General features: G+C 45.2%; 1 protein-coding gene across 2 annotated transcripts; it reads left to right on the forward strand.

Moving 5' to 3' along the window:
- Window positions 1-17,169: 17,169 nt before the first annotated feature.
- On the forward strand, window positions 17,170-59,444 carry PDGFA (platelet derived growth factor subunit A). 2 transcript variants are annotated; one of them, XM_081338275.1, is made up of 7 exons: window positions 17,170-17,892; window positions 21,054-21,150; window positions 44,309-44,413; window positions 46,372-46,559; window positions 57,179-57,305; window positions 58,002-58,073; window positions 59,109-59,444. In XM_081338275.1, the coding sequence occupies exons 1-6, from the start codon at window positions 17,830-17,832 to the stop codon at window positions 58,067-58,069; spliced, it is 648 nt and encodes a 215-aa protein (XP_081194401.1). In that variant the 5' UTR covers window positions 17,170-17,829; the 3' UTR covers window positions 58,070-58,073; window positions 59,109-59,444. The 2 variants fall into 2 exon arrangements, with proteins under 2 accessions (XP_081194401.1, XP_081194402.1); XM_081338276.1 differs by lacking the exon at window positions 58,002-58,073.
- Window positions 59,445-71,271: the final 11,827 nt, after the last annotated feature.

Consider the following 71,271-nt stretch of genomic DNA (forward strand, 5'->3'; position numbering starts at 1 on the left):
GAATCTCACCCGGAAGACAACTGGAAGCCAATGCAGCTCGCGGAGCAGAGGTGTAACATGGGAGTATCGGGAAACTCCCAACACAACTCTCGCGGCTGCATTCTGTACCAGTTGGAGCCTCCGAGTGGTCTTCAAGGGCAGCGCCATGCAACACATTTTCTTGGATTGTTTTTGTCCAAGCTCCCAGCATGCTACCTACAGGCTATTTAATGTCTATTATAAGCAAATGGTGACCTTTGACCTGGAAGGAATTGTGAAGCCCTGTTGGGCATCTAGTCATCTGTCCTTCATCTTTGACAATGACTTGAATAAATTATCTTGGCCACTTGAGATACTCAACTAACACCAAATCAGTGTCAAATTAATGTCAAACAGTGTTTTTCCAACTTGGTAACTTTTAAGATGTGTAGGCTTCAACTTCATGCTGGCTGAGGGATTCTGGGAGCTGAAGTCCACATGTCTTAAAGTGGAGAAGTTGAAGAACATTGGTATATCTCAATCAATCAGTCAATCAATCAATCAATCAATCAATCAATCAATCCACACACATAATGTAAAATCTGTTTCCTGTAAAACGTGGCAGTATTCTATTCTCTGTGTATTTTTTTTCAAAGAAAACTTTGGTTTGCAAATAAGTGTTTATTTACCCCTTTCATTTTGCTTATCCTGTTGTGATGCATGGGGGAAATAAAATAATTGTGACTGGAGAAACAGGTAGTAAACCTTTGATCACTGTCATATGGTTGAGGGCCACTGGCCTCAGGGGTCTTGAGTCTTAGGTCTAGGTCTAATTTTATGGATATTCAAAGACTTCTACAAAGATGAAAGAAGGGGTACTGTCGAAATTGATGGAGCTCGGGTTAAGTTGCAAGAACAGTGGAGAATTGGTTCAAACATCCCTTCCCAATCCTGTGGCATTAGAATTGTGGCTTTCAAAAATTTTCAGCAGTCAACTGACAGATGATGGACGACAGCATGAAATGTCCAGATTGATGTTAAAATCCTTCAATTGTCTGGATATCCCTCAGCTCAGGAGAAGAACAATTGTCCATGGAAAGCAATTGTTCAACTTTGTTCTGCATTGGGCCTAGCCGTTCAAATTCTTTGTCCAGTTTTGCATACTGCCTGCCCCCCCCCCCAAAAAAAGAAACCCTCCCCCAAAAAAGATTCAGAGAACCTAGAATAGGTGCCGAGAAAGGAAACCTGGATGATCAGGGGACAAGGAACATACCGAGTTGGCCCAGGAAAAGTTGAGGGAACTGGATGTGTTTTTCCTTCAGAAAAGATAATAGGAGATGGGTAGTAATATTTTTTTTAAGGACACAGGAGAAAGTCTACTCTTTTCCTCTGTCACCTTAGAATCTGGAGCATAGAATTGTGGATCAAATTGAGAGGAAAACCACGTATCGGTGGAATATTAGAAGACATTTCCTTCTAGTTGAAGAGTGGTACCAGTTAAGGAGAAGTGATGGGTTGTCCTTTGCTGGATATGTTGAACTTTAATTGGTACAGTCCAGGGATTGTGTGTGTCTCAAACAGCTCTTTCTGGACCCATTAGTATAGATAGGGCATTGTCTTTTGAACATTTGGATGCAGTCTTGATTGGATAGTGGATAGTATTATTTCACTGTGACCTGGGCTTGCTTAATCTTTGTGGGTTGCATCTGTTCTTTGGCCAAAATGACCTTGTAATTGTCATGATAATCCTCCTGATGGAGAAGAGGCCATTGGAAATGAAAGCAGCATTTCTCTTGTAATTGTTAAGGCGACTGAATGGGGACATGAATAAAATCCTTGGAACTTCAGAAGTGCTCAGAAATTTATTCAAATCGAGAAATGCCCCTTAAGGGATTTAGGTAGGTGGGAAGACAGATGAGTCATTCACAGGAACAAAGATGAGTTTAGGAAAAATGTGGGTCCTCAATTCTGTGGAGTCGAATGCAAAGCCCCATTAAAGGGATGAATTCCACATTGGTGGTTGGGACAAGACAGTTGAAAGGTAAGAGTTTGACTTCTGCAGCCAACCCCTATCTGTCTGTTTGCTTAGAAGGAACTCTAGTATAATGGTCTGGAATAGGGATGGGGAACCTTGGCTCTTTGATGACTTATGGACTTCAACTCCCAGAATTCCTGAGCCAATTCTTCAATTCTGGGAGTTGAAGTCCACAAGTCATAAAAGAGTCAAGGTTCCCCACCCCTAGTCTGGAGGAATAAAGGTCTAGGTGTATCTTCATTGGGTTATCTGAAGCACGAAGGTCATTGATGTATACTCATGGCCTCATTCGTTAGAACACGAATGCCGTAGTAGTTCTACTAATGGAATGCTTCTGAACTTCTCAGGAACATCTTTGCAGGCAGCAGAAGGCTGTAACAAATGGACCTTCTATCAGATCACGTATAATCTTCTTTTCTTAAGGACTTTCTTTCAGTTGGCGTTCCCTCTCGGCTAAAAACCAGTCTAATTTGCATAGTACTTTTCTCCAGTCAGTCATACAGTAATGGAAATTGAACTAGGACATAGTAAGCAGGTAAGGGGACTCACCTGATCACACTGCAATGCTAACTTCCTATTATGGTCGCAGAGTCAACCACCTTGATCCACCTATTGAGTCCTTCCCAAGGACCTGGGATAGGCAGATGTTGATGTCTGATGGTGTTAAAGGAATCGTCGCAGGATGTAAGCTGTTCTACGTCAAGCTGCCTCTTGCAACTGACTGATGGACATGTTGTCAATGCCAATAGCGTTCAAGTGTTTGAATAATAAATTATTATGATGGCTTATCACACAGCCAGCCAGAAGCTTAAATGGCATTTGGCATTTTTGTCCACCTTTTGAGCCCTTCCCGAGGACCTGGGATTGGTAGATATGGTCCTTTGATGGTATTAAAGGTGTCATCCACAGGATGTAAGCTGTTCCAAGCAAAGTTGCCTTTTGCAATTGACCGATGGGGGATTTTGTCAATGCTGATGGTTGTTATTATTTTACAAAACTAGGTTGCTGGTTTTCCTCTGTTCTTACGGAGCCTGGGAATTTTCTGGTTGGTTGGGTTGGGGCAAAGCAACTGGGATTCTAGCTGAGTTTGGCAATGGATCCAAGTGGTTTCTTCTCAAGAGCCCTGAGGGGAATGTCCTCTTGGTTGTTCAGATGAGGGAAAGGCAATGTCTTTGTTAGAAGCACACTCAACCTTGTGTTTCCTTAAGACTGAAAGAGCTGCTGGTTCCGGGAACTGAGCCATTACATTGGGTGAGGGAAGACCCTTTTGAGGAACGGGGGATGGAGAATTGCGAGGACGCCAGTGTGCCATTCTCCAGACACAAGGCGTGCACCTGCCAGGCTGTGAAAAATGTGGAATAATTACACTTGTGAGAAGAATGAGATGCTACACACCTTCCAACTTTTGGTGGCTGGGCCAGACAGCAGGGAAGATCAGGAAAAAAGTCCTATTCATATTCAAACTTTGACTCCTCAAGAGCAGGGGGTCTCCAAATGCGGCAACTTTTAAGACTCGTGAACTTAGCCAGCCATGCTGCCTGGGAAATGTGGGGAGCTGATGTTCATAAATCTTAAAAGTTGCCAAGTTTGAAGAGCTCAGCCGAAGAGGAACGGGTACTTACGTCATAACCTCAAAACGTCGGCAGCAACGTCATCGATGTAACTTGGGTCTACCTGCAGCCTGAAGAGAAGGCTCCAAAAGTTTCATTTCTGCAGTTCCAACGATAGTTCATTAAAATCCAGCTAGGCAGCTCCTCTTTGGCGGTTGGGCAACCAGAGTTTGAGAAAGAGGTTTTCCCTCTGGGACTCGCCCAGAAATAGATAATTTTTATTGTCTTTTTTTTTCCACTGTGGGCACAACGGCACACATCAAAAATGAAATTTAGTTCATTTAGTTTAGTTTATGTAGTTCATCCAACCCTTCTAAAGCCTTTAGGGAAGGAATGGCATGATTAATCAAGAAGTCGGCTCATAAACCTGCGGCTTGCCAAGCAGATTATAATAAGATTAGCTGGATTTTCTGCACCAGAAACTCGGCGGTATTGATTTTTGGCCATGAACAACAAATTCTGCTTTCCCCCCCCTTCTCTCTTTGGATATCAATAACTGCCATAGGCTTGTTGTTGTTAGGCGCGAAGTCGTGTCCGACCCATCGCGACCCTATGGACAATGTTCCTCCAGGCCTTCCTGTCCTCTACCATCTTCTGGAGTCCCTTTAAGCTCACGCCTGCTACTTCAGTGACTCCATCCAGCCACCTCATTCTCTGTCGTCCCCTTCTTCTCTTGCCCTCAATCTTTCCCATCATTAGGCTCTTCTCCAGTGAGTCCTTCCTTCTCATTAGGTGGCCAAAGGATTTTGAGTTTCAACTTCAGGATCTGGCCTTCCAAAGAGCAGTCAGGGTTGATCTCCTCTAGGACTGACCGGTTTGATCGCCTTGCAGTCCAAGGGACTCGCAGGAGTCTTCTCCAGCACCAGAGTTCAAAGGCTTCAATTCTTTGGCGCTCAGCCTTTCTTATGGTCCAACTTTCACTGCCATACATTGCAACTGGGAAGACCATAGCCTTGACTATACGCACTTTTGTTGGCAGGGTGATGTCTCTGCTTTTTAGTGTGCTGTCTACAGTAGATTTGACATGGCTTTCCTCCCAAGGAGCAAGCGTCTTTTAATTTCTTGGCTACAGTCCTCCATTTAGGCTCACGCCTGCTGCTTCAGTGACTCCATCCAGCCACCTCATTCTCTGTCGTCCCCTTCTTCTATTGCGCTCAATCTTTGTAGTCATTTGTATCTGAGGTCAGCTTTTCAAGGGGTAGAGTAGAAGTAGTAGTAGTAGTAGTAGTAGTAGTAATAATAATAATAATAATAATAATAATAATAATAATAATAATAATAATAATAATAATAATAATAATAATAAGTTGGAAGGGACCTTGGAGTTCATCTAGTCCAACCCCCTGCTCAGGCAGGAAACCCTATCCCATTTCAGACCAATGGCTGTCCAGTCTCTTCTTTAAAAAGGATTGACAAAATCGGATATAGTTCACTTTGTAACTGCCTCGCTTAACAACGGAAATACCCGTCCCACATGTGGTCGTAGGTTGAGGACTACTTGTTTTCCTCTTTTCACCCTACTCTTGGTGATGGGACAACCATTTGTCTGAAATCGTACAGGGGCTTCTTGCCTGAGCAAGGGGTTGGACTAGAAGACCTCCAAGGTCCCTTTATTCTGTTCAACAGCGTAAGGTTTCCTGCTTGAGTAGAAGATTGGGCTGGAAGACCGCCAAGGTCCCTTCCAACTCTCTCATTCCGTTAAGCGGTATAGGGACCTCTTGAGAGGGGAGATGTTGGCCCAGAGCAGGGGGTGGACAACTAGGGGAACTTTCAATCTGTGGGCTTCAACCCCCGCAATTCTTGAGCCAGCCATGAGTTGAAGACCATCGGTGGTAAAGTTGCCGTGGTTGCACAGAAGGAAGTCAAAAGCGTCCGTGGCACCATTTCAGGAACCATAGCAGGTTGACCTTAAAAAGTCTTTAAATAAATACCAATCCAAAGATGGAAGGATAAGAACATTGTACTACAAGCTTCCATCCGGTTATCCATTTACCTGAGAGGCGCGCCCATTGAACAAGCCTCCGTAGCTGTGGGCCAACACAAATGCATTCTCTGAGCACAACAAACCATTAAATCCCCATCTGGAGTGAGGAGAAAGGGGGGAAAAACACAATAACCCAGAAATACTATGTGATAACATCTTTTTACCTCCTCAAAGCTTATTTAGTTTCCCCCCCCCTAAATATTTGGGAGCATGAAGAGTGAGGAGCAACCTTCGGCAATGTCTCTGAAGACCCTTAGCCACATTATTTGGAAAGCTGCTGCTGGAGGCTTGCAAGGCACACGGCACTGTTGCATCCTTGCAGAGTGTGCCTTAGTTGTGCAGGTTAGACAACCCCGTTCCTGTTTGAGAAAGAACGCAGTGCTGCTTTTCTCAAATAAAAGGAAGGAAGGAAGGAGGGAGGAAAGGAGGGAGGGAGGGAGGGAAGGAAGGGGAGATGGGAATGAGAAGAGGAAGGAAGGAAGGGGAGAGGGAAAGAGGGAAAGGGAAGGAAGGAAAGAAGGAAGCAGGAAGGAAGGAAGGAAGGAAGGAAAGGAGGGAGAAGGAAGGAAGGAAGGAAGGAAGGAAAGGAGGGAGGAAGGAAGGAAGGAAGGAAGGAAGGAAGGAGGAAGGAAGGAAGGAAGGAAGGAAGGAAGGAAGGAAGGAAGGAAGGAAGGAAGGAAGGAAGGAAGATTATCAAGTCAGGTTAACTGTTGCGAATTCTGTTCCTCCTCATTTATCCAGAACACCCAAAAGCTCTTGACCTCACAGAACTTGATGCACCCAACCTTTTCTGGTAAATGGGGTCCTTTTCTTTTTCTCCCCCCCTCCCCCACAACCTCCAACTTGCTGGCTTCTTCTCCGGGGCACCTGTTCAAGATGCAGAAGGAGTCCCATCCCCTTCCTGCAACTGGCAAGCCTCCATCTTTGCTGAGCCCAGCCCGAGGAGAGTCACAAGTCCTGAGCCGGAGGGGGAGTGACATGTTTGCATATCTTATTTGCACACTATTTACATGCTGTGGGCATGAAGCCACTTCACACCAGGCAAGAGCTGGCAGATGGACTGCAGAGCCCATGCCACGCCGTCTGCAGCCTTTGCAACAGCATCGGGAGTAAAGAGTGGCAGTTGGAAAATGTTTGGGAAGCAGCCCGCTGAACTGGTGGCTTAAGCAAAGAAATCCTTTAAACCCTGGCCAGAAAGGAAAGCATTTTCAAATGCAGCTGCTCTCTCATTCAGCAAACTGAAAACGCCTAAATATTGAACAGAATAAACTCTGCGAGTTTTTCCCTGGTGCTCTCTGAGCTGGGTGGTTCTCTTGCAGATGTTTCATGACCCAACTAGGTAACATCGTCAGTATTAGAAGGGAGTGGGCTTTGTGGAGAGAAAGAGGAGGAGAAGGAGGACTGTGGGGTCCTTGGTGCTCTCTGCACATGGCTGTTTACTTGCAGATGTTTCATGACCCAACTAGGTAACACCAAGGACCACCACCACCACCCCTCGCCGCCCGTTCAACCCTGAACTACTACATCCAAATCATTAGGTCAAACAGAATAAAAATAATTGGTGGATTTCAGGAAGGGCAGCTAACCTACCTACTTACTTACTTCCCTCTTTTCTTTCTTTCTCTCTCTCTTTCTTTCTTTCTTTCTTTCTTTCTCTCTTTCTTTCTTTTCTTTCCTTCCTTCCTTCCTTCCTTCCTTCCTTCCTTCCTTCCTTCCTTCCTGACTTACTAGATTCCTTCCTTCCTTCCTTCCTTCCTTCCTTCCTTCCTTCCTTCCTTCCTTCCTTCCTTCCTTCCTTCCTTCCTTCCTGACTTACTAGATTCCTTCCTTCCTTCCTTCCTTCCTTCCTTCCTTCCTTCCTTCCTTCCTTCCTTCCTTCCTTCCTTCCTCCCTCCCTCCCTCCCTCCCTCCCTCCCTTCCTCCCTGACTTACAACTAGATTCCTCCCTTCCTTCCTCCCTCCCTCCCTCCCTCCTTTCTGTTTGGGGATCGACTATGCATCTAAATCCCCCGTTCATAATACAGCTTTTTATTATCTTTCTTCCCGCAGCAGCTGGCACTGGTGTTTCCCGATCTTTCCCTCCGTCAGGGACCAAAATATAACCTGCAGTTCCCCTGTTTTACCCTCTGCTAAACCTCCAATCCTCTTTTTCCTTTATAGCCAAAGGGGAAAAAAGTATGTGGAATTGGCTGAAAGGGGAAAATTCCTGATTTAATGACATGTGGAAAGAAAAGAAGGAAGGAAATCTTTGTTTCTGAAAAGTGAAAGGGAGAGAAATAACAGGAAGGCACGTCCTGTACTATGCTGAACAGAAAAAAATATTTCTGGTTTTTTTTAAAAGATCCAGAATAGCAGAGTTTATCTCAACCTCCCTTGTATTTTAGAATAGAACAGAACAGAACAGAACAGAACAGAATAGAGTAAATAGAATAGAGCTCAAAGAGAACTTGGAGGTCATCTAGTCCAACCCCCTGCTCAGGCAGGAAACCCTATACCATTTCAGACAAGTGGCTTTCCAGTCTCTTCTTAAAAACCTCCAGTGTTGGAGCACCCACAGTTTCTGGAGGCAGGCTGTTCCACTGGTTAATTGTTCTAACTGTCAGGAAGTTTCTCCTTAGTTCTAGGTTGCTTCTCTCCTTCTCTCCATCTGTTGTTTCTTGTCTTGCCTTCCGGTGCTTTGGAAAATAAGTTCACAACCACCACCACCACCACCGCTTCTTTGTGATTGTTGTTGTTAGCTGCGAAGTCGTGTCCGACCCATTGCGACCCTATGGACAACTATGGGGTGTGTGTGAAAGCCCTAACAAGCAGGCATATACATAGAATGAAGGCTACAGCTAAGCTTGTAAGCCGCCCTGAGTCTTCGGAGAAGGGCGGGATATAAATGTAATAAAAATAAAACAAAATAAATAAACGTTCCTCCAGGCCTTCCCGTCCTCTACCATCTTCTGGAGTCCATTTAGGCTCACGCCTCCTGCTTCAGTGACTCCATCCACCCACCTCCTTCTCTGTCGTCCCCTTCTTCTCTTGCCCTCAACCTTTCCCAGCATGAGGCTCTTCTCCAGTGAGTCCTTCCTTCTCATTAGGTGGCCAAAGTATTTTGAGTTTCAGCTTCAGGATCTGGCCTCCTAAAGAGCAGTCAGGGTTAATCTCCTCTAGGACCGACCGGTTGGATCGCCTTGCAGTCCAAGGGACTCGCAGGAGTCTTCTCCAGCACCGTAGTTCAAAGGCCTCAATTCTTTGGCGCTCGGCCTTTCTTATGGTCCAGCTTTCACTGCCATACATTGCAATTCTTTGTGATAGCCCCTCACATAATGAAACACTGCTATCAGGTCACCCCCAAGTCCTTCTTTTCTCTAGACCAGCCGTTCCCAAATCCTGCAACCGTTCTTCATATGTTGGGCTGGTCCTCACCACAGCAGCCCACCTGGGGCCTACTGGCAATTTTCCAATCTGGCACATCCTCCAGAAATAGCCCCCAGATTCCCAGCTGCTCCACGCTCACCAACTGGAATGACACAGGGAGTGGACTCTTGAGACAGCAATGCCCATCCATCTCAAACTGGGGTGTTTTGTAAGGGGAAGTCCCGTTACCCATCTTGCAGAATTGGGCTTGGATGTCTGCCCCCCCCCACCTTCAAGTCTCACCTGGATTGCGCTGCTGACCAGCAACTTTGTTATCGCTAGAAAGAGTGTGTGTGTGTGGGGGGGGAAGGCAGCTAAAATGACCCATCAGGTTGAATTCTGCTCTTTGACTCGTCTGCCTCTCCCCAATTTCAAACCGGCGGTGATTTTCCCCCACCCACCCCCACCCCAACCCTCGTGTTGTTTCCAGCCAACTACATTTCTAGATAAGCCCTTGCCAACAGAACTCATGTGGGAGAAGAAAACATGAGATGCTGATTAAGAAGATCTTCAAGGCCTTTGGAAAGGGGGAGGGATGTTTTTTGTTATTGCCATGGCAACTATAATCGTGATGGAGGGACCCCGGAGAGCAATTTTCATCCGTTTGGACAGGGTTAGCATGATGGTGGGTTCCCCGGTCAGCCAGATGTTTAGACTGGGTTTGGCATTTTTGTCCACCTATCAAGAAAGCCCTCCCCCCCCCCCGGGATAGGCAGATGTTCTTGTTGGATGGTGTTAAAGATAGAGCTGCCTTTCGCAATTGACAGGCGGTGATTGTGTCAATGCTGGGGAGGTGTGTGTGTTCAAGTGGTGCTCCAGATTAAAAGCAAATATGATGATGATGATAATTGATTGTTTAGACTAGATTGGGTGTCTTTATCTACCCTACAGAGTCCTTCCCAAGGCCCCCCGTGATAGGCAGATGTACTTGATGGATGGTGTTAAAGATAGAGCTGCCTTTTGCAATTGATGGACAGTGATTGTGTCAATGCTGGGGGTGGTGGTGTTCAAGTAGTGCTCCCGATTAAAAGCAAATATTGCGATGATAATTGATTGCGTAGTCAGCCAGCTGTTTAGACTGGATTGGGTGTTTTTATCTACCCTACAGAGTCCTTCCCAAGGACCTTGAAATAGGCAGATGTTCTTTGTTGGATGGTGTTAAAAGTACAGCGAGCTGCCTTTCGCAATTGACTGAACAGTGATTGTGTCAATGCCGGTGGTGTTCAAGTGGCGCTCCCGACAATAAAAATGCTTGCTTGCCTAGTCAGCCAGATGTTTAGACTGGATTTGGCATTCTTTGTCTGCCTGCAGAGTCCCTCACAAAGACCTAGGATAGGAAGAAGTTCTTGTTTGATGGCTTTCAAGCTATGCTGACAGGGGGTCAGCTGTTCCGAGCAAAGCTGCCTTTTGCAACTGACCAGTGGCGATCTTGTCAATCCAGATGGTGTCGAGGGGGGTGGTGGTGCTCCAGATGTTTCGGGATCACGCCAAGTGCACTTATTATGCTTCGTTCCACAGTCAGCCAGATGTTCAGACTGGTTTGGGCATTTTTGTCCCACCTCTCAAGTATCCTCTTCCCGAGGACCCAGGATAGGCAGGAGAAGATGTTTGACGGGGTACATTAATAATAATAATTATTATTATTTGGAGAGCTGCATGATGTCATTTTGCCTGACTCTGGACACTGGCCTGCTGGGGAGATAAAGAAGTGGTAGTAACTGTTTTGTCTGCTTGGCTGCTGTCCATTTCTGACTCTTCTGTCTGGAAGGATAAGCGATCAAACATTTTAATCGTACAGCAAAAGCTCCCTCCCACCAGAACCCCTCCAAAAAGAATGCACTTTATCTTCTTCTTTTTTTAAAAAAAACAACAACACCCTTGCTATTATTATCTAAAGGCAAAAAAAAAAAGAAATCTCTCCCCCAGCTCGCTGAAACATCAGACAGGCCTCTTTTAAGCAGCCACACACTCGCAGCCTTCTTTCGGCTGAATATTTGCAAGCGTAACAAGCACATTTTTTTCTTCCCCTTTCATCCCTTGTTTTTGCCTTCTGCAAGACCAAGGTGGCTTCCGCGGCGTTTCTGAATGTGGCAATGTTGTTTCTCTCTCTCTCTCTCTCTCTCTCTCTCTGTGTGTGTGTCTCTGTGTGTAGTTTTCCCTCTTTTAAATATAGTTTGACTAAAAGTTGTAAAAAATGAGAGCCAGACGCCAGCTGGCAAGGTTACAAATGCTGATCCCAGGATCCTGGGATGCTGCGGCCGTCATAAATGCATGTCAAGTGCCTGGATTTTGATCACCTGACTGTGTGGAGGCTGCTATGGCCGTAAGTGTGAGGACTGGCCCTAAGTCCCTTTTTTCTTCTTCCCAGTGCTGTCATAACTTTGAATGGCTGCTAAAAGAACGGTTGTAAGTCAAAGACTGTGGGGTTGCCGGGGCAGCTATAATGGCGAGGATCTGTGGCTAGCTATTTCCCCCCCCCCCCAGTTCTGTTGTAATTTTGAACAGTCACTAAATGAGTGGTTGTAAATCGAGGACTACTTGCAGATTGCTCATCTTCCCAACTCCTGTTGCTTCTTTGCTGTGAGGGCTAATGGGCTGATTTAGAAGGCTGCATAAGGCTCTAGAGCCGGAAGCTTCAAACATCCCGTTGAGATTTTCAGCCATCTGGATCACAGTTGTCCCGAAGATTTGTTGTTGTTGTTTTTTCTTCCACAAGGCAACTGGACTTTCTTGTTTTTTGATAAAAAAACAAAACTTGGGGATCCCACTGTCTTAAAAAGATTTCCTGCACCCACAAACATTAACCCTCCCCGGCTAATGTTTGGACCTCACCCGTGCTTTCCAAAGAGCTAAGTTCTAATCCTCAATTTTGCTCCAAAGACTGTCTGCAGGCCTTAGGACTTGAGAGATTTTTGGAGAAAAAAAAAGAGAGAGAGAGAGAAAGAGAAAAGGTTGGGGGTTGCATTGAAAGAAATGCTTTTTTTTCCCCAAAAAAGTTTTTTTTTAAAAAAGTTGGAACAAGCAATTACATGCCCCCAAATGTTTAAAGGGATGCGGTGGCTCAGTGGGTTAGGACGCTGAGCTTGTTGATCAGAAGGTCGGCAGTTTGGCGGGTCGAATCCCGAGTGCCGCGTAACAGAGTGAGCGCCTGTTACTCGTCCCAGCTTCTGCCAACCTAGCAGTTCGAAAGCACGTAAAAAATGCAAGTAGAAAAATAGGGACCACTCCGGTGGGAAGGTAACAGCGTTCCGTGCGCCTTTGGCGTCTAGTCATGCCGGCCACATGACCACGGAGACGTCCTCGGACAAGCGCTGGCTCTTCGGCTTTGAAACGGAGATGAGCACCGGCCCCTAGAGTCGGAAACGACTAGCACGCATGTGCGGGGGAACCTTTACCTTTACCTTTAAATGTTTAAAGCTGCAGAATCAGATATATCCACTTTCTGGGAAAGCCTGGTGTGTCTTCCAAAGGCAGGTAGAAAGTTGTACCTTTTACAGCCCAATTATCTCCCTCCCAAATGAGGGTCTTCGGTTGCGTTGTTGCATTTAATCCACTTAAGGGATTGTTGGACTAACCATGGAAGGCCCAGCTGCTTTTCTTTGCAGGCTTCTGCTTGCAGAAGAAAAAAAAAATGCTGCGTTTCAAACTTAGGTTCACACACACACACAACAACCCACCTTCACTGAGAGCCTCACATGACCGAAGGACAGAATGGGTACATTGCTGTGATGGTACACTTCCAAATTAAGAGGTGTGGAGTTATAGCTGTCTGGACTCGCTTGCTCTCCCAAGCCTTTCTGAGGGTGCACAGCTGGTGTCTCTTATTGCCCTTAAAAGCAGCTCCAGAGAATTATACCCATTTTATAGATGAGGAACAGAGGAGGGAGAGCAAAATACCCAAAGGAACCAGTCTGGTCTAGTGACTGAAGAAGCAGATGAGAAACCAGGAAATTGTGAATTCTAGGTAAAGGTAAAGGTTCCCCCGCACATACGTGCTAGTCGTTTCTGACTCTAGGGGCCGGTGCTCATCTTCGTTTCAAAGCCGAAGAACTAGCGCTTGTCCGAGGATGTCTCCATGGTCATGTGGCCGGCATGACTAGATGCCAAAGGCGCACGGAACGCTGTTACCTTCCCACCGTAGTGGTCCCTATTTTTCTACTTGCATTTTTTACGTGCTTTCGAACTGCTAGGTTGGCAGAAACTGGGACGCGTAACAGGCGCTCACTCTGCTATGCGGCACACGGGATTCGACCCGCCAAACTGCCGACCTTCTGATCGACAAGCTCAGCATCACGTGACCCCGGGACGCTGTGACCGTCATAAGAATGAGTGGGTTGCCAGTTGATCTGAATTTGGATCAGGTGACCCTGGGGTTGCTGGAGAATGGCTGTTAAGTGTGAAAAATGGTCATAAGTCACTTGTTCCGTGCCGCTGTAATTTTGAACAGTCACTAAACGAACAGTTGTAAGTCAAGGACCACCTTTATGTGCCAGAACGTTTCAGGATTCCATCACCCACAGACGCAAACCAAAAACAGGTGAAATTAAAACTTATTCGATCAATTGGACCAGGGCCTTGAAAGACAAAAGCGGTCCTCCGGGGTGGGGTGGGAAGGGTTTGGCCTGGGAAAATGCCCAAAGGTTAAAAAAAATAAATCCATTTTTCATGAGTAACGAGCAAATCAAATCAACCTGTGCAAGGAAAAAAAACAAACAAACCCCAACTGGATCCTGAAACCGAGAGGCCGTGAATATTGGAGAAAGTATCCAAAAATTAATTTTTAACAAAGCCAGCGATACCCCCCCCCCGGGTCAGTTTTTGGCTTCTGAGACAGCAAAGCAGGTCCTGAATCAATAGGAGGTAGGATTAATATGTAACTGAAGAATAAGGCAATTGACTTTGAACTTGCGTTGGCCCAGACTCCGTCACCACCAAGATACACCAAAACCCAAGTAGCTCCAGTTGACGTCAGATCAAGAGGCCTGAATTGGGAGAGCAACATTTTTTCCTTTCCTCTGCTACGGATGGATCCATCCCATGGATTGGACCAGGGCGGGGTCTTCAAACTTGGCCCTTTGGGGACTTGCGGACTTCAACTCCCAGAATTCCTCAGCCAGCCATGCTGGCTGAGGAATTCTGGGAGTTGAAGTCCACAAGTCCCCAAAGGGTCCAAGTTTGAAGACCCCCTGAATTGGACAAATAGTCTTCAACTTACCGCAGTCGGACTGTTTTTTTCACACTTACGACCGGGGCAGCATGCGTTCGTGGTCCCCGGATCAAAATTCAAACGCTTGGCAACTGGCTCGTATTTATGACGGCTGCAGCGTCCTGGGAAATCACGTGATTTTTCCCCCTTTCCTGACAAAGGAAATTCCCAAGGCAGGCCAGAAAGAAATGGGGTCCGGATGACCCCCGGGAAGCTCTTTAAGGGGAGAACTTGTCCAAGTTCGACAACTTTGAGACGAGTGGACTTCAACTCCCAGAATTCCTCAACGGCTATGGCTGGCTGGGAAATTCTGGGAGATGAAGTCCAGGTGTCTTAAAGGGGTCAAGATTGGGACACCCCCCCCCGTTTTAAGGGTCACTGAGATCCGTCGGCAAACTATGGGTAACTATGGGTAAGGCGGCAGCTTTCATTTGACAGCTTGAAGACCCCCCTCCCCCTCCCCTCCCCCGTCCCAACCCACCGAGAAGGGGGTGGCAAAAGTGGAGGGGGGGGGGGGAAAGAGAAGGAAGGTTGAAAGGAAAGCAAAGCCACTCGAGGCAACCTGTTTTTAAAGTCCAACCCTTCCGATCCAGAAGCGAACCCGTTGAGACTCGCCAAGATTGGTCAACGGGGAGTTTCGCCTCCCGATCAAAGCCTGGCGAACTCTTTTCATCGTCCCGCGCCTTTCTTTAGCCTGGTTTCAGGAGCGAATAAAAACCGAAGAGTTTTGTGACTGTTGACCCCCAAGGCGGGGCTGCAGGCGGGGGTGGGGGGGCTTCAGAAACAGGGTGCAGGGGTCCCCCGCATTTCTCTTTCCGCGCATTTCTCTCGTCCCGCGCCTTGCGCGTCCGTCTGTCTCGACCTAAAGGGAAGGCTATGGGGCATTTAAAAAAAAAAGAGAGAAAGCAACGGGGTGTGTGTGTGTGTGGGGGGGGGGAGAAACCCAGAAGAGACCTCTCCCCTGCCTATTTCCAGCTCGGGGTGGGTGGGTGAGGGGTCTCAATCCCGGCTTGCTTGAAGCTGCTTTGCTCCGCAGACTCTTTCCCCCTCCCCTCCTGCGCGGTTGTCTTCCGCAGCCTGGAGCAACCCACGTGTGGCTGGAGAGCGCGCGTGGGAAAGCATACCTCTTCCTTCCACCCACCCACTCAGCCCCCCCCCACGGGAGGGAAGAAAAGAGAGTCCTCCTCCACTCCCCCCACCCCACCCGAATCTGGCCGGCAAGTGCCGCCGCCGCCTAGTAACCATGGCGTTTCTTTTCCGCCCAGATAAGCAGCAGGTGGGCTTAAGGTGGCAACGGCGGGTGGTGGTAGGGGTGGGGGTGGGGGGAAACCTGCCGAGCCCCCACCCCTCACTCCCCCGCGAAGAAGCGAGGGCTGTCTTTCGCCGCCGAGGCTGCGGAGGAACGCGGGAGCGGGGGTGGGAGGAGGAGTGAAAGAGGGGGGAAAGAGGGGGTGGGGGAAACCAAGCAAGGCCGCGTCTCCCCGCACCTCGAAACCCAGGGCACCCCCGAAGTAGTTGCGACACTTGGCAAGGCGCGCACTTTCCCCCCTCTCCCCCCCGGCCTTCCTTTTTTGGGCGTGGGTGCCTGCGCGGGTTTGCCTGCCACCTTGGTGCAGCGCCCGGGGGCGTCTGTCTGTGTGTGTGTGTTTGTGTGTGTGTGTGTTTGTGCGCCTGTGTTGCTTCCACCTCTCTTTTCCCCCCCCCCCCTCCACACCCCCAACCTCCCTCGCTGGCTTGCTGGTCGCCACAACCCGCGACGCCTGGGCTGCGTTTGCAGCAAACCCCGCACGCCTCGCTCGCCCTGGGGGGCTGCCTGCCGGGAGTCGAGCAGGGTGGAGCGTGCCCGGGGTGGCGGGGGAGTGGTGGTGGGGGGGGGAGGAAGGTAGGAAAGGAGGCGCCTCGCCTGGGACAGAAGGAGCCCCCCCCTCCACACACACACACACACACATGGCGGCGCGCCTCTCCCCCCCAGGGATTTCTCCAGCGCAGCCTCTTCCAAGCCGGAGAGACGATCTCTCTTTCTGCCCCCCCCCCGCCGCCTCCCGCGCCCCGAAATCTCCCTTCTCCCCCCCCCCCCCGATGCCCTCCGCCTGCCCTCGCGCCCCAAATTCCCCAGCGGACCCACCCCTGTTTGCCCGATTTCTCCTCCCCCCCCTCTCCTCCCAAACGCCCCCCCCCCGCCCCCAAACCACCAAACCCAGCCGAGCCTTTGCAGCAGCCGCTCTTTTGCTAAGGCACGGGGAGGAGGGTGGGGGGGGAAGGGAGGAGGAGGAGGGAGAAAGGGAGTGAAAGTGAATCCGAGCCGCTTTCGCTTCCGAAGCCTCCGCCTTCGACCCGGCCGCCCTTTGATCTCAGCCTCGGTTCTGCAAAATAAATAATAATTAATAATAATAATAATAATAATAATAATAATAATAATAATAATAATAATAATAATAATAATAATAATAAATAACAACAACAACAACAAACAATAATAATAATAAACAAACGCGGATGCCAAGCGGCGGCCCGGTTCCCCCGCACCTTCCCAACTACTCCCGGGGAAACGAAGCGGCCGCGCTGGGAAGAAGGAGGAGGAAGAGGAGGAAGAGGAGGAGGAAAGAAGGCTGTGGGATCACCTGACGGTCCTTCCCGGAAAGATCCCCTCGCCTAGCCCGGGGGTGGGAAGAGGGAAAGCTGCAGGGCGCCCTCTTGGGTTACATTTTGCTTTCTCGCTTTCTTTCTCGCCTCCCTTCTTCCTTCCTCTCCCCCCCCCTTTTTTTTTGGTGTGTCTGTGTGTGCGTGTGCGTCTGTGTGTGTCGGGTGGGCGGGGGGGGGTGGAAACCGACTAAGTTCTTCTCTTCCCCCTTGGCTGCCGCTGCGCTTTGCCGCCTGCTGCTCCGGGCTGGCTGGCTGGCTGGGTGGGTGTTTTGGAAGGGGTGGGGAGAGGGAGGGGCTGGGGGAAGCGAGGAGGGGGAGGGACCGGCAACTCTTCGCTTGTCTGCCAAAGGGGCGAGAGCGGCTCTCAGACAGGTGATGGACTCCGGGCCGGCTCCCGCCTGGCTGCTCGCCTTTCCCTTCGTCGCCAGCCGGGCCAAGATGTAGCTAGAAGAAAGCTGGCCGCGTTTCTCTGCTTATCCAGAAGCCCGAAGCGGCTGCAGGAGGAGGAGGAGGAGGAGAAGAAGAAGAAGAAGAAGAAGAGGCGGCGGAGGCGGAGGCGGAGGCGGTGGTCGCACCTTGGCAAAGGGAGGAAAGAAGGAAAGGAGTCCGGCCGTCCGGCTACCGAAGCGGCTTCCCTCCCCTCGCCGCCTGGCTTGGGGAGCCGGGAGAGCGCCGAAGAAACACCCCGCCAGCCGCCCCTCGCCTCGGCCAGGAGACCCCCGGAGCCAGCCGCCCAGAGACCTTTAGAGGCGACCGGGAATTGAGGAGGAGACCACCTGCGCCGCCCGCGCGACCCCCCACCCCTCTCTCCTGCCCGGAGGACAACTGCGCCCCCACCCACCCACCCCCAGCGCCGGTGGTGGCTCCCTCGCCCCCCCCTGCCCCCCTTGAGGGATGGTTGTTATTTTCCCAACCCAAGGAGGCGGGGTGGTGCGCCTTCCGCGCTGCACCGTTGAGTCGGGTGGCCGACCATAGTGATGAGCACGCAATGAGGATCAGCGCAGCATTCTGGGTTATAGGCTTTTGCTACCTGGCCCTCGTGTTTGCAGAGGTAAGCGCACACCTGGGGAAGGAAGGAAGGAGGGAGGGAAGGAGGGAGGGAGAGGGGAGGAAGGAAAGGCAGAAGACCCCCCCTCTCTCCCCTTTTAAAATCTCCAACTGATTGCAAAACCTTTTTTTTTTGCATCGCTGGCATCCTTCTTCTCTTCCCCCCCCTCCTCTCCCTCCCTCGTCCTGCCTCTACCTTCCACCTGAAACCCACCCCCCACCACCCTCCCGCGCGTGGGCTTGGGCTTTTCACCTTGGACCCTCCGGGTGGAGAAGGAAGAGCTTCCCTTCCCCAGATTTATTCCCAGGACCCAAGGGGGTGGCGTGGGAAGGCGGCCGTTCCACGCGCGCGGCTCAACCGCCATCCCTCAAAGCAGCGCGGCTCCCTCTTCCTCTTCTTCCTCTTCCTCGTCCCCAACCAGACGTGGGAGCTGCGATGTCGGCTTGGATCCCAGCCCCCTCCGTTCACCCTGCCCGGCCTCGGTTCTGGCGCGCGTGCAGACGTGCAAAGGAAGGGCGCTCCAAACGCGCCAGGCGAGCCAGCCTCTGGCGTGGTTTATTTTATTTTATTTTATTTATTTATCTGAAAAGATTTTTTTTTGCCAACCTGGCTGGAGAGAAGGGTGAAGGAAGCCGAGAGGCCCTAGAAACAAGTGGGGTCTTCTTGACTAGCCAGCTTGCCGCTCTTGGGGGGGGGAAACCACCCCGAAATGGCTAAAATAGGAGAAGGAAGCAATTCCATGAACGTTTTGCCCTTCCGAGATGCAACCGCGCGTTAACCTCCCCTCCGCTCTGAAAATTCACTTTATAAGGTTATCTCGACAAGGACTGGGAGAAAAGCGGCGGCGGGGGGGGGGGGGAAACAAACAACACAAAACAACAACAACAACAACCCAACTGTGTTTCCCAGATTGACTTGGCACGTTTCTCTTAGAAGTTAGGACTTTTTGCCTTTTGAAACGAGCTTCTTTCCTTCCCACCCCAACCCCAGGGACTTGGGCGTTCAGACAACTGCCTTAACCCAGGTAGGGGTTTCCAACCCTCGGGATTGCGAGTTCTCCTGCAGGAGGAGTGGGGCGAAGGACAATCGCAGTTAGTTTTTTTTTCAGAAGCAGGAGAGGGCTTGGGAGATTGGGGTGTGTGTGTGTGTGGGGGTGCAGTGCAGGGGCCCCCGGACTCGCCTATCTTGGTTAGCTTGTGGCTCGGTGTATCGAAAGGTAGAAACGGGGTTAGTTTTAGGAAGCTGGGGTTGGGTGGGAACTGGTGTGTCAAAGGTCTGCTTTTTTGGAGCCTGGGAAAAGAGGAGCCCAGGTTGGATTTTTTTCTCCCCCCCCCCTCCACTTCCTCTTTGCTTTCCCTTCCCCCCCCAAATATAAATTTTTTTAAAAAAAAATTAGGGAATTGTTTCTAGTAACCATTGCGGAGCGTGGGAATTCGGAGGCCAAAAAGGAGGAGTAATATTTTCAAGCAGGCTGGTTTTTCTTGCTTTTCAGAAGGGTGCTGGGAAAAAGAAAAACAAGATGCCTTTTCTTTCTATTTTGCTGATATTTTTTTTTCAACCTGTGGGATTCGGGTCCTTATCTAGAACCAGGCCCACCCACCCCCCCACTCAGGGAAATTTTGGAGAAAGGGTGAAGCCCCAATGGAGGCCGGAACTTTTATTTTCTTGCAAGTTTCCTGCTTTTGGAAAAAAAAAAGAGTTGCCTTGGGTCAAAGCACTCCTTTTGCTAGGCAGTTAAAAAAAAACCACACACACAATGAAACAAGGGGGGGGGGAGTTGTTTTATCCCATTCATGTAGAACAAGCTCCATAAAGTCCAAGGATTTATTTTTCTTTTTTTTAGATAAGCTGGAAAAAGAGGTTGCTGCCACTTTTTTTTTGGAGGGGGGAGGTGTTGGTAGAGGAGGAAACAACTTGTGGAATGGTGCTTGAGTATTGTGCTGTGGCACATTTCAACTTGATCTCTCCTCCTCTCTCTCTCTCTCTCTCTCTCTCTCTCTCTCTCTCTCTCTCCCCCCTCTCCTTCTTTCTTTTTTCCTCTCTCTCTTTCCCTTTCTCTCTTCTCTCCCATAGCTCTAGGAAGGCTGATTTCAGATACTTAAACCTCAGCCCTCTCTTAGGAAATGGGATGGTCTTGTAAATTGTAAAGGGACAGTGTGCCAAAACAGCTCTCTCCCCCCCCCCCACAATATTATGGGATGGTCTTAAAGCACTGCCTGCTCCGCTTAAAAAATAAAATCAAATCTCAAGCTTTCCCCAAAGTTCTGTGCCACTGAAGGAATGTTAATCCCTCCTTGCAAGACCACCCCCACCAATAAAGGGAGAAATAAATAAAAATGAAAAGGGCAGAATTTTCCGTGCTTCCCTTATCGTAGTGTGGGGAGGAGGAACTAATGTTAATGGTGGGCTGCCTGGTTTGTTGGGCACATGAAAAGGAGAATTTTTAAAACAATAAAACACAGCCCTTTCTCCATTGTCCCTGAGCACCTGGAAGTAGAAGCTGGGAGCAGATCCAAGACCCCACTTCAGAGTGGATCAAGATCTGGCCCAGATCTACTCCAGAGGTGATTTGGAGAAAAGGCTGACTAGAGATCTAGAAATCTGACTGGCTACTGTAGAGTTCAAGATCTGCTCCAGAGGTGATTTGGAGAAAGATTTGGTAGAGATCTGGTGATCTGATTGGCTAGGGATCTGCTCCAGAGATGATTTGGGGAGAAAGACTCGGTAGTGATCTGGTGATCTGATTGACTAGGGATCTGCTCCAGAAGTGATTTGGGGGAGAAAGACTCGGTAGAGATCTGGGGATCTAACTGACTAGGGATCAAGCTCTGATCTGGAGGAGACCTGGAGAATGACTCAGTAGAGATCTAGAGACCTAATTGACTAGGGATCTGCTCCGGAGGTGATTTGGAGAAAAACTCTGTAGAGATCTGGTGATCTGACTGACTAGAGATCTGCACTGGGGTTGATTTGCAAGAAGACTCAGTTAGAGATCTAGTGATCTGATTGGCTAGGGATCTGCTCCGAAGGCGATTTGCAGAAAGACTCCCTGGGTAGACATCTGGTGAGCTGGCTGACTAGAGATCAGGATCTGTTCCCGAGGCGATCTGGAGGAAAGCTGACTAACTGGGGGGCACTGCCTTCTCTCCCCTCTCTTTTCAAAGGAAGCAGAGATTCCTCAAGAGCTGATCGAAAGGCTGGCTCACAGCGAGATTCACAGCATACGGGATTTGCAGCGTCTCCTGGAAATTGATTCCGTAGGTAAATTATTCCCTTGCATTTCTTCCTATACCCCAACCACCACACCAATGTCTGTGAGGGGGTGGGGGTGGTTACCAAGGGGTGGGGGTGGGGGTCGGTGGGCCCATCTTGGCAAATGGCTTGCAAAGAGCCAGTTTTAGAAATGCAAAAATCCAAGCCTGCCATTGGGGAGGGGCAGGGAGAGAGTCCACAATGGATTGGGGGGGGAGCCCTTCATTCATTCCTCCTTTGGGGAAGGAGGAGAAAGAGGTTTAGGAGGAGGAGAGGCTGAGTTTGGCTGCCCCCCCCCAGGGCTGCCCAGTCGTGTCTGATCTTCCTTTGATACTTCTTTAAAAGATGCTTGTTAAAAACCACACAGTTGCCCAACGGATCTGAAGTGAAGTGACTTCTTGGCACTTTCTCCCCCCCCCCCCCCCCCCGGGATTTTTTTGGGCAGGTTTTTAATTTGTGAAAAATACTAGCTTTCCTCTCTGTTCCATTGCCTGCCACCTGTTCCCTTTGCTAGCAGTTGAGAATTCAGGGATACACTGCCCCTAGCTGCGGAAGCTCTACCGTTCTGTGACAGCTGGGTTATGCATAGCCGTGATTGCATCTGACATCCAAATAATGGCTCCACGTGGTTCTGGTTTGTAGTGACCCCACGTGGAACAAGCTTTATTTTATGAATTGTGTTGCCTCGTTCTCTGGGTGCGGGCTGGGCCTTTTCACAAGGTATTTATTGTAGGCCACTTAGGTGTTCAGCCATTCCATCGTTCTCTTCCTTATGGCTTTCAAATATGGGATGCATATCTGATTTCCTTCATTGAGTTCAGGAGTATAATAGCCCAGCAGAGGAGGCTGTGTCTGCTCCCATTTTACAGATACAGACTGAGGCAGTTTTTCCCCCAGAGAAAACTGAAATGAAGGCTTGAGATTTACTGGCAAGGGTTATGGATTAAAAAGAAAAGTCAAAGGCCTTTTCACTTTGCATTGGGGCACACCTGGACCTTTCTGTTTTTCTGGAGGGATTATTAGCCCACGGGCTCTAAAGTTTGCCTCCAGACGTTGTGGGTGCTCCCACCCTGGAGGTTTTCAAGAAGAGAACTGTTTGCCTGAAATGGTCTAGGGTCTACTGCCTGAGCAGGGGGTTGGACTAGAAGACCTCCAAGGTCCCTTCCGACTCTGTTATTCTGTTATTATTCTGCTTTCCAGTTCAGTGGGTCCTGTTTCCGAGTAAACATGAGTAGAATGGCACTGTTTGGTTGTTTGATGAATGCCAAGCGGAGGAGTGAAGTGCCTTGATCCAACAAACATTGCACTGAAATTGATGTGCCCTATTGAAATCCACTCGCTCCAGTGAAATCGACTTTCCCTGTTGAAATTGACTTGCTTTGTTGAAATTGACCTGCCCTATTGCATCAACTTGCTGTATTGAAATTGACTTGCCCTATTGAAATTGACTTGCCTTGTTGAAATTGACTTGCCCTGTTGAAATTGACTTGCTTTGTTGAAATTGACTTGCCCTGTTGACATTGACTTGTCCTATTGAAATTGACTTGCCTGTTGAAATTGACTTGTCCTATTGAAATTGACTTGCTTTGTTGAAATTGACTTTCCCTGTTGAAATTGACTTGTCCTGTTGAAATTGACCTGCCCTCTTGACATTGATCTGCCCTCTTGACATTGATCTGCCCTCTTGACGTTGACGTGCCCTGTTGAAATTGCTATGAGAAATCTTATCTACATCTCTGCAAGGTAGATGAGTGTTAAATTCATTTTGGCCCCTGCAGTTTCGGGGAGAGGAAGTCATTCAGCACCGTCTCCCCAGAAGAGGTGGCTTTATTTGAGGGGGTGTGTGCCTATTTTAATACGGGAAGGGGCCTTTATTTGGGAACATAGACCTCCTTCTTTTATTTTATTTATTTTATTTATTTATTTTAATTCCATTTATATCCCGCCCTTCTCCGAAGACTCAGGGCGGCTTACAAGCTTAGCAGTAGCTAAGTAGCATTTTCCAAAATGGATGGGGATTTTCAGATCTTGTTCAGAAAACAGGCGGTGCCATTCAGGCATGTTTTCAGTGGGTGCCTTCCCTTGCCAACTCTGCTATGGGGACAGGCCCTTTAAAACGCGGAAGACGGCTTTTCCGATTTGGTGGGTGTCAGAAATCCCTCCTCTGATTCCATCTCCAGCCGAAAAACCTGTCTATCAGACGCTACTCTCTTGCTGTAGAATAGCGGGTGGCTATTCTACACTCTGTTTATCAACAAAGTCCCGTCAAAACAAGACGCTGTGTTTTTATTTTGTTTGTTTGTTGCAAAGCAAAAGGGAAAAATAAACTTTCTTTCTTTCCCCTTGGATCAGAAAACCTCCTCCAGCTCAAAGCAATCAGCCCATCTTTGCTATTGCTTTTTAATAGCCCAAGGTTATGTTCTGAATCGTTAGACTGACGAACGCTTCAAAGGGCAAACGGGCAATTTGCTAACATTTACCGTCGTGCCACAGAACCATCCTGTTATTAAATTTGATCTCTGCAGACTTCGCCAGAATCGACTCCAAAGCGAGGATCTGCAGCATCGGGGAAGATGGCTTTGTTTGATTATCTTTTATTTATTTTAATTTTTGTGTGTGTGTGTGAAAGCAGGAAAGAAATAACGGAGGTTTCTTTCCATTTCTCTTCTCTCCCCCCCCCTTCTCTCTTTTTTTCTTTTTTCTTTAAAAAAAAAACAAAAACGAAGCTACCCATCTCCTATCCTGGGCCAAGAATCTGGCAAGTTGTTGCTTGCGCTGCTAAAAGCAGAGCCATTTCATCGAAACAAAGACGGCACAGTTGTTACGCTTCTTCTTCTTCTTGTTGTTATTGTTATTATTATTATTTTTGAAAAAGAAGAATGACAAGGAGCCTTTGAAAGTTTAAACTCTTGATTTCATCAGGCTCTGCTTTTTGGGGGGCGGGGGGGTGGTGGGTGGGAAGAGACTTTCATTCGGCCTGCCTAAAGGCTGAACCCATCAGGAGATTTTGTTGTGTGCCTATTTCTTTTTTTTTCTTCCTTTTCATTTCCGTGGAATTGCACAAGGTGGTACGGGCAAGCAGGCAAATGCTTTCTCTGACCATCTTCTTTTTCTTTATATATAGCAAGAGTGAGGGCAGCAGCGTGCAACTCTCTGCACGGGGAGTGTGTGTGTGTGTGTGTTGGGGGGGAACTCAACCCTGAAAAAAAATCTCACTTGTGGCCTGCAAAAACGTGCGGAAAAAAATTGTCATTCGGGTTGTCGTTGATTTTTTTTCCCCTCCTCCTGTCCCGGCTGAAGGGAACAATTGTTACGGCAGGCCGTTTCATTCATCGAAAGGAAAATGTGTTGCATTTGTTGGTTGGGGCCTGTCCCCTTGGCAGGCTGGTGGCCTTGGCTGGTCATTCACAGGCCCGGCAAGGCCTCTGTCCTAAAGACAGTTACACCCTTCATCTTGAAGACCTTGAATCGGACCTTGAATCAAGGTCAGAGCTGGGCTAAATCTTGGGACAGGAGACCCCTGTAAAGACGTCCCAGGTTTTAACCTCTCAAGAAATCAGTGGCAAATTGCTTTTTTTTTCCTTTCTGCCAAGAAAAAGGCATGACCAGACCCTTGACTAACTCAAAGAAGACTTTGTACGAGGGGTAGCGTGTTTGCTCTGCCTTCAGAATGGGAGCGTGTGGGGTGTTAGGTTGATTTTCTTTTCGTTTGTTTGCTTCCTTGCTTTTTCCACGCAGCTCACAGCCAGCCGCGCATGCATGGCTTGGGCAGTCTTTTCAAGGTGGACTCTGTGCTCGTCACTGGGGGCCTTCCTGGGCTTTGTCACCAGGTTGCCTTCCAGACAATTTGGCTTTTGAATTCCTCCTAACGTTTTGCAGAATGGACAGAGTGCAACGGACAGAGCACAATTCTTGCTGGAGGCTCATTCTCCGGGGTGAATTTTTGACCAGCACAATATACTGACCTTCTCTTCAAATTGCCGGTCGAACATTCGTCCTTCTTAGCCACGGGCTTTGCAATGAGGTGTGGAGTCAGGATTGGCCAATCATTAATTCAACTTCTTCTTCTTCTTCTTCTTCTTCTTCTTCTTCTTCTTCTTCTTCTTCTTCTTCTTCTTCTTCTTCTTCTTCTTCTTCTTCTTCTTCTCCTCCTCCTCCTCCTCCTCCTCCTCCTCCTCCTCCTCCTCCTCCTCCTCAGGAAGACTTTGAGATATTCAGTCCAGATGAGTATCAACAGAGGATGGTTTATCTACAGGGAGAATGACAGGTTTAGTTTAGGTCTTCAACAGGTAGTATTTCTGGCCTGAGAAGGACTGGACCAACCCTGCTGTTGGATAGGTTGAGTCAACAATGAAGGACCTCAGGAAGATGCTGGTGCAGAGTGCTCTTATTGATGTACAGTGTGGCCTCCAAGCCTATTGTCCTCATGTAGTAAAGACCTCATGTTGCATGGAAGAACTGGCTGTCATCTGACTATCCCCTAGACTAGAGACTAGACATGAGCTGGAAGCATCTCACCCCGTTATGCTTTCATAGAATTGGCCAACAATGTTGGCTAAAGTTGGAATGATGTTGTACTTATTGGATTATGCTCCGATGTTGCCATACTTTGGATAGTGCATCAGAGGGATGCTTGGGTGTGCCATAGGTCTATGGCCACGAGGACTGGCCATGAGGATGTGTTTGTTGAGGGCATCGTGTCTCCCAATGTCGGATGCAAGCACATTTGTTAGATGATGTCACGCAGGGGGCATCACTTGCCCTTCCAGTACGCACCCATTAGAGCAATGAGTGGAATGAGTTGCCTTCAGAAGTTGTGGGTGCTCCATCACTGGAGGTTTTCAAGAATTGACTGGAGAGCCATTTTACTGGGATGGTATAGGACGGGGGTAGGCAACCTTGGCTCTTTTATGACTCATGGACTTCAACTCCCAGAATTCCTGAGCCAGCGTGGCTCTGCATGGAAACCTCTCCATTTCTCCTCAGCATGGCTGGCTCAGGAATTCTGGGAGTTGAAGTCCACGAGTCATAAAAGAGCCAAGGTTGCCTACCCCTGGTATAGGGTCTTCTGTCTGAGCAGGAGGTTGGCCTAGAACACCTCTAAGGTCCCTTCCAACATGGTCATTCTGAGTTCATTCCAGTCCTTGAAGCAGAGCTCCATCAAATCAAGATCTCTGGTTTTCCACATGGTTTTCTGCAATACGTTGTTTGGAAGCAATTGGTGTGGACATTCAGCAAGAACAAAACTGTCAGTAGAAGGGTATCCATGTAGCTCAAAGTTGAACTGTGGAGTCCTTAGTGTTCTCTGAGCTTGGTTGGTTGCCTGCAGATGTTTCATGACCCAACTAGATAATTGGACTAATTCCACAAGACTTGCCTGTGGGGCAAGCTACATTATATAAGCAGAGAGCAATGCCCCCACCCTTCTAGCACTGATGATGCTACCTAGTTGGGGAATGAAATGTCTGCAAGGGAACAACCAGGCTCAGAGAGCACCAAAGGCTCCACAATATTATCCATTTGTTCATTGAAAGCTTAGGAGAGGGAACACCAGTGTACACTTGACAGGTGACACAATGGAAGATTTAGAGAATCCGTGATTCATGGACTATAAACCTGACCAAGTTGGGAATACCTCCTGCAGACTTTAATGTGATCTGGAGCCGATGTGGCTAGGGGGAAGAAGATCACTCTGCTTCAAACCTTCTTCTGTGAAGACTAACCCCTGCAGAAGTTTGGCTGACACCCGATCCTAACCATCTTGGCCGTCTGGGTGGTTGACCAGACTCACTCAGGAGACCCAACAACAACAGAGTTGATACTTTCTGGCCCAACGCATCACTCATCGTCACTAAAAAAGGATCTCTGTGCATGTTGGAGTTGATGTTGGCTAGGGTTGAGTGTTGTTTTTTTTTCCTGACTGCAGCATTTCATCAGCCACGTCAAATTCTTCACCTCTCTCACCCTTGAGAGGCAGTGAGTGATGACCTCATCTGTATGGACTAGCTCTTCATGGCTTGCTTTTTTTTTTTTTTGAAATGGAGCTAAATAGATGGCTAAGACTGTCCTTGGCAATGGATACATTATACCGTCTGGCAGAGTTTGAATGTTGGATGTCAGAAAGTTGGATGCCTACTGATAGGCACGTGCTTGTAATTTATTGGCCGGGTTTTCTGCAACAGTCTAGGCCAGAAACTCCATTGAACAAAGTACAGTACAGGTAGCTCTTGACTTAACAATCACTTGTCCAGCAATCATCTTATTTACTTATTTATTTTGCTGTGGATCTAGGCTGCTGTTGAGGGGTTAGGGTGGTGGGGAGCCTCAACACCATTTTCAGATCTTCCTCCAAAATCTTTTCAGCTGTTGATCTACCCACATTTCTCCTCTGAAGCGCCAGCTTTGGACTTTCAATTGATGTGGATCTTTCTCGGGGTCTTCCACTTCTGTTAGTGGCTACATTCTTACATGAAGATCTTCTGTTTTCCTTCCACCTGTCCTCCAGATGCTCAAGATAGCACTGAGGGGCAGGAGGTTTTCTCTCTAATTTATCCAACAAGAGTCCTTTGATGAAGGTTTGGTTGAGAAGTGATGACCAACTCAAGTCATCTAGTAGACTCTGTGCTCATGGGGGGGGGAGGTTTCCCAGGGCCCAGTGTTATGTCCCTAACCTTTGCATCATACCAAACTTCCAACCTGTGTATCAACAGTATCTGCTTATCCTTCGTCTGCAGCATTAAATAATATCATTGCCTCCTCTGTCTTGGTCGGTGTTTTTTTCCTCTCCCTTGAAAGCCTCATTGTATGGGTGGCAATCAATTGGCTGTTGTTAGAAAGAGCTTGATGGTCATGGCCAACAATAGATACTCATAATGCTCTTTGTAGCTAAGATTCAATGGCATATACAAAGTTTGGGAAGACTACCATTCTGCGGAAGCTGCTCTACTTCCATCTTCTCTTTCCGGTGTTTTGCTATTGACTAGCCTCTGTCCCCCTCCTGCCGTGGACATCCTGATAACCAAGCCAGAAGGCTTCATGTCTTCTTTGTTGAAGCTCATTGGGGCAGTCAGATTAGATTGGCATCACGTTAAACCCAGCTAAAGCCACTGTTGTGTCTTTGAGGACATCACTTTCTGGGAATCGGCCGCTGTCTTCCCATCCTGTGTGAACCCAGTCCATCCTTTTAAGATGTTGTATGCTTGACTTGAGCAGGATATGTGAGTTGAATGTAGGAATTGTGGTTCTTCAACCCAGATATTTGAGATTGTATGAACCCAGCAGGAGCTGATGGAGTGGTTCTATCCCTAAAAGAGACACCAAGGAGATTGTTGAAAGATCAAACTATTTCACAGCTCTGGACCATTTAATTACCCCCAGCTCACCCTCAAGTAGACCTGGAACCCAAGGTCCTAGTCTACAATTTTTTAAGAAACAGGAAAATCCAGGCAAAAAAGGAGAAATTTCCCCCGTGATCCTTCAGCAAACGAGAAGTCAGATCTTCACTTGTGTTTGGTTTATATTTGTCAACTGTCCAGAATTTCATCCTTTCGGCTATGGGCCAGGACGGAAGTTGTAAATGCATCCTTAACAACTCTGCTTGCTGTTCACAGTGGTTTCCTACTGTACTTTAAAACAACAATTATCGCATCCATTCTTGAGTTGGGATTGCTTTTCCATGCTTGATAGTATCCTTTTAAACATCTTGTCCTTTGCTTCAGAAATGAAAAGGATGCTGACCATTGCTTCATTTTACCCATAGTTTGCCAGGAGAATGGTCAGATAAAACAGGGGTCCTCAACCACCAGGCCGTGGCATGCTAGAAATCGGTCCACGCAAACAAGCAAAGCCCCATTTGCAGGATGCAGGCAGCACACAAAACCAGGCCCCCTCCTGTCTGTGGAAAAACCTCTCTCCATGGAAGTGGTCCCTGGTCCCCAAAAGGTTGGGGACCTCTGAGATAAAAGACAGCATTGCCTGGATATAGTCTGAGAAAGAAGCTCAGTAAACACCTTTCCTAGTTTCTCAGACTATAAAAGAGATGGTGGGAGAATTGTCCTTTTAGGCCTCCAAGAGTCGTTCCAAGTAGCTTTGCTATCAAGTAGAATTAATTTATCTACTTTTATTTCCTGTCTGGTCTACTCAGTAAGGCTGACAATTTCGTATTTGCAGTTCCTATTATTTAAGCCCAGACTCCATGAATGAAACACAAATAGGCTTCCTCTTGATTATTCTCCTTGTTTTCATTCTTGGGGAGTTCATGAGTCTTGCAGAGGTTTGGACCCAGAATTGGGGGGGGGGGAAGAAGGATATGAGTCTATGCATTACTCTTTAAAGCCAATCCAGAAATGAGCAGATTGTGTTTGTCAGAATCTTGTTGAAGGATCCATGGGAAAGTTGGATGGGGTTCTCTTTTAGGTTAGACTGACTTCCTAGAAGATAGAAAAAGTCAATTGAATTTCTTAACCTGATAGCTTATTATACTGATATCATGCTTCCTAACATTATTCTGGAAACGATTCCTGTAAGGTTGTACCTTGTTGATAGTTCCGAGAAAGTTCAATCCTCAACACGAGTGAATTAAATCTCTCCCTTGTATTGCAAAGTTTCTCCAGCTTTTGCTTCCCAAATTTTGCTTGATTTCAGTTTTTCTGAGTCTGCAATGAAATCTGGATTTTGCAAGCCAAACAAGGGTGAACGTGACAGTTTGAAGGGCATCCTTCAAAGGGATCTTAAGGACCTACTACCATCAAAGAAGGATCTGTAAGGAAACATCTGTTGAGTTCAACAACTGTGACCTCAAACTCAACCATGAATGTGCAGCAGCTACAAGATCCATGAGTCATTAGGATATCAAACAGGAGGGTAGATCCCACCCACCCGTGAGCTCATGCTTTAAGAAAGAAATTATATATAATCTAAGAAAGAAAGCAGTTTTTTTTAAGGAAAACAGAGTCCCTGTGGCAAAGTTGATCAATGACCACCATCTCCAGAAGACAACTTGTGGAGGGCGTGGTCAGGGGTTGGGTGGGGAGAAGACATATCTAACAGTTTATACTAGGCAGTAGAGCATCAATAATGATAACACCACACTCTTACCACGGAATATACAGCGGATTTGAGATCATGACCTCTGGGAGAAAGAGTTCAACCAAGGTTAGGTAACTGATGCTTCTAGAGCAGAGTTCCTCAACCTTGGCAACCTTGAAATGGGTGGACTTCACCTGCCAGAATTCCCCAGTCAGCATATGGGTTTCATCTGTTGGCTGGGGAATTCTAGGATTTGAAGTCCACAAATCTTATTGTGGCCAAGGTTGAGAGCCCACTGTTCTAGAGAATTTACATATCAGCCAGCCGTAATTTGCTTCTTTCTCTTCTCTGTGGACCTGAAGATGAGTCTTTTTCTTCCTGCGTATGATGTAAGGAGATATGGATGGATGGATGGATGGATGGATGGATGGATGGATGGATGGATGCTCCGACTGAGCTGCTGAAAATCTTGTGCGTTACCCTACCCCCAAGTTCTCTAGAAGTTGTTATTTTATGAAGCAGGAGAGAAAAATACCCTTTTAAAAAAATGTTTTCTAAGCTGCTCTCACTTGGTAGGAATTGAAGCCCATGGAAATTTCATTAACATGCCTAAATAAACAAAATGGTAATTTCATACAGAGAGCACGAAATCTAGGCTACTCCTTGACCTTGCGAATTCTACCACTCAGGGAAGGGCCTGGAAATTCAAAGAATATGAATATGAAGAGTCAGGTACGTGTTCTAATTTTAAAAGAGTGGAATAAAATAGATGTCAAAGTAATGGATCAGTGGCTGACGGCCATTGGTGTGAGTATCAGAGCTGGGATCCAAAAACAGGTTAGGTGGGATACAGAACTCTGGAACAAGCCCTGAATCAACATTAGTTGTTGTTAGTTGCGAAGTCGTGTCCGACCCATTGTGACCCTATGGACAACGTTTCTCCAGGCCTTCCTGTCCTTTACCGTCTTCTGGAGTCCCTTTAAGCTCACGCCTCCTGCTTCAGGGACTCCATCCAGCCACCTCATTCTCCGTCGTCCCCTTCTTCTCTTGCCCTCAACCTTTCCCAGCATGAGGCTCTTCTCCAGCGAGTCCTTCCTTCTCATTAGGTGGCCAAAGCATTTGAGTTTCAGCTTCAGGATCTGGCCTTCTAAAGAGCAGTCAGGGTTGATCTCCTCTAGGACTGAATCAACATGATGAACATCATTGAACAACATTATGCTTAATGATCCTGTGAAGTCAATTGCTGCTCCCATGGAGAGCTACAGACTTTATACGTAGCCAAGTGTTTTTTTTTAAAAAAAAAAATCCACAAAATCGACCATTATTACCATACGAGCGCCTGGCAAACAGGTGAACGATCTTCTGGAGAACAAGTGTGGTGGTGCAACCAGCTTCTTCCATGCTGAAGATGGGAAAAGATTGAGAAAGCTTGGCCCTTTCTTGTTAGCCAGAAGGGACAAAGAAAAGGAGAGCAACTTGGCGCAGCGTCTTGTGTACTGGGCAAACAAAAGTCTATTGAACAGCTGAAGGATGGGTCATCTACAGCTGTGGGAATTGTGTGGCTGTTTCATTGTGTGTGTGTGTGTGTGTTTGTGTATATCTTAAAGCTGTGTTTGTCCAGCGCTGGGGAGAAGAAGCTGAAGGAAAACGCATGGGGGACTCACAATATCGTGTAACGCCTCTTGAAAAGCAGGCGCGCAAACGAGGGCTTTTTCCGAATTTTTTTATTTTATATATAAAAAAAACAGCGTTTATCTAGTTTTAAGCTTCGCCAGAACGCCCTAAAATTTTTTGCTTTAAGCAGAAAGCGCTGAGCTCCGGACAGACCTCGGTAGCCACTCCGATGCAATGGGACTTGAGAGAGGCCTGAACTGTGATAAACAATCATTTAATTTGCACTTCCGGACTGAGTGCCCCGTGAAATACATTGTCCCATTGGATTGTGTACTTGGAATTTTAGGGTACAGGTGGTCCTCGACTTATGACCAGAACTGAGCCCAAAGTTTATGTGGCTAAGCAAGGCAGTGAAGTGCGTTTCGCCCCAATTTAGGACCTTTCCTGCCGTGTCGTTAAGTGTATCGCTGCAGTGGCTAAGTGTTGTGATTCAGGGCCAGCCTGTGGGTCCGGCAGCCGGCTCAGATGTCTCGGATGACTCAGATGAGGGGGAGGAGGAGTGTGTGGAAGACGAACCGGCTGATGATGGTTTGGAGGCTTCGCAGAGCCCCCAGCCGGGGCCCTCTTCTCAGCTGCGTGAGCCCGATAGTGCGGAGGATGATGACCCACAGCTGGCCCTGTTCAAGGACGCCCGACGCAGGAGGCAGTCGAGCAGGAACAAACAGAGAAAGGCTGTGGGACTCCTCGGGAGGAGGCACAGGGAGGCCACGCCCTGATCTCTAAATAAAAGGAGTGTTTGGGGAAGGGCTGGTTGCTGAAAGCAACCCTTCCGTTTGAGGATTCAAGTTCCAGTGTTTTTGTTTCTTGTTCTGTTGTTTGAGTAATAAATCTTGGCAGACGCTTTTCAGCCTCAGACGCTCTCCAGTCTCTACTGTTTGAACAGGGGTTTGCCTTATTGCAAGGCCGGTAGCAGGCTGGTTCAGAACACTAAGTTCGTAATGCAGTAGTGAAGTGAATCTGGTTTCTCCGTTGACGTTGCTGGTCAGAAGGTCGCAAAAGAGGATCGCGTGACCCCGGGACACTGCAACCTCCCCCTCCTCATCCTCCTCCATCCATAAACCCCACTTCCTTCTAGCGCTGATGATGTTACCCAGTTGGGTCATGAAATGTCTGCAAGAAAGTAACCAGGTTCAGAGACCATCAAGGACCCCCTGGGTCTCCTCCTCCTCCTCCTCCTCCATCTCTATCCATAAATCCCGCTTCCTTCTAGCACTGATGATGTTACCCATTTGGGTCATGAAATGTCTGCAAGAAAACAACCAGGTTCAGAGACCATCAAGGACCCCCCAGGTCTCCTCCTCCTCCTCCTCCTCCTCCTCCTCCTCCTCCTCCTCCATCTCTATCCATAAATCCCGCTTCCTTCTAGCACTGATGATGTTACCCATTTGGGTCATGAAATGTCTGCAAGAAAACAACCAGGTTCAGAGACCATCAAGGACCCCCCAGGTCTCCTCCTCCTCCTCCTCCTCCTCCTCCTCCTCCTCCTCCTCCTCCTCCTCCATCATCTCTATCCATAAACCCCGCTTCCTTCTAGCACTGATAATGTTACCCATTTGGGTCATGAAACGTCTGCAAGAAAACAACCCAGCCCAGAGAGCACGGTGGACCCCTCCCAATTCAAGCCTGAGCTACAAATATTCTCTTCTCTTCTAAATATTGATTATTTATTAAACAAAGTTTGCTCTGGGTTTCACTTTGCCAAATGCTGCGGGACGACGTCCCCCCCCCCGCCCTTCTGCATGACAGAGCACTTTGTAAAAAACCATCAGCCTCTCCAGCAGAAGACCATTTTTCTGAGTCTTTATCTTTTAGGTATTTAATGTATTCCGCTGCTGCACTGCAAGATAATAAGAAAAGGGAAAACTCCACAGATCATTTCAGCCCCGTGCAAGGACACCGTGGAACAAATTGGCGGAGACATTCAGTGCTTTGTTGAAAACATTGATCCTGCCGTGGTGTATAAAAGATTTAAGAGATACTCTCATTAGCTCCGTTCCTGGGAGATTCGTAGACAGACGGTTTCGATTCTTAACGGTTTTTTCTAGGACTGTTCATTGAGGAAGGCATTTCTTCAGGATTATCTGTCTTTTTTACGGGATGAGTCAATCTGGCGGATTCTGATCTAAATAAATATCCCCGTAGGATAAAAATAGGACAGTGGAGTTCCTTTCTCTCGCTATATTTTGGTGGCGGCGGCGGCGGCTGATAAAAGCAGCCACAGACGGTCGGGAAAGAAGGCCCTTTGAGTGGCAGCCTCCATCTCAGGCCTCTACAGCCCAAAATGCATTTTTTAAATAAATAAATAAATTAATTAATAAAATAAAATAAATGGAGTCGCAATTTGGTAGCAGTTTGAATTCCTCCCGCCGGTTGGTTGATCCAAGCTGCAGGTGCAAAAATTCAAAACTACATGCACGGACGCATGAATGGTAAGACCAGTGTTGCTTAGCTAGAGAGATGCTGCCGATAGAAGCTCAAGGTTGAACTGTGGGGTCCTCGGTGCTCTCTGAGTTTGGAGGTTTTCTTGCAGACGTTTCATGACCCCTAACTAGGTAACTACACAAGACTTAACCTATGGGGTATATAAACAAGAACACCCAGGAGTGCTGATGATGTTCCCTAGCTGGATCATGAAATGTCTGCAAGAAAACTGAGAACCCAGATTGTTGGGGGCAATTAAGCTGACTTTGTAATAATGCCGCTTGGGGGTGTGTGAAAGCCCTAACAAGCAGGCATATACATAGAATGAAGGCTACTGCTAAGCTTGTAAGCCGCCCTGAGTCTTCGGAGAAGGGCGGGATAGAAATGGAATTAAAATAAAAAAAAAATAAAAAAATAAAACTACCAAGCTCAGAGAGCACCAAGGACCCCACAGTTCTCTCTCTCTTCCTCCTCTTTGCAAACCTCATTCCCTAAATGATGGGAATCATGACAATGAGTATCATAACATTAGACAGTTGGAACTCATTTATTTTAGCGGCTGCTTCAGCTTGTCCTAAACAACAGCGGATTTTTATGGCTCTTGGTGTCCTGCTAGGAGCATCCAAATGAATTTAGATAGCTGGAAGGGCTGAAAAAAAAACAAACAGAACATAGTTTTTCATGTTGAATTCTCGAACTGCACAGACGATCCCAAAGTGGGATAGCCTGACATGTCCTTTAGTTTTACAGACTTGGCTTCAGAAAGATCATTTATATTTGAATGGTCGTAACCCACGAGCATGTAAAATCTTTGGGAGACTAATCATATCCACACATCCACAATTTCAGCCAGGCCTATTTAGAAGCCTAAAACTATAATCAAAGAACGATTGTCATAAGAGTGGAATTTGGTCTGACTTCATTGTATATGCCAGACGTCTTCAAATATCACCATAGCAAAACAGCCATAGGTCAAGGCCACAAAACTTACAATTACTGGAGTATTTCTTCTCCTCATGACATTTTGACTCAAAACGTTGGGAGAATTTTCTGCAGAAGTTTAGCCTGTTCCTGGCCCCAAATCTTAAGCCAGGTTTCTGCACTGTAGTTTATTTCAGGGTTTCTCCACTGCTTGGCTGGGGAATTCTGGGAGCTGAAGTCTGCACATCTTCAAGTTGCCAAGGTTGAGAAACACTGGTTGATTTGGTTTGGGTTTACTCAATACTCAACTGACTTCAAAAAGAAAACGCCGTGAGTTCAAGCTGAGCTGTAGACTCACTCATATGCTCAGAATTAAAGGCTGGCTGACCCACAGCCATAATTGAGAAGTGGTCATCAAAGTGCCTTTTATTTTTAAGCTGGATCATGCTGGTGCAAAGGAAGAGTGATCCAAGATCCCAGAGGACAAAGTTCTACCATATATTGCACAATGTTATAGCTATAAAGGTAAAGGTAAAAGGTTCCCCCGCACATGCGTGCTAGTCATTTCTGACTCTAGGGGCCGGTGCTCATCTCCGTTTCAAAGCCGAAGAGCCAGCGCTTGTCCGAGGACATCTCCGTGGTCATGTGGCCGGCATGACTAGATGCCAAAGGCGCACGGAACGCTGTTACCTTCCCACCGGAGTGGTCCCTATTTTTCTACTTGCATTTTTACGTGCTTTCAAATTGCTAGGTTGGCAGAAGCTGGGACGAGTAACAGGCGCTCACTCTGCTACGCGGCACTCGGGATTCGACCCGCCAAACTGCCGACCTTCTGATCGACAAGCTCAGCGTCCTAACCCACTGAGCCACCGCGTCCCTTAATGTTATAGCTAACCTCAGTTCAAATATTTCACCAAGTTGTTGTATGGCTGAGGAATTCTGGGAACTGAAGTCCACAAGTCATCAAAGGGCCAAGTTTTGAAGACCCCTGCAGTGTTTGGGGAATTAGTTGTTTAACTGAGTGATGGCACGGGGGGGGGGGGCGGGGGAGAAAACTGTCTTTGTGTCTAGTTATTTGGGCATGCAATGCCCTGTAGCATCGTCTTGAGAGAAGTAGGTTGAACAGTTTATGTCCAGGATGACAGAGGTCTGTAGATATTTTCACAGCCCTCTTCCTGGTGTGTGAAGTATATAGGTCTTCAATGGAAGGCAGGAATGGGCAAACTTAAGTTAAGGTCTTGATCTGGGTCCAATTAGTTCTCCATATCTCATCCTACCTACGGTGGCACTCTGCATATATCTCCAGAAGCTTGGAAACTGTGAGTCAGTTGCCAAGCGTCCGAATGTTGATCACATGACTGTAGGGCTGCGGCAACGGTTGTGTGAAAAATGGTCCTAAGTCACTTTTTTCAGTGTTGTTGTAACGTCTAAGGGTCACTAAGTGAACTGTTGTAAGTCAATACTACCTGTAGCTGTATTCATTCATTCTTTAAGCGGACGCCTTACGGTGAAGGTTTTAATTGTTGCCATAGCACCTCTTGACAAATATTCCAAAGTTCATACTACTTGATAGGTGTGGTCCCAGGGTGACTTCTGGATGGAGGTTGTTTTGATCTGCTTTGTGAAGGCTTGAAGCCAGCGTCCACTTTTGGCCCGGTGCCCTCTTGAAAGTCCCAAGTTCACGACCGATACTATAAAATTCTGAACTGGGAGAATTACTGCAATGAGCGAGATAAGACGTGTGTAAAAGGTGACTTTTCCTTCTGACCCAGAGTGGTGGCCATTCATTAAATGCACTCGTGATCTCTTCTGGAGTTCTAGAAGGAACAGATCCAGATTTAGTCCAGCTTGGTGGGAAATGATGAACAGGCCAAGAATCTTTGGTGATAGTTCACGATGAGAAAAAGAAAAACAGGCTAAAACAGATGAAGAACAGTTGCAAGAACTGAGTGTGTCTAGTTTAACGAAGAGAAGGACCAAGGGTGACATGATAGCCGTGTTCCAATATCTCAGCGGCTGCCCCAAAGAAGAGGGAGTCAAGCTATTCTCCAAAGCGCCTGAAGGCAGGAGAAGAAGCAACGGATGGAAACTCATCAAGGAGAGAAACAACCTGGAACTAAGGAGGAATTTCCTAACAGTTATAAAAATTAATGTCTGGAACGGCTCACCTCCAGATGTTGTGGGTTCTCCATCACTGGAGGTTTTTAAGTAGAGACTGGACAATCATTTGTCCAAAATGGTATAGGGTCTCCTGCTTAAGTTCTAGTCGTACCTTAAGCATGAAAGCTGGCTGGTTGACCTTGACCAATCACCAGGAGACTGTGAATTCTAGTCTTGCCTTAGGCATGAAGGTCATCTGGGTGACTCTGGGCCAGTCGTGTTGGCTCTCTCAGTCACCACACTGGGTGGCTGTTGGGGGAAAAATAGGAGGAAGTTCTTTGAAGTTCTCCAACCTTCAAGGCAAAGGTGCACTTGTAATTCTGCCTTGTTTGACGGTGCCTGGCCATCTTCCCAATCTCTTTGCTGCATTTCTTTTCCATGCTTTTTGAGGCTGAATCTGACTATTCGTGGTATTGTGTTAATGAGAGTATTGCACCCATCAGCCTCCTGGGCATCGGAGAACGATCCCGCGGCCTTGCAAGCATTCACCGTAACCAATTTGCCTTGGAGAATCGTTAAGATCTGTTTTAGAATTCAAGTGACGTTAAAAAAGAAAAGAAAAGAAAAGAGGCTTCTGGTCATCTGTAATATTGCTAGGAATATTCCCGTGCTGACCCTTGGGTCAAGGACGGGATCAAGTAGGAGACGTGTACAGGGTGTGGGGGGCAAAGTATGGCTGATGAAGTTAAAAAAAATCTCAAAAAGAGAGAGGGTGATTTAAAAAAAAAGAATTAAGAAAATTAAGAAAATCTGGGGATTCAAGAATGATTTGGAAGGGTAGAAAATTAGGGTGACGTGGGGGATAGCGTTGATTCAGATGGGTTTTTGCTGTTTCCTTCTCTTACCTTGTGGTTTAATTCCACAAAGTCTTCGTGACTGCTTTTCTGTTCTGTTCTTTGCCTAATGTTCTTTTGATTGATTATATGCCAGCGAGCCAGGCTTGATCCACATCGATCAACCTTCCCTGAGATGCTTTGCTTCCAATGATGCCCCCATCATCATGGTGATTGAATTCATCCACCTTTTTGCTAATTATCCCCTCCCTCCCTCCCTTCCTTCCTTCCTTCCTTCCTTCCTTCCTTCCTTCCTTCCTTCCTTCCTTCCTTCCTTCCTTCCTTCCTTCTTTCCTTCCCTCCTTCTCCTCCCTCCCTCCCTTCTTTCCTCCCTTCTTCCCTTCTTTCCTCCCTCCTTCCTTCTCTCTCCCCCTCCCCCTCCTCCACGTCATGTAACATGTTGAGAATACAATAATCAGAACCTGGTCAATCGTACTTGGAATGAAGATTTTGAATTGATTTGTTCTTGATTGATTCATTTGTCGGTTTTCTTGGGTTATGATATTCTCAGGAGTCTGCCAGTCTTGTAAATACATGCCAAAGCCCCAATAATCAGTCACGTGACCCTGAGGATACTACAATGGCTGTAAATATGAGGACCAGTTGTAGCTCATTTGTTTTCAGAGCCTAACTTTGAACACTTGCTAAATGAATGGTTGTAAGCCAAGGACAACCTTCAATCGGGCTGCAGTTCACAAAAACGACAATGATAAAGGGAAAGATCCTTGTCATCCTTGTCCATCTTTGGAATCATCTGAAGCCCAAAGGCTTTGTGGTCATTCTCTGATATGATACGACTGATATGTGATGTGAATGCCAGGTTTTCTGTCTTTTTCTCTCGTGCTTCTTTGATCCGTGTGGTTGTTTCAAGGTACCATTATTTGAAAGCTTTCCATTCTCTGCAAAGAGTTTGTTCTGCAGCTGAGAGACAGCGAAAGCCAATCCAGCAGGTTGTGGCGTGTTCTCGTTTTGTTCCCGGCTTTTGAAAAAAATAAAAAAAAACCAGAAAGGGGAAAAAAAATTATGAATAGAGGCTGCATTGTCACAGCGCTGACAGAAAGGTGCAATCATCGTGTGTATTTTTTTAAGTCTTTCAAGAAGATAGTATGTATTAAATGGCGGTAATTAAACATCATAAGTCTAGGCCCTCAGGCTGTGGCTCTCCACATTTTTGAGGGGAGATTTTGCTGGCTTTGAAAGATGGCTCTCTTATTTATTTCTTCCACCGATCGTTGTACATTTCTCCCAAGACTGTGTACGTGACTTGTTCCCTTACCATTTTAGTTTCATGATCCAATTCGGGATGAGAGATTGAAGAAGAAGAAAGAACAAAACCAAACCAAACCAAACCATAGAGCATTTAAATTGTGAACTTTATTGGGGATAAATCGTAATTGATTGACTGGAGATGGTCCTGGAAAGCCAGACAAAGCTAGGATGTTTAACTCAGAGAAGATCTAATGAAGACCCAGGTTTGCAAGCTAGATCAAAGGTAGAGGGCATTTTTTTTTCTGTAGAGACTTAAGAATTAAACCAATGGGGTCCATATTTTAAGAAAAAGGATAACTTGGCCTGGATTTATGGTAGAACCTCTTGGTGGTACAGGCTGCTCATAATAATAACAATTGCCTCAAAGGAAGGGAGGACCTTTTCTGTCTATCGCTTTCAGAATCTGCCACCTGTTGTGAATGCTGTAGTAATGTTGGTTTTATTGCTTTGGCATCAGCAGAGGGCTTGTCTTGACAGTATTCAAGGCGTTGTCCAGCTCTTTCTCAGACCTTGTCTGGGGTCTATTGGAATGACAGGTCAGCATCTATGGAGAAGCTTGACTTCATCGGCACCCAGTTCACCTTCTCTTTTACTGAAAACCTTAGGACGCCATCTTTGTGTGTGTGTGTGTGTGTGTGACTGGAAAGATCAGCATGAAAGTGGCCAATAAATGACAGGACAATTCATCAGTGGAACAACTTGCCTCCAGAAATTGTGAAGTTTTAAAGAAGCGATTGGACAACCGTTGTCTGAAATGATATAGCATTTCCTGCCTGAGAAGGGGGCTGTCCAGCCCTATGATTCTTCCATTCTGTTATTCTGTAAATCTATTTTATTCTTCTACAGCAACTAGCTAGCTAGCAAGCCACCATCCCATCCCATCCCATCCCATCCCATCCCATCCCATCCCATTCCATTCTATTCTATTCTATTCTATTCTATTCTATTCTATTCTATTCTATTCTATTCTATTCTATTCTATTCTATTCTATTCTATTCTATTCATAATCATATTCACCAAATTTGAAGAGGCCCATAAGCAGGATGTCCAAAAAGGAATTCTTTGTATGTGCTTGGCTTACTTTCCTTCTCTGTGACAGAAATAAAATGACTTGTAGAGTATTTTTAAGATTTATTTGAAGGTCCCAAGTTCATCCAGTGTCAATCAGAGAGAGGATTTGGTTCATTTTCGTTGATGAGTCTCAAAGAAACATGAAATGCCACGTTGTTCTTGGTTTATCTCAGCCCATCAGTGTCAACACTACCTGACACAGGTTCTCTTGAATTTTAGGTAGGAGTTTCTCCAGGCTGAATAATGGTCAAGAATTGAACGTGGTCAATTTGAAATAGATGCTCTGTCAGGGAGCTATGGACTCTCCAGGTCCATATTTTGATCATTTGTTCTCCTTTCAACTTCTCCCAAGCGCGTTGTAGTATTTAAAGCAACTGGGATGCTTTCCAGATGTATCAAAGCCAACTCTCATAATTCTGGAACCTGCAGATCAAGGCAATTGCTTTGGAGAAGTTTGGCTTGGAACACCAGATTAGGATCTTGGTATGAGGGGGTGGGGGTGGGGTCTTATAGGGCACTTCATGCATGTTTTTGCACCAGGACAGATTCAGATGTAGATTCATCTAGGCTTACAATGCCATCTGTGTTCTGGAGGTACATATCAATTGTGGTCTATCTGACACCACGAAAGAGCTGGTGATTTTCTTCAGGTTATGAAGAGCTTGTGGCTAGCTCCTTGGATGAAACTCTTGGCTTCACCCCACCCCCTGACTCTTCTGCCACCCTAGACGTTCAATCCTTGAGGTTCCACCAAACAATGGGATCGATGCAAATGAACCCCCCCCCCCAGTTTGGCTTAACCTGCTTTTGAGGAATTCGGAGGAGAGGTTGTGGTAATGGGAGTGTGCAGTCCTCCTCACCTGCCTCATAAAGTCTTCTGAAAAGAACATTAAAAAAAGGCAGAAACTGTGCTAACTATTATCACATAATAAAAGTTAACTACTCGTTGGTTTCTGCAGCAGTCACATCCCTCTAAGTATATGAGATGTCCAAAGTTATTTGAGGATGCATTTCCTTCTTTAAGCTCATGGACATTCTCTTTTCAAGACTTTACTTGGACCAGGCCATACCTGACTTCTAAACCTGACTACGTGTTCCATTGAAATAGTTCGCCAAGGACATTTTTGTTGCTTATTTACCTGTCATCCCTTTTCTCTGTGGATTGAACCCGTGTCACTTCTCCTCAAGTGATCTTTTGGTGTGCCTTCTCCCAATGCTCTAGTATCCGAATATATTGGGAAACTTACCATTCTTGGTTGGCACCCCAACCTCTGAGGCACCTAAGGCGGGGGAAGGCCGCTGTATTTCTGTGATCCCGTGAGTGTGTGTAACATGCCCGCATTTGGTGAAGATGAATGTCAGATTATTTGGCAGGATTCTGGAGGGGGGGGCAGGCTTGGGAATAAAGGGTGTCCTATGGGTGAAGAGTGAGAAAAAAAAGGATTCTGCATCAACCACCCTCCACCCCAACTTTGAGAGTTATGCTGCAGATAACTTAAACCAAGAATTTGGAAGCTAGCCTACCACTGAAAGCCACAATAAATTTGAAGAGTTGACCAAATGATGGTTCTTTTCATCTTGGTCTTCCATTCTCCACAATAGCTGCAGCAAAGTTATCGGTATAAGGTTGCTGGGTTGGCAGAAATGATTCCCTTGTGCCTAAAAATAGTTATTGGGAGTTTAGGGTAAGCGAAAGATGGGCTGTTGGTGGCCACCATTTTGATATTTTTTTTTGTCCCTCTGGCATTTGTGTGCTGGGCCAATCACCAGGAGATGGTGAATTCTAGTCCTGCTTTAGGCATGAAAGCCAGCTGGGTGATTTTGAACCAAATACCAGGAGACTGTGAGTTCTAGTTCCACCTATTCCTGAAAGGCAGTTGGGTGACTTTGGACCAACAACCAAGAGATGGTGAGTTCTAGTCCTGCTTTAGTCATGAAAGTCAGCTGGGTGACTTTGAACCAATTACCAGGAGACTGTGAGTTCTAGTTCCACCTATTCATGAAAGGCAGTTGGGTGACTTTGGACCAACAACCAAGAGATGGTGAGTTCTAGTCCCACCTTGGGCATTAAAGCTAGTTGGAGGACCTTAGGTCTCTCTCTCTCTCTCTCTCTCTCTCTCTCTCTCTCCCCAACTAGTTATAGGAATCAAAATAAAAAATAAGCATTCGTTCAAAATGAGGATGATTCCCTCTACCCCATGGTATGGATAGAAATCCTGACACTTTAGTGAACCCAATATCTTCTTCCCATTGTGTCTGCACTTGTGTATGTGCGAGCAAGCAAGCAAGTGAGTAAGAGTTCAAGATCCTAATCTTCCTTGAATACAGTCTGCACCAAAGCCAAAAGTGATAACAAAAATCTGACATCCCTGATAAAAGACAAGAACGTGCTGAAATGGTTTCATGCGGTGCCACCAAATTCGGCTGTGCGGGGAGGTGAATGCAAATACTTTTGTCGAACATTCCTGTCCAAACAAGCCTGATTGTTACTTGACTCCCAAACATTTTCAGACTGGTTTTTCTCTTGGGAGAAGAGCTTCAAAGTTCTCTCTTGTAGATACTTACTTGTGTGGAAGATAAATCTGTGAGCCAGGTTTGCACAAGACCCCACCTCTTAAATAGTCTTCAAAACTTGCTGCCAAATGCTTTTTTTTAACATCAGGGGAATGTTTGTGGCCTGTTGAATGGAAGAGTAACTGTATGAACTCAGCTATATCAGCTCCAAAACTTTTCCATCACTTTGGTGTAGCTGGGTTGGTGTTATCTTCTGATAAAAGGGAAGGTCTTGTGTCCGAAGAGGGGCAAAATTGGTGGCCATATAAGAGAAAGTCTTGTATTCACAGCAGGCTGGAAAGAGCTTCTCACAAACAAGTGGGGCGGAATTTGTGGTTGAGTAAGAAGGCAGCGTTTTCACCATCCAGTTGATATTGTGTATTAGTTCTTAGGTTTTAGATCTGGCCTTCTTCATTTTTGAGGGGGAGACACTGAATCAAAAAGGTGGGGATTGGGTATGACACGGAAGGATAATTCACGATGTGGGATTGATAATTTTTCTTCCCAGTAGGGAGATGAGATGGTGGGTGGGACACAGTGGTGGACAGGGCTGAGCTTGGTGGAACCCATGCTAAAAGTTGGTGGAGATGTTCATTCTTCTGGCTACAGTTCTCTCCACCTCTCAGTGACTTCTCCTCCTTCTCCTTTTGGACAGACTGATGGAAGGGGAAAAAATCCTCTTCAGAAGAGTCTCAAAAAGATCTCCTCATTTTGGAAGCTCACCAAGAATGTATCTAAATGCAGCAGAGCCATCCCTAAGGGTCTACAGAGAACTATCTTAGCTTTGCCTGAAAAAAGTGGCTGCTGTCTCAACAAATCTTCTGGCCACCGTAAATAATAATAATAATAATAATAATAATAATAATAATAATAATAATAATAATAATAATAATAATAATAATAATAATAATAATAATAATAATAATAATAATAATATGATGATGATGATGATGATGATGATGATGATGAGATTTTTGAATGGCCGAATCCGAAAAGCAACCATTTCCAGAATAATTAATAATAAAAAAAGAATTCCTGACGCTGGGTTTGAGTCACCATTCATGGTCCTGGAAGAAAAGAACCAGGATGTCAAAATGTTGATTCCCTGGGAGGAAAAAAAGCTGGCTAAAGAATTGAATGTTGGTTAAATGTCACTTTTTTTTTGGAGTCACCAAAGAAAGCAATCCTTTAATCTGAAATGTGGCGTGTTTTTTTTCTTTCTTTCTTTGTTTCTTAGGCTATGACGATGCCGTAGAAACAAATCTGATCTCTCCCCCTATCCACTCAGCTAAGCTGTTGCAAGAAAACCACCCTAGGTCTATTCGCAGAAAAAGAAGCGTTGGTAAGAATTGAGATTTTATTTTTTAAATGATAAACTTTGGAAAGACTTTGTGCCTGGTGTAGAATTGAAATTAAAAAAAATAAAAGCTGAAAACAGAGGAAAATATTTTGCAAATAAATAGAAAAGAGATTGCATGTCGTTGTGTTTTTTTTCCCCTCCCCCCCCAATAGCTCGGTCATCTTCCAGGGTTATAATATGCTGAAAAAATGCCTGATATTCAGTTTTCATGTTCCTGCACGCTCCTGGTGAAATCTGAGTGAGGGAATGTGGTGCTTGGTAGTTGTTTTAGTTCACTGATTTGCAGCTAACTGGGGTTCTCTAAAAACTTGCAAGGGGGATTGTTTGCTGACCCTTTGTGTAACTCCTGCCTCAACTTTCCCTTCCGGTGGGAAAAGGCAGATTTTCCTGCTTCTCTGGGTTAGATGTGTTGGGATCTCAGCTCCCTCTAAGAACAGGGTGTGCTCCATAATTCTTCATCCTTTGGGGAGTCTACCTGTTGGGCCTCTGCCTTGCTTCTGTGCTTGCCTTCTTCTCAAGCAGAAGGTTGAGATGGTGCTGATAACGATGAGCAATCCTCAACGTTTGACCACAATTGGACCAGGATGCCCATGGCTAAACGAGACAATTGTTAAGGGAGTCTCATCCAATATTACGACCTTACGAAGAGAAAGAGAATTGATCTAATTTAATGAAAAGAAGGGCGAGGGGTAACAGGGATATAGCAGTCTTCCAATATCTCAGGGGCTGCCCCAAAGAAGAGGGGGTCAAGCTATTCTCCAAAGCACCTGAAAGCAGGACAAGAAGCAACGGATGGAAACTCATCAAGGAGAGAAGCAACCTGGAACTAAGGAGAAATTTCCTGACAGTGAGAACAATTAACCAGCGGAACAACCTGCCTCCAGAAGCCGTGAATGCTCCAACACTGGAAGTTTTTAAGAAGAGACTGGACAGCCATTTGTCTGAAATGGTACAAGGTTTCCTTCCTGAGCAGGGAGTTGGACTAGAAGACCTCTAAGGCCCCTTCCAACTCTGTTATTCTGTTAGATGATTAAGAGTAGCCTTTATATGCCTTCCTTCTTCTGTAGAGCCCTAGGACACCCATTAGATTGTCCTCTAGGTTTACCTTCAAAACAATCCTATGGGATGAATTCGACTGAGAGAGACGGCATCTTTGATCTTCAAGTGGAAACCCAACATCTTCCACGATTTTAGGAACTGGTTCAGCCACCTATTTATGTCAAATACATTCACTGCCAAAATATATAGGAATAAGTATGATGAGGATCCCATCTCAAGGAATAAATGGCCATTAGAGTTGGGGAAAAAAAAGGAGTAACAGAAAGTAACAGAGAAGTAGTTGGCTGTAATAAGAAGGGAAATTACTATATATGTATTTCCAGACCTTTCACTACTACTCATACAAGTTGGGATATTGTTCTTACCGTTCTTTGTGAAGCAGGCTAAAACTATGGAGGGATGGAAGAGGACAGAAATTTCCTGAATGAAGTGTAAGAGAAGAACAGGCAGAGCTGGGGGTGGTGGTGGAGTTAAATGAATCATTAGCCGACAGTCCTTATGTTGCCACAAACGATCCAATTCCGATCACCTCCTGAATTCAGTTGACCTTTATCTGGTGCCAATTCAGTGTAGTTGATCAGATTCTTGTGTATAGGCAGAAGCAATAAATATTGTGAGCTGCAACTTAATATAGGGTCCCGATTCTTTGTACCTGGCACAAATCGATAAAATAGGAACATGGGCACTCAGTACCAAATAGTTATCGGATTCCTCTGAATTTTCACTGTCTTTCTTCAAGCACTCTGGACAGTTTGGGGGCAAATGAACCCAGAGATGGCAGGATCGGATCCAGATTGTTCTGTATGCAAAGCAAGTGTTCTATTCTTGAGTCCCCAGCTGCACCCTTCCATCCTGTTTCTCATTTCCATTTTTTTCTACAGAGGAAGCCATTCCTGCGGTCTGCAAGACGCGGACGGTCATTTATGAGATTCCTCGGAGCCAAATCGATCCAACTTCGGCAAATTTTCTGATATGGCCTCCCTGTGTGGAAGTGAAGCGATGCACCGGATGCTGCAACACCAGCAGTGTGAAGTGCCAACCCTCGCGGATACACCACAGAAATGTCAAGGTGAGGGGAAGTGGAAGGTTGTCTTGGTGGGGGCTGAGTATCCCACGTCTGAGCTTGTTCTCCTCCAAAACGTAGCTTGAACCCCATGCAGGATAGCAAACCCTTCACATTTTCAACCTGGGCAGCTGTTAGAAAACTCCCAGCTAGGTAGGAAGGAGGGGGTCAAGCAGGGAACTAGCTTTGAATCCTTGCACAGCTGCAAGAAGCATAAGCCTGCTTGTCCCCTCCAAGTTCCAGGAAACCTTATCTGGTTTGAACATTCGAATGGCCAATCAACAAGAGAACCAATCAGCTGCTCAGAATTCAAATGTAGCTCCAAACAAACAACCAATCGCACGGCCAACTGACCCCACTGGCACACAAGACATTGATAAGCTAAGAAGAATAGGAGAAGTAAATCTTGCTAATGAAGTTACCTAGTTTGGTAACGAAATGTTCAGAAATGATATTGAAACAAGATTGGAGAGCCATCCACAACAACAAAAAAAAACTTGTTCTGGTTGTTTCTGGGGAAAAGCAAGCAGTCAGGGAAGATTCTTGTAATATAGGTTGAACACAATGAAGTTGCTGACTTAGACCTTTCGTAAGTAGATCTGGTTGCTCTCCTGTCTGACTGTAGCTGAGTGACCTATCGTTCCATCGAACCCCGGCAAAACTGCACATTTTCAATCCACCAATGCAATCGCTCCATCTGACGTGTTTTAAAAAATGGCAATTTGCAGGCAACTTCTGCTGGGGTGCAATCTTTCGGGGGGGTTCCCCTCCCAGCCCTGGTTTCTGGGTGCCATGGCTTCATAACCCATGCGCTTCCTCCTTTTCTGTGCTAGCCCTTTCCAATGGGTGATCACAAGCAGAAGGCCAAACAGGAACCACCTTAAACACATAACCTGGGAGCGAGATAAGGTAGCTATTGTGTATTCGAGTGGCCGGCGCTTACTTCCTTGAGGTCAACCGCATTGCAAATTCTTTTCAAGAATCTTTGCTTTCCTTTTCTGGCAGTCTCTTTTGCCACTGTCATTTTTTTCTGGGGGGGGGGGCAATTCAAATAAAAGTATTTGGACAGCAGCCTGAAGGAGGCTCAACCTCCTTGTTTCTGGGAATAAGTGACGAATTAGGTTGCGTGCAGATTAATTGTGCACGCATCCATGTGTGTGTTGTGTGTTTAAGGTGGTGTTTGGCACCTCCTGGAGTTAGTTATAACCCTGGATGCGTAGGAAGGTTAAACAGCACGAGAAGACTGCCTGGTTAAGTTCTTCTTACAGACTCCCACAGCTTTGCTTGTGTAATGATAACATGACTTGGGGGACATCTTGCATTTTTAAAAAATAAAATAAAATAAAATCCCTGCTCAGCCAGCTTTCCTGAATTAAATATTAAAAATGATGTCAAACCGCATTAATTCAAGGATAGGGAATATAAAGCTGATAAGGTAAAGGTAAAGGTTCCCCCGCACATGCGTGCTAGTCGTTTCCGACACTAGGGGTCGGTGCTCATCTCCGTTTCAAAGCCAAAGAGCCAGCGCTTGTCCGAGGACATCTCCGTGGTCATGTGGACTAGACGCCAAAGGCGCACGGAACGCTGTTACCTTCCCACCGTAGTGGTCCCTATTTTTCTACTTGCATTTTTTACGTGCTTTCAAACTGCTAGGTTGGCAGAAGCTGGGACGAGTAACAGGTGCTCACTCTGCTACGCGGCACTCGGGATTCGACCTGCCAAACTGCCGACCTTCTGATCGACGAGCTCAGCATCCTAACCCACTGAGCCACCGCGTCCCACGAATTAAATATTATCTGGGCTAAATTGGGCTTTGGGTTGGGGAAACATCACACTTTGGATCAGGGGTCAGGATTGGGGCGGCGGGGAAATATGCCGGATATGGGATTTAGAAAATGGAAGATGGCATCACTCTGTGTGAGGCTAAACCTTCTTGGAGAAAGGGATTTTGATCCTGTGAGCGTGGGGAAATGCTACAACTGTCGTGAGTGCGAGGCGCTTCTCTCCGTACTGCTGTAAATTTGAACGGCCGCGAAACGAATGAGTGTAGCTCGAGAACCACCTGTCCATAGCGTCAAAAAGATTCCTGAGAGATTATAACGCTGCTTTTCATAAAGTTTCCTGATAGGCTATACAGATAGTCCTCGACATACGATCACAACTGAGCTCAACAGTTGAAGGGCGGTATATAAATAAAATTATTATTATTATTATTATTATTATTATTATTATTATTATTATTATTATTATTATTATTATTATTATTATTATTCTGCCGTTAAGGAGAGAGACAGCGAAGTGCATTTTGCTGCATTTTATGACTTTTCTTGCCGTAGTGAATCCCTGCGCTTGTTAAGCTAGTCACACGGTTCTTCAGTGAGCCCCTGTGGACTTTGCTTGTCAGAAGGCTGGTCACAGCCTGAGACCGTTGCAAATATGAGTCAGTTGTCAAGCGTCTGAATTTGGATTGCGTGACTGTGGAGATAGCTGCGATGGGCGTAAGTGTGAAAAAAAAGGTCACAAGTCAGTTTTTTTTCGTGCCGTTGTAACTTGGAACGATCCACTAAACAAAGTGTTGTAAGTTGAGGACTACCTGCCTGCATTCAGCATCCAGTTAAGCTGATATATTGTTCACGCCTATACCCAAGAAACTTATCAGCACTAAATGGGTACTAGATAAGAGTTAATGGGATTCAAGAGGAGCTGGGCTTAGAGATAGCTTGTGGCAACCTAAGGATTCCGGGCTGATTCCTTGCTTGACTCCTCCTTGGCCTCTGCCTCTGGATAGCAGAGGCTGAAAAAAAGCCACCCCACCAATTAATTGATTGGCAGCTTCGGTGTCTGGTCTGTCTAAGCATTCCCAGACACTTCTAGCTTTAAAGAGGAGAGCTGTAAAGGGGAAGGACCATTTTTAACCAAGCTGGTTGGAGACCTTGAGAACATCCAATGGAATTTAGATTTCTCTCCTCTCTCTCTCTCTCTCTCTCTCTCTCTCTCTCCCCTCCTTTGAACAGCAGATTTCTCTGACACTGTAGCAACGGCAGGACATTTTTGGAGATCTTTTGCTTTACGGTTGCAAATAGCTCTTTGGAAAATAGCTGAGTAGATGTTTTGCAGGCAAAGGATTCCACGGTCCATCCTGGGGGTCTTCAGATGGGGCTGGGAGATGAGTCTGAAACTCTCAAGAATGTCTGCTATTCATGGCTGATCATGCTGGGCCAGATACGCCTATAGCTAGTTTGGTATAAAGCAGGGGTCTTCAAACCGGGCCCTTTTATGACTTATGGACTTCAACTCGCCAGGCACACTGGCTGAGGAATTCTGGGAGTTGAAGTCCGCAAGTCATAAAAGGGCCCCGTTTGAAGACCCCCCTGCTCTAAAAGCATCTTCTCGCCTTCTTTGCTTGTCTGGTTTTCTGTGGATCCCTGATTTCTGTTCATCATAAGAGGGGAAAGGGTATTTTCTAGGAAAAGAATCCTGGGATGTCTTCTCAGTGCTATATTTTTGGAAGCAAACGTCTGCCCCGGCCTATGAGAATTGGATCTCAGTTTACTCTTAAGTCAGGTCTGAAAAAAAATAACAATACCATGCGGCAAAGGTCTTGAGAAAAATCCTCCCTTTTCTTAATGTTAATTAAAAAAAACGAGAAGTTAAACGGGAGTGGTGTGTTTTTTGTCAGAGCGGTGACCTTTCTGTCACACTAGTAGCTTCCAATAGAAAATCCCATGTTTCTTTCTTCAGTGACTTAGACTCTTTCTCTCCTTTTCCCCTCATCTTTGATATAATTAATTGCCCTCTGGAATTCCAGTCTTTGGGGGATGAATGGGCCCTGTGTCCCATAATCCCTGAAGATTCTCTTTTGGGGGGGGGGGTCATGCAGAAAGTGGTCTAGATTTCGCTTTTGCTTCTTCCCAGAAGAGAGTTAAAAGCTTCCCTTGTTCTCTTTTCACAGTGTCAAGTTTATGTTACAACTCTTCTACTTATTTAATTTTTTAACCGAAAGCGGAAAGCCCTCTGTTTCTTAGTTTCGTTTTATTGACAGGATGGGGATTGTCAGTCCTCAGTGTACTTCCAGGGACTTAGGGAGCCTTCAGGTTTATTCCATCAGATGGAGGAGGAGGAGGAGGAGGAAGGGAGGGAGGAAGGAAGGAAGAAGAAGAGAAGAAGAAGAGAAGAAGAGAAGAAGAAGAAGAAGAAGAGAAAAGAAGAAAAGGAAGAGGAAGAAGGAAAGGAAGAAGAAGATGAAGAAGAAGAAGAAGAAGAAGAAGAAGAAGAAGAAGAAGAAGAAGAAGAAAAGGAAGAGGAGGAAGAAGAAAGAACAGGAAGGAAGAAGGAAGAAGAAGAAGAAGAGGAGGAGGAAAAGGAGAAGAAGGAGAAGAAGAAGAAGAAGAAGAAGAAGAAGAAGAAGAAGAAGAAGAAGAAGAAGAAGAAGAAGAAGGAGAAGAAGAAAGAAGAAGAAGAAGAAGAAGAAGAAGAAGAAGAAGAAGAAGAAGAAGAAGAAGAAGAAGAAGGAGAAGGAGAAGAAGAAGAAGAAGAAGAAGAAGAAGAAGAAGAAGAAGAAGAGGAGGAGGAGGAGGAGGAGGAGGAGGAGGAGAAGGAGAAGGAGGAGGAGGAGGAGAAGAAGAAGAAGAACAAGAACAAGAAGAAGAGGAGGAGGAGGAGGAGGAGGAGGAGGAGTTGAGGAAGAGTGGGACAAAGAGGGAGGAATAGGAAGAAGAGGAATAGAAGAATGTTTCTTCTTTTTCTCTCTGGGGCCAGGAGAATGAAGAGAAGGAGAAGTCTGAGAAATACAGATTTGGGCAAGATTGGGAACTGGTTAATAAGTGTGAAAAACCAATGTAGAGTTTTAAAAAAACAACAACGATTAACACAATTCTCCCAAACCTGGACCGATATGCCGATCCATTGCTTGTCTAAAATCAATGCAGCCTTTTGTCGGGGATGGGTTGGACCAGTCAAATGGAAATGCTTTTATTCTCCTAAGATTTTAAGTGGGCAATTAGCGGTTGTGGCTTTTTGGTGTTATTTTTAGGATCTGTTTTTCTTCGGTTTTGCTACTTGGGCTTTGAGCCTCTCCCCTGCCCTCCTCTGGAACTTCCGAATAAATACTAGAACTTAATGATTCATCCGAATTCTTCTTCCATGCTCTTCCCCTTTCTAGGGAGGCCAGAGGGCACGCACGGTAACCTTCCTGGAAATAAAAGCACTTGTAACTCTGCTGTGTTCAATGTTGTCCCACCAATGATGTCAAACCGCATTAATTCAACGATAGGGAATATAAAGCTGATAAGGTAAAGGTAAAGGTATTCCCCCGCACATGCGTGCTAGTCGTTTCCGACTCTAGGGGCCGGTGCTCATCTCCGTTTCAAAGCCGAAGAGCCAGCGCTTGTCCGAGGATGTCTCCGTGGTCATGTGGCCGGCGTGACTAGACGCCAAATGCGCACGGAACGCTGTTACCTTCCCACCGTAGTGGTCCCTATTTTTCTACTTGCATTTTTACGTGCTTTCGAACTGCTAGGTTGGCAGAAGCTGGGACGAGTAACAGGCGCTCACTCTGCTACGCGGCACTCGGGATTCGACCCGCCAAACTGCCGACCTTCTGATCGACAAGCTCAGCGTCCTAACCCACTGAGCCACTGCACCCCAAATCTGAGGGATAGCTGTGATGGAGGATGGTGGCAACCTAGTTTGATGGAATCATAGAATCCTAGGGATGAAAGGGACCTTGGAGGTCTCCTTGTCCAGCTCCCTATCCGAGGCAGGAGCCCTTATGCCATTCCGGACAACCGGTTGTCCAATCTTTTCTTGAAAACCTCCAGCATTGGAGAACCCACAACTCCAGGAGGCCAGCTGTTCCATTGATTAATAGTTCTCACTGTTAAGAAATTCCTCCTTATTTCCAGATTGGATCTTCTTCGATGAGCTTCTTGTCCTGTTCTCAGGTGCTGTGGGGAAGACCCCCACCCGTTTTTTGTGAAAGTCCTTCAAATATTGGAAGACCGGTAGTGGAGAACGATGGGAATCACCACCACCACCTCCTGATCCTGCTCTCCTTTCTATTCCTCTTACTTTTCTTCTCTTCTTTCTTCTACTTCTCCTCCTCTTCTCTTCTTCTCTCCTTTCCTCCTGTTCCCCATTTCTTCTCTTTCTTCTTTCTCCTCCTCCTCCTCCTCCTGTTTTCTATCCCTTTTTTCTTCTCTTCTTTCTTCTCCTTCTCCTCCTCCTCCTCCATCTGATGGAGCTGTATTAAACAGATCTTGGCAATGAAGATCTCAGTGGCTAAATTGACGACGCCTCTTCTACTTATCCAATTGTCCTTGAGTAACGGGATCCCTCTGCAGTTTCCCCATCCAGCATATGATTCAAACTGCTGTCTTTGCTTCTGCTTTTTTGAGAGGAGAGACGAAGGCTGTAAATCCCTCTGCTTCTCCAAACATCTCCCATCGGTTAATTCCTTTCTCCCCAAAATGTAATCCAACCATCCTTTCTCCAGATGCATTAGGCAAACAAGCTGGGCTGCTCAGCTGTTGCTTTTGTGCCTCTCTGGCTTTGTGTTGTCTATTTAAACCCCAACAGAATGTCAAACCTGTGGCCCTCTGACCTCTGGCAACCTTTTGGAATGGCTGACTTCAATGGACTGTCATTCCCATCGTGCTGTGGTTAATCCGCTCTGGTCTTCCAGCAAGAAAATACCTTTGTGAAAGAAGGGCAGGCCAGTTCCAAAAAGGTCCTTCCTTAGTAAGTAGGGAGGGATCTAGTTTCTTCGGAAGAAGAAGGCAACGTGTCAGCATCTGAAGGCCCTCTCAGAAATGGTGGCCCAGTCAAGGAAAAGACTAAGGAAACCAAAAGACTTGGCAGCCCCAGAAGAAAGACTAGGAGCCATAAAGGAGAATATTCATAGCTCAGGGTTGAAATCAGGGGTCTCTGGTGCTATCTGAGCTTGGGTGCTTTTTTTATAGATGTTTCATGACCCAACTGGGTAACATCATCAGTGCTAGAAGGGAGTGGAGTTTGCAGGGGGAGGGAGAGAGGGATGGAGGAGGAGGAGGAGGAGGAGGAGGAGGAGGACAATGACTGTAGGATCCTCAGTGATCTCTGAGCTTGCTTGTTTTCTTGCAGACATTTCATTACCAAACTGGGTACCATCATCAGTGTTAGAAAGGAGAGGGGTTTGCTTCCGTTTATATGCTCCATGTCAAGACAAGCCACTTGTACGTAAAAAGAGAGTAAACCCCCCTCCCTTCTAGCATGTTACCAAGTTTGGCTAATGAATCTCCTGCAAGAAAAACCACCAAACTCAGAGAGCACAGAGTACCCACAGTTCTCCTCCTCCTCCTCCTCCTCCTCCTCCTCTTCCACTCCCTTCTAGCACTGATGATATTACCTAGTTTGGGTAATGAAATATCTGCAAGTAGACAACCAAGCTCAGCAACAAACCATCTTCAAAAACCAGGAGTCATCTACAAGATAAGGGTAAGGACTGTAGCAGACACTATGCAGGACAGAAGCAAAAGACCCATCCACAAGCACCAACTAGCAGTCAGAAGACCTGGTGAAAATGCCTTAATTTCACAACCAACGCATGGAACAGACTTCACTATAGATGCAACCAGGATCTCATGGTTCCGACTGTGAGCATCGTAGACCACGCCAAGTCCAAACTTTCTAGAGAATTCCTGGGGGGATTTAACTTGACATGAAAGAGGTGTTTGCAGACTAAATATGCAAAACTAAATACTCTTTGCAGTTTGCTTTTTGGACAGTTGTTCAAGCATGTTTTTCTATAACAACATATTTAGAATATTGTATAGTCAGTGGCTTTGCATGTGTAGAGTTGGTCAACTTTGTGGGGGGGGGGAAATGCAGGCAGGCATCCTAACCTCATTGGATTGCAATTTATTTCTGGTGTTGCAACCTTCGGTGTTGATTCACTGCATCACTGAACATGTGATGATAACCTGAAAGTGTTAACATTTCACATCAGACTGTCTGGTGTGAAAGTGTTTTATCATCTCTGGGATTCTGTCTAGATCTTTGTTGACCAAGGTCTTGATCTGTGTTTTGTTGTAAATGCTTAGTCATCCTTTGATGTTCGATGACTCAAAGTGGCACTAGATTCCCTTCCTTCTTCTCTATTTTCATTTTGTCTGACTATGACAGAGAAAGCAAGTCTATGGGTGTCAAAGCTTGACGGACAGGTCAGTCATTCTAACCAAATCAGTCTACCCAAAATTACCAGTTTTGGAAAGGGATTCAAATAGCAATAGCCCTTAGACTTATATACCACTTCATAGTGCTTTTTACAGCCCTCTCTAGGCAGTTTACAGAGTCAGCAGATTGCCCCCAACAATCTGGGTCCTCATTTTACTGACCTCAGAAGGATGGCAGGCTGAGTCAACCTTGAGTCCTTCAGGATCGAACTCCTGGCAGTTGGCAGAATTAGCCTGCAATCCTGCATCCTAACCATGTCTCTTTGTCTCTCTGGTGATCAAAAGGGCAAGCACCGATGCCCTTAGAGCAGTTGGTTTCTCAACAATTGCAAAACATCTGGATGAACTTCCAGTTTAGGTTCTAGGGAGAAGCTGTTTCTCTTTCAGATGGCTAGAGTGGATGGATGATTTTTAATTACTTCTCCCATCTATCTTTTGAGGTGATGGTTTGTTAATCATCTCCAGCTCCTGTCTGCAAGGCCAATTATGAGTTGTTTAGGAAAAATATTGCCCCAGCAGAGTGGGAGTCAACCTGGCCATCAGGATTGTACAATTCAATAATGATTTACGAACATGGACAGGAACATCATGGCATGTAGGTATGACCTTGAGAGAAGGAATAGCCGCAAATAGACAATAATTAGATAAGAGGCAGCTGAGCCCACAGAAGGAATGGGGGCATGGCAAACATCTGAGAAGGAACATCCTGAGTTTATTGGACTGTGAAGGGGGGGGGAGATTTCATATTTGCTTTCTTTCAGATGTGCAAGATTGATGTTAGCCCTTCAAAGTTGTCCAGACAAGAAGCACACCCATTAGCTCTGTCTTTATTACCAGGTTGAATGAACAGAACCTTGCAATACACCAATCTGGTAGACTAACCAGTAATGGTATGTGAGAATCACCTTGGGAGACAGGAGAAAGAGACATAGATAAAAACCAGGGGTCTTCAAACTTGGCTCTTTTATGACTTGTGGACTTCAACTTCCAGAATCCCTCAGCCAGTCAGGCACACTGGCTGAGGAATTCTGGAAGTTGAAGTCCACAAGTCATAAGAGGGCCAAGTTTGAAGACCCCTGGATAAGACAATGAATGGTCAGATAAGAGACAGCTTAGCCCCTGGAAGGTATTAGGAAGTGGGAAACTCTTCCTAGTTTTTTGGACTGTAAAGGTGTGTGTGCATGGGGGAGATATATCTTCAGACTTGCAAGAATCTCTTCCCTAACCTTAGAGTAAAATGATACTTATGGGTGTGCTTCTTGCCTGGAAGACTACCTTGTGAGGCTGACAAAGAGTGTGTGCATATGTGTAAATACATCCACAACCCAGCTGGGTCAGCCAAGAAATAGGCTGTTCAGTTTTGATTTATGCCTATTAACCTTGCATCTAGAGCAGTTGGCCGAAAGTGGATTAGGGTGGATTTTGTAACATTAAATGTGACTTTGGATAGATTCAAGGCAGGATGGGTGCCTATGAAGCCGGATCTAAGAATGAAACTTCTTATTGGCGTAAAAAGACAACGGATCCTACAGTTTTCATTTTAAAAAAAAAGCAATTACAAATCCGTTTCTCGTGTGACAATTAACGTGTGTATGAATTCTTTAATTTGCAAAATACCATCCGCCCAATGCTGGTTAAACCATCTGTCACACCAGTCCGTGTTTCAGGGCAGTAAATGTTGGTCCCTTTGCCATTTTTTTAAGTCTTTTTTTTTAAAAAAAAAGCATATTCAAGTATATTATCTTGCCTTGCCAAAATCCTGTACTCCAGCTGCAAAGAACTCTTTAAAAACAATTTCACTTGAAGCCGGGAAGTTGTGCTAAACTACAAAGTCAGACCTGAGCAACGGTTGGCTGAACGCCACGCACATCATAAATGCCCGCCAAGTTATCTTGGACAATATCCGGCTGATGAAGGATCCCTTCCTTTTCCAGAAAATTATGCCAACAAGCTCTTTGTAACAGGAGGGTGAGGGAGACTTTGGGGTGTAAAACAGAGACTTTACAAGATCCCAAGTCCAAGTTAGAAAAATTCCACTTAAACCTTGAAAACGGTTATTGGTGGTGACACAACGGCCGTGTGAAGCTCTGCTTCTCTTCCCCCCCCCCCTTGCTTTGAATCTTAAATCTCACTTTCAAAGAAGTTGTTTTTGGAGGCAGTTTGCCCATCGCAGTGATTATTTTATCACTGATTTGGAAAGGAAAATGAGTATTGGAGTTCAACAGTTCTGCACCAAATGATGAGGTTTAATTAGAAGGAGATTTTTGTTTGCTTCTCGGGCGAGTTTAGGGATACGCCCTGCAAAGCGTGAACAATCCACAAAATTCTTCTCCAGGTAAGTGCTCCAGATCGTGTTCTTGGCTACCGTTTGGCTAACAAGTTCCTGAATATTATTTTCTTCGTCAACCCCCTTAGGTGGCCAAAGTGGAATATGTTAGAAGAAAACCCAAATTAAAGGAAGTTCTGGTGAAGTTAGAAGAACACATGGAATGCACTTGTATAATGTCAAATTCCAATCCAGATTTTCGAGAAGAAGAAACAGGTAAGCTGGCATGGACGAAGAGAGAGTGAAGTTGTTGGTGTTGAGGATGACAAGGGTTTTCGGACGTCCTCCAGGGGCTCTCGAGCATTAAACATCTGGAAATGAGAAGCACAGCAGTGGAAAATACTTCACATTGCTTAAATTTACACGTTATAAATCTTAGAGTGGGGGTTATGTCTTTCCCAAAGGTCTTGCGCCCAATTCTTTTGAGAAGGATTTAGCCAAAGTAGAATGGACACCAAAAAGATGGATAGTGGGTGGGAAATTAAACTTTTCAAGGACAGATGAAGGAATTGGGCATGAGAAGGTAGAGTTTGGGTTTGCTGTCCTCTCAGTGGTGCCCCATAGAAGAAGACCATGGTCCTCAAAGGAGAACATGCATTGCTGGCTCTAAGAGTCCTCAAAATTCTATCTGGATGTTAAGAAAATCCTTCTAATAGCAAGAACAGACCAACAGCGAACCATTTATATAGGTGGTAGCCTCTCCCTCATTGGATACGTTAATTTGAATTTCTTAAGAACCTCATTCGTTCTTTTTAACTCTGGTTCTGATCAACAGGTTATTCTGTCAAAAACCTTCAATTAGTTGCAATTGTTTTTCTCTGGGAACAGTTTCTTTTATTCCTTTGCTTCCATAAATGCATGCCCTTTGTGGCTTATTTGTTACATATACCAATACCGCCATTATGTCAACAGGTAGACATAGGAAAAAAGGTAGAAAACGACGGAAAATGTTAAAAGCCTCCTTAAAATGGAGCCCATGACCAGGTATGACCCATATATGAAAACTGCCTTTAAGATCACGACCAATAGAAAAATAAAACTTGACTATCGTCCCTCCCATGTCTGATCATTTTTTAAGATTTGGGGCGTTGGCTGTTGCCGGGAGCGATCCACGCAATCAAATATGATTGGCTAAGCTAAGCTAATTCTCTTCTCTTTAAAGCTACCCCTGCAGATGGTCCATTCAGAGGCTGCTATCCTTGGTGCTTTAAAAAAAATGATTGATAATGGAGGCTAATCAGTGCTGATATGTAATTATTGTTGATTCCCAGGGATCAGGTTGTTCTCGAGGACCCTACGAAGGGATGTCAATTTTTCTTGGGTTGGAAATTTTTTGCAATGGCTAATTTGCTGACTTGTGGCTGGCTGCATGTTTTGAAGTCATTCCTTTAATGAGAAGAAAGCTAGGCAAGACACTGACCTGCCACAGAATCAAGCCACCATCTTGGGAAGAGATAGTCGTTTTTACAAAAAAAAAAACAAACAAAAAAAAACGGGCATCCCTAATTCGAAAAATAAAGATGGCTAGTGAGTGTGACCCAATGAGAGCCCGTCTCCCTAAAAGACGGGCACAATTAAATGGGCGTTGTTGAACGTCTCATAGGAGACTCCGTGGAGTGCTAGGTAACCTTCTGATTTGGGAACATTTTTGTGACTTGGTCTTCATGACGGGAAGATCACGAGATGCCCTCAAAATTTCAAATCCCTCCCACATCAGGTGGACCTCCAACCTTACAATAGTCTTCCGATTTTAATTCTCGAGTCAGGTGAATGACGCTGCCCGCTTGACGAGCATCTTATATTTGGAGCACGGAAAAGCAGGAGGCAGGCCCAGAATTGATGGATAGAAATTTCATCTCTTTTTTTTTCCCCCTAGAGATTTGAGACCCACTTGGATGGAAGGTATCTCTATATCCCAGGCTGGTAGTCTTTAGCCTGATTTATGATCTCCAGCAAATAATGATTCGATTCGACGATTCTTTAATTACGGATGTCTTTTTTTTTCTTTTTCTTTTACAGATGTCAGGTGAAAATAAGCTAGAAAAAGATTTCTTTCTGGGACTCGAATGTACAGGATTTGTTACATTCCTGAACCTAACGCTGTATGGTGCTTTTCTGGATAAAACTTCACTCATCTTCCTATCAGGGGGGAGGGGGGGAAACTGGTTTAATGAGAGAGCAGGGGAGAGAGAGAGAAGGGAGGGGGGAGAGAGAGAGAAACACACAACCACACACCCACACACCCACAGAGACATGCACACACACTTCACCAGAACACGAGGGACAAATGTATAGTTGTTTAAATATGACATCGCAGCAAGTATTGTAGCAGTCTGCAAAAAAAAAATAAAATAACACGACGTTCCCTATCTGTGAAATTGAGAGACGACGAGGCGAAAGGAAGAAGGACGAATAACGAACTCTTAAGCAGACAGCAGACTTCCTAAAAACTGTCAATGGTGCTTTTATTTTATTCCCCTCTTGTCAGATTTATTTTTTCTCGAGAAACGTGCCTGAGGCCGGGACAGATTCAGATGGCGTTTGGGGGCACACGCACGCAAAGAACAACAACAACAACAATGGCGACAACAATGGTAACCGCCAAGAGCAGGAATGTATGAAATGCCCCGGGCAGAATCTAGAGTGGGTTTTTTTTTAATTTTTTTTATTGTTTGGCTTGGCGGTGATTTAAAAGTCTATATATATCAAAAAAAATCCATCTGGGGCGCCTTAAGTTTTTTTTTTTTTGTTTTATTTTGGGTTTTTTTTTTACACCATCAAGTTATTGAGCTTTCCTTTTTATTCTTTTGCCTAGCATTTTATTATCTCTCTCTCTCTCTCTTTTTTTTTTTTTTTGGACTAGATTTACCAATAATCCGATATAAGAGACTGCTGTAGTGACAGTGAAATGGGATCATGCAAAGACTATGGCGTTTTTATTTCTCCTAGCGGGGGTGCAGACTAATGAAATGTATTAAAATAAAAATGGTATACCTATGCATAATTTTCTAAATGTTTCTTGGTTTTGTCTACCCTTTTTCTTTCTCCCCGGCCTCTTCCTTTTTACACAATATATTATTTAAAGCTGGTGGTTTGTTTTTCTCCCCCCCCCCCTTTCTCTTCCCCTTCAAAGAATTGCCGACGAATTAGCAAGATGGCGGACAGGCTTCATTGGATGGCAGACAGGCTTCCCGGCCGCCATCTTTTCTCAGAAATTATAGCCATGGGAGATGGATGAACTGTTAGGAAACTTCCTTAAAAGTTAGAACAATTAATCAGTGGAACGGCTTGCCTCCAGAAGCTGTGGGTGCTCCAACACTGGAGGCTTTTAAGAAGAGATTGGACAAATATTTGTCTGGAATGGTATAGGGGGTTGGACTAGATGACCTCCAAGGTCCCTTCCAACTCTCTTACCCTGTTATATTCTGTTCTGTTAACTAACTGGAAGGGGTGGCTGGTGATCACCTACTGTAGATTACATTTACTTAAATTTCACGGGTCAAGACCAGAGCCCCCCAATCATGAGAAAACATCATGTGAGGAAGATTATTGGGCAAATAATGCTAATTCTTACCCTCTCGGGAACACAAAGATGTGTCTTCAAATGAAACCTGAATTCTCAATGGGGTCCAGAGGTTCCATAAATTCCTTGGCAAGAATTGGGAAGAGGGTTTTCTTGAAGATGCAGGTGGAGAATAATTTTAAGAATGTTGACAAAAGACTTAGTGTGGGTAAGCGAGCTTCAGGTTATATGCAAGTCAAACAAAACCTTTTTTTTTAAAAAACGTATTTGAGTCATCTACAAATATTATTGTGGGAAACCAACTCATTTTGCCTATTTCATCTGTTCCGTGGTGTGAGATGTACAAAATTTTTCTTGTTGCTCTAGTGTATAATATCGCTGTGGCCTGGAACAACCTTGCTGGAAAAACATAAAAAAATTCTTTATTTTTGGTATTAAACAAAAGAGAAAAAAAATGCTTCATGTGTATTCAAAAAAAATGTTTCTTTGGGGAGGGTGGGGTTAAAGGTGATGTTTGTATTTTTTTAATCTAAAATTAATGGTTTTCTATACCCAAGAATTTATGTTCTGTTTTCTTGGGAGAAAAAAAAAAAGGTGAATGAGATTGGGATATGCATTTTATGGACATATTTTTCTAGCAGTGATAGCTTATCTCATTTAAAGTATATTTATTTTCATTAGGAAAAAGAGAATGATGTAAGTATGGTGTCCTATATTTCCAAAGGAGAAATGGGTTGGTTGTACATGAGAACATGTGATTCCGATGGTCTGCTTTCCACCATCAGTGGTAAGAAAAATCTTCCATCAAGGACAGACATGGAATTATGTGCTTGAGTTCCTTTCTGTTTGATTTTGGCTCAGATAGCTCAAGGTCATTTCCCCCCTTGAAAATATAGGACTAAACAATATAGTTTATGATAACCCAGCTTGCCAGCTTGTTTTTAATTTACTAAATGACCTTCCTTGACTTGGGTTATTGCGTATGATGTGGTAGAGAGGAAATTTCTATGGGGGTTTCTTTCGTGAGACTCTTTCAGCTCAAATAGCTTCAGAGTTTGATCAGGCTGAGCAAAAAGGATCCTGATGAATGTTGCAGGGATATGAGAGGGAAGGAGAAAGAAGGGTGTTTTTTTTGATCAGGAATTCATGACAGAACAAGACCCCTGCAAAGAACTTTTCTGCTGGTAGCTACCATCCAGGTAAGGTGGATGACAGAAGAAGTCCATGGTCCATGAGATCATGTTCCTAGGAGCTAACCATAGGCCAGCTTGGACTGTTCTAGGACGCAGGAATAATAAAGATGTTTCATGGCAGAGTTCCTGTGGAATAGGACCTAGCTTGTACAGTAGATGTTGACATCCTATCGCATAAGCATCAGAATTCTAGGCTTGTCCCATCCTTCCCTAACTCCTTTTTTTTGTACTGTAGAAGGCCAAGAAATGAGCAGAACAAGTTGCAGGATGGGACTGAACAGGATTTGATTTAGTCTTGGGAATCTGGGATGAAGCTCACAGTCTGGCTTTGACCCCCCCCCCACCATCTTTCCTTCTCTCTCGATCCAGCCTACCTTGTGGGGATAAAATTAAAGGAGATGCCCCTTTAGATTGAGGAAAGTCACGAGATAAAGGCAATAAATGAAGATGAATTAAAAACAAAAGAGTTCAGGTTTGAAATTCCTAGAATATCCAGAGGCCCGTAGGAACCTCAAACGTCATTGCAAGAGAATTCAGTTATGTAATTGTACATCTGATTGTTTCCCCCCCCCTCTTTCTTCTCCCCTCCTGCTCTTGCGTAGCTATGTTACAATTGTGTTGGTTGTATGAAATCTTACCAAAATGGGTTCCAAAGAAATAGCCACTGTGTCCCACCACCTATGTCTGAATGAAGGGACTTGTACGGCAGAGAATGTTTCTGTTTTCAATTTGTGCATTCAGATGTGGATTTGTTTTTATGTGTCCAGTGTTAAATGAACTCTGTGTCCCTCCGTGGATGGCAATATGACTGACGTTACCTTGATTTTATGTTTGATCAACATTGGATTTGCTCGCTGATTTTAATTATTATTTTTTCCCCTCTCTCAGTGTTAACGTTTATCAAACAAACTTTGATACTCAAGTTTATTAAACAAAGTAATTTGAATGAAAAGGAAGTATTCATGTTGACTATTGCTTAGACTTCAAAGTCCCATTCATTCAAAATCTGGACATATTGAGAGAGGAAAATACCTTACTAAAAATATCTGCGGGTGTGTTCTTATGAGTGTAACTCTCGGTGTTCTGTATGTGCTATGTGACCAAGGAAAAACTGTATAAAAACGAATTTATATATTTATGGTTGAATGGTGATGTTGCTTTGAACTTGACTTTGCTGACCTGAAAACATAACAAAACAAAAAATCTTCACATTCCACATTCCTTCATTAAACATATACAGGAGGCCAAAGGTTTTGAAAAATACCAATCTCCCTTAAGTGAAATTTGAAATCATATGGAGATTGCCCCTAATTCTATAGTAGTAAACTTCATTGGTTCTGGTTAGAGGAAGGAAGGAAGGAAGGAAGGAAGGAAGGAAGGAAGGAAGGAAGGAAGGAAGGAAGGAAAGGGATGAGAAATGAAATGATCCTGGGATCTCCCATTAGAGTGGATCACTGGGAGCATCAGTGACTCATTCAAAACTGCCTAATTATGGAAAAGAAACAGGAAACTCTGGATACATCCGTGTAAGATCTTTTCTCTGGCCCCACAGATCAATTCCAAATCTGGCTGGCCAACCCATCTTAAGTGTCTGTGGAGATTCTCCATCCTCCAGGCTCATAGTTGCCTCATAAGTGCTTTTCCAAAAGGCAACTGGAGCTTCTTGGGTTTTTGCTTTGAAAACCAAGTTCTGAAGAAGCTTCTTGGAGGAGAAGCGAAATGTTTTCCAAGAGGAAAAAAAACCAAGACAAGAAACTCCGGTTGCCTTTTGGAAAAGCATCTTTGGGACACACATCTTAAGGCTGAGAACGTTGGTTCTAGGTGAGGCTACAGCCATGCCAACACCTTTTGTCTACCCCTTCCCTCTCTCCAAGCAAAAACAGGCTGGCTTTTTGGCTGAGGAACCCAACTCAAAACACTGGACGAAATGAAACCAACGCTCTCTTTCCTTGGTAAAAATAAACCTAAGTCTTTGTTATCGTTTTTCCCCCCACCCAATTAACTGGGAGACCAAGCTTGCATATTGCTTTGTTTGGTTTCCCCGGGCTCGAAGGAAAGTCAATACATCTGGCACGGCTTGTGTGAAATAAGAATTCAGTTCCCAGGAGCCTGGCTGGGCCAGGCCTAGAGGGTCTCATATTACAATGCATTCTACAAATGTTGGCTTCTTGCTAATTTCACGCAATGCTCGGGGGATTGGGTAGATTCTTGCATTCCGTGATGGAGCGGTTCTCACAGTGAGGATGGCTGTCTGAGATCCTTGACTTCTTCTCTTCTCCCCCTCCCCCACAAAAACAACAACAACACAAAATTGGGATGGGCAACAATTTGACCTGCTGCAGGTTTTTTCACCGCAATGCTGCTGTGAAGAGAGGACGCATTCGAAAATCAGCTTGTTGGGTTTTTGAACAGGCTTTTGAGGACACCCCGAAAAGATGCAACTTGTCCATGCTTATGGAAACCTAATGCACCTGAGGGTGTCCTGTCCAGATATCATTAGGCTGGTGTATCCATCATCCTATTGATGACTGTTGATGGGACATCTGGACAGGTTGCCATGTTACCTTGGCCATGTCTTAAAAACACCTTGGTGAACCAGGCCCTTATTACCATCTTTGGTGGACATGCTCCAAAGCCAAAAGATTCTGGTCAAGAATACACAGATGGTTAGAGAAAAGTCACTTAAAAAAAACATGTAGGTTTTAAGCCAGAATTATTTCTGTTAACTGCAGCGAGAATAGTATTCGCTCAACATTGGAAAAATGAAGATTTACCAACGGAGGAAGAGTTAATTAAAAATTTTTTTAGATTGTGCAGAAATGGATAGATTGACCTTGAAAATGAAAGAGAAAGAAGATTCAGTATAGTTTAGAAGATGGGATACCTTTTATCAATGGCTAGAAAAACAAGGTAGAGAGAAAGAAAATCAACATGCATTAGTAAGTTAAATGTTGGAAACCCAGACAATATGGTTGCTGATAAAATATTAAGCATTTGTGATTATAAAAAATTTATATGGAGAAGGACACAGTGGTGTCCTTAGCTATATTTTCTTCCGTCAAGCGTGGGAAAATCGGGAAGCCCAGGCAGTTCAAATTAATATAAAGGTTTTATTGCAAGCTCAAGCTCTCTACAAACATCTGAAATTACTAACTGTCAAAGCAAATTGGCGGTAGATAAAAGTCAAAAGAAGAGAGGGTCAAGCTAATCTCCAAAGCACCAGAAGGCAGGACAAGAAGCAATGGGTGGAAACTCATCAAGGAAACTCATCCAAAAACTGGACGTTTTTAAAAGAAGAGATTGGACAACCGTTTGCCTGAAATGGTTTAGGGTTTCCCGTCTGAGCAGGGGTTTGAACCAGGAGACCTACGAAGTCCCTTCCAATTCTGTTATTCTGAATTCAAGGTGGGTTGGACTTAGGCCTCTCGTGGGGTCAAAGGGACCCCTCCCTCATTTTGTACATCTTCCTTGGAGAGGACTTGATCACTTTTACATAGTCCTGCTGGTAAAAATCTGCACGCAGGGGTATCCAGGGGTGTGTGTGGATCTAATACGCAGCAAGATGGCAGCTACAGCTGTAAATATAATAGTCCTCGACTTACAATTTACAAACGTTTGTTTAGCAACCTTTAAAAAGTTACAATGACCCTGAAAAAGAAAACCAGCCCCCCCCCCATGCCCCAACGGGTCTCCTACGGATGGGGCGAGAGTTGTAAAGCACCGTGCCATACGCTCCGAGTGCGGAGAAGGGAACAGGATGCCAGGCAGAGTCAGGTACAAGATGCCTTACAGCCGGTTCTCGTATTTATGGGCTATTGCATCATCTCCCAGGTCACATGATCAAAATCCAGGCATTTGCAACCAGTGTGTATTTATGATGGTTGCAGTGTCCCCACACACAGTGGAAGGAACCTTGTTAGCTGGAATGTTTACGATCCAAATAGACGTTATCTCCAAGTTACAGCCACGTTATTTTGCCATGCTCTCCTGCAATGCTCGTTCACTCATTCCCCGGCTTTAAATATAAATAATACATTTATTAATATAATACAAAATATATATTATAGAATATAAATATAAAAATAAATAAATAAATATAATAAACTTGAGGTTGAGCCGCTGCCTAATTCATACACATAGCTGGCCGTGCAGCAATATGCATTTAAAAAAAAAATTGGAATTATAATCTCTAGAGGACTTCCAAAAACGGATAACTCTTATGCTCAGCTGAGTTATCTTGCTCCAAGTCCTCAGCCAGGGCAGTTTTTAGAAAGTTGAATGAACTTTCCAAATGATTAAGCTGGCTGCCAGTAAAAGAAATTACATTCTTTTGCAAATATGGACAGCGTGAGACGGAATGGGGTGGGGGGAAATAGGCTTGCTTTATCAGAACTTGCAGCTGTCTTCAGGTAATTAGGATTTCATGGTCTCAGCACTGAATATGTTCCATCGGGATTCGACGGTTTTGTTCTCTGGTGTCTGTGAAAACAGGCTTCGTAAAGAAGTGTCTCTTTTCTCTGTTTCTAACATGTCTTTCCATATATGGATGGATTATCTATCTATCTATCTATCTATCTATCTATTTATCTATCTATCTATCTATCTATCTATCTATCTATCTATCTATCTCTATCATCATCATCATCAACAACTATCTATCATCATCATTATCTATCTATTTCTATCATCATCATCTATCTATCATCATCATTATCTATCTATCTATCTATCTGTCTGTCTCTATCATCATTATCTATCTATCTATCTATTTATCTATCTCTATCATTATCTATCATTATCTATCTATCATCATCATCTATCTATCTCTATCATCATTATCTATCATTATCGATCAATCTATTATCATTATCTATCTATCTATCTATCTATCATCATCATCATCATCATCATCATCATCATCGACTATCTATCATCATCATTATCTATCTATTTCTATCATCATCTATCTATCTATCATCATTATCTATCTATCTATCTATCTATCTATCTATCTATCTATCTATCTATCTATCTATCTATCTATCTATCTGTCTGTCTATCTGTCTATCTCTATCATCATTATCTATCTATCATCATTATCTATCTATCTATCTATCTATCTATCTATCTATCTATCTATCTATCTATCTATCTATCTATCTATCTATCTATCATCTATCTATCATCTAGCTATCTGTCTCTCTCTCTGTCTAGCTATCTAGCTATCATCTATGAAAATTTATATGGCTGCCCAACTTACTCTCAGTGACTTTGGGTGCTTACAAGGGACAAAACACAACATAAAGAAAAAAATAAAATAGCAATAACCTCTTCCCACTTGGAAACAGTAATCAAATGGTCAATAGAAGGACTCCATCCCTAAATCACAATGAATGCATTCCTATAGTGTCTTGTTGGCCAAATAGACTTCTTGTAGCAAGTCTTGGTCGCCTGCTTCAAAAGAAATGCAGATTTACAATGGCCTTGGGAAAAAAAAGAGTTACAACATGGTCTTCACACTCATGCCTGTTGCAGCTTCCCCGCAGTCACGTGATTAAAATTTGGCGGCTTGGCAACTGACATGTATTTATGACAATTGCAGTATCTTGTGTGTGTGTGTGTGTGTGTGTGTGTGTGTGTGTGTGTGTGTGTGAGATCTCACGTGTGAGCTTTCCAGATGCTTCCAACAAGCAAAGCCAATGGGAGGCCAGATTCACTTCACGACCGCACAGTCCTCTTAAGTGCTGTGTGACTCACTTAACAACTGTGGCCAAAAAGGTGGTGAAGTCAGCTGCCACACGCTGAGCAACTGCCTTGCTTAGCAATGGAAATCCTGGTGCCAGCCATAATCATACGTCAAGGACTTCCTGTGTCCTGTTTTCATGCGTAAAGCAAATTTAACTTTCAACTTGGCGGTCAAGATTTGGTTTCCCGATTAGATCTCTGAAATAGCTTCTGCAGGCATCTGTTTTTATCTCCCCCACATCTGTTCCATCTTGCAGATTAACTGCTTGTTTGAGTAAAGGGGGGGGGCTCATTTCCATGACTGTCAAACAGCCATACTTCGGGGTGCTGCTGTTCACAGCAGCATTTGCAGCATGTCTAAAGGAAAATATTGCAAAGATTACCGAGGTGAGAAATATTTGGGGTAGAACCATGATATTACAGCATGCGGGGGGGGGGGGGAAGCAGAGCATGAAAGACTGAAGGCTTTATTTATTTATTTTTTAAAATAATGTTTTAAAAGGATGTCCTGGTGGTGTGAGGCAAAATGCTCCCCCCCTTTTTTTTTAAATTCCCACAAAATCCAAGCAAAATTTCCCCTCCCCTGGTTGCCCCCACATGTAAAGGGCTTCCCACGCCTGCTATTAATTTTGGACAGAGAAGAATAGTAGCCTATTATTAGAATCCTAGCTCTAATTGAGAGGGCGGAGTTCAACTTGGACCGTGGCTGCATCAACAGAAAGTTCCATCTGGGGTTGTAGAAAAACCGGTAGTTTCACGGAGACAGCCAGCTAACTTGGATAAAGCGATTTGTAAGCTGGAACCTTTGCAAGACCCTGACATGACGGGATGGAGGCATGAGGCCAGATGCTGGAAGTTGCTCCAGATATCATTTCACCTATTAGAAACACACTGTTGGCTTCTCTGTTCTACTCCTGACAGCAGAGGAACACCATTGGATGACCAAACGAAAGCTCTTCCATCCTCAGGCCACTGTAGGCCCGTGTTTTCAGGATTGTCCATGTCCAGGGGTATGGACTTCAAATGCCAGAATCCTTATCAATGGCTTTGCTGTCAGTAGAATTCTGGGGATTGAAGCCCACAAACCTTCAACATGGTCCAACTAGGGAAACATTGCTCTATGCTCAAATGGAGCCCCCTTATTGGCTGTACATCTCGTGCTAGATCAGTGATGTTGACTTTCAACTATCCCACTGCCTTGGTGGAGCAGTGGGCTAATGCCTCCTTAAGTAACACCAGCTGCCTGCCATTAGTGCAGGTTCGAGTCCCACCAGGCTCAAGGTTGACTCAGCCTTCCACCCTTCCGAGGTAGGTAAAATGAGGACCCAGATTGTTGGGGGCAATAAGCTGACTTTGTAAAAATGCCGCTTGGGGTGTGTGTGTGAAAGCCCTAATAAGCAGGCATATACATAGAATGAAGGCTACTGCTAAGCTTGTAAGCCGCCCTGAGTCTTCGGAGAAGGGCGGGATATAAATGGAATTTAAAAAAATAAAAAAATAAAATCTCCAAGTCTATCTTCCTACTAAAGGTTTGGAGAACAAAGACCAATCAGCAGAGATCTGGGTAATCTCTGCTGGCTGGATCACACTCACCCAACCTGTGATAGTCCTGTCTTGACAACAACAAAAAAAATCCATTGGCTTCTTTCAAGTGTCTCCAGATTTGAGAGCAGGGCAAGACTTAATGGACAGAAGCTTAGAAATAATAATAACAACTGATAACAGAATTTGAAGAACAGAGAACCTGGAGGTCATCTAGTCCAACCTCCTGCTCAAGCAGGAGACCCTATACCATTTCAGACAAATGGCTGTCCAATCTCTTCTTAAAAACCTCCAGTGTTGGAGCACCCACAACTTCTGAAGGCAAGCCGTTCCACTGATAAATTGTTCAAATTGTCAGGAAATTTCTTCTCCGTTCTAGGTTGGCTCTCTCCTTGATTAGTTTCCATTTCCTGACGGTAAGAACAATTCTTCAGGGGCTTTGACTCCAGAAGTTGTGCTTTGTGCTCCATCACTGGACTGGACAACCGCTTGTTTGAATAATTCTGGACTGGACAACCGCTTGTTTGAAATGGCATAGGGCCGTGGTGGCGAACCTATGGCACATGTGCCACAGGTGGCACGCAGAGCCCTCTCTCTGGGCACATGCGCCAGTCTTAGGCCTTCAGCTGGGTTTTATAACACCTTTTCGCTTTAGGCCTCCAACGCCATGTGCAAAAAACAACAAAAAAAGGTTCAATCAATCAATTTCAACTGCTCACGGGGAAAAAAAAAGATCTCGCAAAGTTGGAATTGCTTGATTGAACTTTTTAGTCCCACCCAGTCTCCCGTTACCACCGTAGCCACGCCCACCCAATGGGCCACGCCCACCTGGCACCCAACGACACATAAGTGGGCTTGGGGTTGCAGTTTGGGCCCTCGGTCTCTCAAAGGTTCTCCATCGCTGGCATAGGGTCTCCTGCTTGAGCTGGGGGGGGGGGCTGGACTAGAAGACCTCTCAGCTCTGATATTCTGTCATTCTTTCCTTCTTCCCCAGCTGGTAGTAAAGACAATTCATCTGCCCAGACAGAAAAAGGAGGACCATTTTGTAGAATTGGGGGTGGGTGGGTGGCTCTTTTCCCATTTGTTTGTCTTGCTTCAGCCGGTCAGCCTTGGCAAGGCACTGCAGCGAGGGCGTAAATGGAAGAATCTTTGTGGTTCCTTAGCAACAGGTTGCCAGTCTTTGCACAACCTGTTTAAATACACAAGAGGGCTGGTCGCCTTTCAAGTAGCAGCAATTTCTTCATCTGGCTCGCCTTTTCATCCTCTCCCGCTCCATAGCTCTTTCCCTTCCCCACACGAGAGTCCTCTTCTCCCCTCAAGGACTTTTTCATTTAGCTCTTCCAGGCACCTGGAAAAGGCAAACTAGTCAGATTCTTACCTCGGCTCGTCAACGGTTCTCTTTAGCAATGCGGAAACGGCAACACGCAGCCAACCTTGGTTTCCTCTCTTCCCCCCCCCCACACCCTCGATAGGCAGCTCTTAGGAACCTCTCCGTTAATGATTAATTTGTTGGTTAATTGTGCAATTCATTCTTTCTTTGATTGATTCGGTTCTTGAGCTTCCGGGCTTGTAGTTATTATTATTATTATTATTATTATTATTATTATTATTATTATTATTATTATTATTATTATTATTATTATTATTATTATTATTTTATCCTCTAGGCCTGAAATCAACCGAGACAAATTCCCTGTCTCGAAAAACGTACCGGTTCACGTTTGAAACATGTGACTCAAGGTGGGCCATGGGCCAAGAGGTTGAGTTGGTTGGGACTGTCCTGAGTGTCTGTCGAGATTCTTGGCCATCCGAGTCACGGTTGTCCCAAGGGCGCTTTTTCCAAAAGGCAACCGTCTTTTCTTTTCTTTTTTTCTTTTCCCCTTAAAAATGTTTCGTTTCTCATCCGAGAACTGAAGAAGCTTCCTGGATCAGAAGCCAAACGTTTTCAAGGAAAAAGAACTTGAGGAAAATCCAGTCGCCGTTTGGAAAAGCACCCTTGGGAATTTGTCTATTGTTGATTCTCCGTCGTCCAGATCACGGCTGTCCCAAAGGAGCTTTTTCAAGAGACAAAGTGGTCTTCCTTGTCTTTCCTCGAAGACGTTTCGCTTCTCATCCAAAAAAAGCTTCTTCGGCTTCTTGGATGAGAAGCAAAAGGTCTTCAAAGAAAAACAAGGAAGTC

The sequence above is a fragment of the Vipera berus genome, assembly GCF_964194415.1.
Source record: "Vipera berus genome assembly, chromosome: 13".
NCBI lineage: Eukaryota > Metazoa > Chordata > Lepidosauria > Squamata > Viperidae > Vipera > Vipera berus.

What these genes read in the sequence shown, in the direction of transcription:
- PDGFA (XM_081338275.1), top strand. Translation starts at nt 17,830, where the DNA reads ATGAGGATCAGCGCAGCATTCTGGGTTATAGGCTTTTGCTACCTGGCC. An exon ending in TGGCCCTCGTGTTTGCAGAG is followed by an intron (nt 17,893 to 21,053) that starts GTAAGCGCACAC and finishes CTCTTTTCAAAG; the next exon opens with GAAGCAGAGATTCCTCAAGA. An exon ending in TCGCAGAAAAAGAAGCGTTG is followed by an intron (nt 44,414 to 46,371) that starts GTAAGAATTGAG and finishes TTTTTTCTACAG; the next exon opens with AGGAAGCCATTCCTGCGGTC.